Source organism: Agelaius tricolor, unplaced genomic scaffold, assembly GCF_023055355.1.
Source record: "Agelaius tricolor isolate 1412-34295 unplaced genomic scaffold, bAgeTri1.0.p SCAF_3, whole genome shotgun sequence".
Classification (NCBI taxonomy): Eukaryota; Metazoa; Chordata; class Aves; order Passeriformes; family Icteridae; genus Agelaius; species Agelaius tricolor.
In genome coordinates, this window is record NW_027269263.1 from 10,734,681 (window position 1) to 10,806,769 (window position 72,089).

Sequence of the window (72,089 nt, forward strand, 5' to 3'; positions counted from 1 at the left end):
AGAAAACATATGATGCCACTATACAACTTGGCTTCTGTTCAAATCAGCAGTTCACATTTTAGTGGCTTCAGAAAAATAAACTATTTGTTTATTTTTAGTAGTTTTAATATCTTTATATATTTTAATAATTTTAATACAATTTTATATTATTTTAATATTTTAAATAATGTTAACAATTTTTTAAATTAAACCTTTTTAAAACAGCAGAAAGGCAAGGGCTGGCTGGTGGGACCCAGACAATTTTTATTTTTTCAAGGATAACTCATTATTCTGCTTTGCACTGAAACCAAATATGAAATAATTTAATTTCTCTAGAAGTAGCATCAGCAGCACAAAGCAGCTGGAAGCTGGAGGTAATCCTCATCATGAGGTCTGCAGCTGTCTGGGGTGCATACTCCCCCTCAATGTCAGTGAGTTTGAGTCAAACTCTGACAGGTACAGAAAATTGTCACCATCTATGGAGTGCCCTGGGTGACAGAGCTGCCAGGGGCTGGTCTCTCTGTGAACACTGGCACCTGGATGTCTGGGTCTGCATAAATGACACAGTGCAAATTTATTTGCTGGGTGGTCAGATGGGATATCCCCAGCACACAAAGTTCTGAGTCTCTGAGTCTGTTTTCCTTGTTAGACATGGGTCATGGTCTTAAATGGCTCTCATGAGAGCAGCCATGGTGTGGGATTTATTCCCAGCATCATAACCAGAAGGCCAAAATTTTATTTTCAAGGACAGTCCTTAACACCAAGTACAGTTGTTGCTTTAGTAACACTCTGACTGGCCTTTGAAAAGCTGTTTCTGACTCAAGGACCCAGGCAGCTGCATTCCTGGAAAGTGTTACATCTCTGTGTAACCTATCACAACAACCTCTTATTTCTACTTTCAGCATGCAGGCAAAGCAGGTGAATTTTAGTTAAAGGCTTGTACATAAGAGGAACACAGAGCACCATCCTCTCCCATCTCAGGCTTTTCATGTAAAGCTGTTTTATTCCCCTGGACTTAGCACCATTTTGAAGTGCTACAACTTTTACCAGAATAAGTCTTTGAGCACAGATCCTCCTTAGAGGTTAGTACAAGATCCTCCTTAGAGGTTAGTACAAAGGAAATTAAAATGCTAAAGGTTAGTTGTGCAACTTAGCTGAAAACCATGCAAAAACCTCTTTTAAATGGTTTCCTACAGCTGTGCTTTTTTGTTCCTTTTTATTGAAGCAGATCCGATCCTTGTGAGGAGTGATCAGATTGTTTTGCTTATTAGTGCAAGAGGTTAAAAATGATTACACTTTAATTATTAAAATAACAGAGACAAACTAATTTTTGCCAAAGAAAATTAATGATGACTTTTGTATCAGTCGTTATTTCTCATAAATTCTGTTCACTGCCATTTTTATTAGAAAGAACTCCAGAAATTAATACATACTTATTATAGACTCTATAATTTATTATGGGTGAGAAATTTCACTAGTTTCTAATAAGGGAAGGGTTCACCTACTCCCTCCTGACATAGAGACAAATTACAATTCCCCTTTCTCCAAAATTTTAAACTGATGTCTACCAAGAATGTGCCAATTGCAAACTGATCTAATTCAGTGCATAAGATACCTGAATAACTACCTCTGATTCTTTCTACCCTAGCTTGCCATTATTTTATTTTTAAGAAGACCACTACCAACAAAAAAAGAGCTGAAGTGTATCCTTTTGTAGTGTGAAGTACAAGTACCTTTGAACATAACAAGGTGAAATATATTCATGGCTTTATCTTTGAACAACTTCATTTACATGAGTGCTTTAAGTATGTGTCAGATACAATTTGTTTTTAATGAGTCCTTAATGAGCCTAATTACATCCTGCAATTCAAAAGGCTGCCTAATTTTCTCCCTAGTCAAAGTTGCCCATTTGTTTTTCTTACCCATTGTAATCAGAACAGTATTTACTGCCCTAATTCCCTGAATCATGAGTCTCTCGTTTGGAGCAGGTAGAATCAGTGATCCCTGGCTTGAAAAGCAGCGAGCAGTTGGCACAGATGCACCAGCTCTTGAACAAAAGGATCAGTCAGCACATTACCTGGAACAACAGCCTCTTTTATGTCTTTTAATATCAGTGAAGAACACCTGATTACAGAAGTCACAAAATAAACTGAGTTGGAAGGGACCCTTAAAGATCACTGAATCCAGCTTCCAGCCTTGCACAGCACCATCCCCAAGAGCCACCCTTTGTGCCCAAGAGCATTGTCCAAATGCTTCTTGGTTCCTGTCAGGTTCTGTGACCACTGCCCTGAGGAGCCTCTTCCAATGCCCAACCACCCTCTGGGTGAAGAACTTTTTATTAATATTCAACCTACATCTCCCCTGATGCAACTTCAGGCTGTGATAGATGAGTCAGGTGATGATTGACTCTCACAATTAATGGACAAATATCATGTATGTAGGTTAAGAAAAGTTATATAGATTTATAGTTATGTTGTACCCCCTCACGCAGTTATCAAGGGACAGCTGGAGTTGGAACATCTGGGAGGGCTGGCTTGTCACTGTGGTGACACCTGACCTCCAATCAGGATTTGAGGAGGAGATCTCCACCACTGGACAGTGAAGAAGGGGTTGATGGACAGAACTTTGGGAGGGGTTAAATGGTTAGAAAGGAAAAGCCCTCCACGGTGAGGGGACTGAGCACAAGGCAGGTAAAATCTTTTGCTCCCAGTGCTGTAACCTTTTCTTCTGTCTTCTGTTGTATTTTTGATAAGGTGTAATCAACCTTCCTAAACTATGAAAAGTGAGTAGTTGTTTCTCACAAGGCCATTGCCTTGGGTCCTGTCCCTGTCCCAGAGCAGAGATCAGTGCCTGTCCCTCCTGAGGGAGCTGTGACTGCAGTGAGGCCTCCCCTCAGTCTCCTCCAGGCTCAACAGACCCAAGCGCCCTCAGCCGCTCCTCACACGGCCTCCCCTCAAGGCCCCTCACTATTGTCTTTGCTGGGAATGTCCCAATGAAGGAAGGCAGGAATGATGAATCTGACTCCATGTTCTCAGAAGGCTAATTTAATACTTTATGATACTATAATATATTAAAGAATGCTATACTATAGGAAATAATACAGAAAGGATACTTACTGAATGCTAGAAGATAATAATGAAAACTCGTGGCTCTTTCTAGAGTCTCGGCACAGCTTGGCCCTGATTGGTCAAAGAGTGAAAACAGCTCACAGCAGAATCCAATGAAACAATCACCTATTGGATAAACAATCTCCAAACACATTCCACATGAGCAAAACAGAGGAGAAGCAAGTGAGATAATTATTGTTTTCCTTTTCTCTGAGGCTTCTCAGCTTCCCAGGAGAAAAATCCCCAGGTGAAGGGATTTTTTCAGAGAATGTGAATGCTACACCTCACCATCTTTGTTGCCTTCCTATGGACTCCAATAGTTTCATGTCATTTTGGTATTGTGGCACCCAAAACTGCCCCAGCACTTGAGGTGAGGCAGTGGCTGCCAGGGCACTGCTGGCTCAGGTTCAACCTGCTGTGACCAGGACCCCCAGGTCCCTTTATGTGGCACTGCCTTCCAGCACCTCATTCTATACCAGCTTGTTTGATTTTCTCTTTACTCCTACTGGCTGGAATTGCTCTTTTGAAGTGTAGCAACATAAACACATTTTCAAACAATGGTGAAAAGCAGCAGCCAAACCAAATGAAAACTGCTCATAATATCTGTGACCACACTTATGGCATCTCTCTGTGAAACTGAAGGGTCTTCTCATGGGCTGTGAAGTAGCACTTTGCAGCCTCCACAACAATCGAGTAGATACACTGACAGCAGGGTTAGGAGAGGAGTTGGGATAATCTCAAAAACCTGAGTTTCTCTAGCTAAAACACAGTTGCAAATAAGTAATTTCTTGTGTTCATCTGAGGATGAATGCAGAGTTTTAGACTTGCAAAGAAAGTAAGAAAAAGAAAATCAGTGTAGTATACAAATGAAGAACTGGAGCATAATAAAATTTTGCAGAAAAAAGAAATGTAATATAAAATAGAAAATGTAAATTAAACACAAGAAGAAAGAACATAGTGAAGCAAAAAAGACAGGGAAACATTCATATTACTGCAGAGATGATACAAGGCTTCTGATATAAGTGAAAACAGATTTTTATCTGTAAAATTTTGGAATAGATCAGTAGTGTTAATGCTGCAGTTATTCTGATGTAAATCATTATGGAGGTTAGTCCCTTAAGTCCTAACTCAATGTATATTAAAGTTATTCAGAAACTTTACTTGCAGAGACATCTGGATTGAAGTATCTCAGTACATAAACTGCACTCAGGCAAAAATAAAAAGTAAAAAAGTATGATTTGCTTAAGAAACTGGGGAATCTCTCTGGGCTAAAAGAGATAAAGAAATAAAAAGAAAATTATGTAATTTGTCTTTGGCAGGAAAGGAACAAGTGAAATGACACCAATTTATCTTGAAAGAAACAAAAGTAGAAGTAGGAGAAGGCATGAAAAAGCAAGAGCAAGAATTTTGACTAAAACTCTATCAGTTCTTCCCTAGGCTAAAAATAAATTGCTAAATAAACGCATTAAAACATTCACATCTTTTTCTGAAGAAGGAAATAATCCTCATTTCACAGATAAGTGAGCAGAGGGGATGCAGGCTCAAGCAAGGGAGGTATTGACGCTTGAGGATGTCTCCCACCAAGAATAAAATTCTCCAAATCCTGTTTCTCTGCATCAGCCTGGAGTATCCGAGCTGCTGGTGCTGAAGTTGTGCTTGCAGTGTGCCCAGAGGGGCTCCCCAGGGCTGAGCACAACCAAGTCCTGCTGGAATTGCAGGAGGGGTGGGTGTGGTGTTTGTGAGGGTCCCTAGGATGAGTGAGAGGTGAGAATTTGACTCCGTGTTCTCAGAAGGCTGACATAACATAACATGACATAACATAACATGACATAACATACTAAAACTATACTAAAGAAAGAGAAAGAAGACATCAGAAGGCTTAGCAAGAAATGAATAATAAAAACTCATGACTGACTCCTCAGAGTCTGACACAGCTGGACTATGATTGATCATTAATGAAAAAACAATTCTCATGGAACCAATCAAAGATGCACCAGTTGGTAAACAATGTCCAGACTACATTCCAAAGCAATCAGATAATTATTGTTTTCATTCCTGTCTGAGGCTTCTCAGCTTCCCTGGAGAAAATCCTGGGCAAAGAGGATTTTTCAGAAAATGTCACGGTGACAGGTGGGTACTCTTCTGATGGCCTTGTGCCCAGGACTTCATCCCTCAGAAGTCCTCAGGGATCCCTCCTGTGTCAGAGAGCCAACGCTGCCCAAGATACCAAAGGAACATTTGCTGCTGGCTCCTAGTTTTTTTCCCCTGTAGTTCAAAGACTGTCAGGAAAAAACAGGCCTGGGTCTCATCTGAATCCTCACCTGTCTCAGCTTGGCAGTGGCCAAGCTGTGCAGTGTCCTGAGACAGGCCCTTTTTATTTGTCCACATCAGAACTGTTTCCTTTGCTTGAAATGATGAAATATTCATCAGACTCAAGAGAGAGAAGAGAGAGTGCATGGATTTGCTCTCTCTCTGACCAAATAATTTAGACTCTAAAGGCTAGTAAGGGAAATTTGGATTCCTGTTTCTGCTCCAGATGACTATTTCAGGTTTTGGTTTTTTTTGTTTCCTACATTTTCTATTCAGTTTCTAGAAATCATATTTTCTCCAAGTTTTATTTGTCAATCTCAACTGCTGGATATTGGCCTCGGGAATTAATGGGAGAAAAAATTCCTTCATGAATGCTGTCCTCATATATCTGATCTAAACCCACCGAAATCAGACCTGATGTGTCTATCTGCTTGTTAAATAAGTTTACCCAGCTGCAGCCTGTGATGATGCAGTCAACTAGAGGAAGCCAGTAAATCTGAGTTAACACAGTGTGCTTAACATATTTTTCCTGACTGCTGGCTTGATGCCTATCAGTCAGGAAAAAGAATTCTGAACCTGACTACTCTGTTTCTTTTGTTTTTATCTATGTGAGCTCATACCACAATAAGAAATTAACATTATATATAAAGTATTGATTTGGATCTAAATCTATTAATTTTTTTTAAAAGGCAAAACAACCTCCAAACCAAACCCAGAAATGATTGCCAAACCTTCCCTTTACTTCCAAGGGTGGGCTGTGATCCCTGAGAAGTACTCACCAAATGTTTAGAGTTTGGAAAAAGTGACTCTAGCAGATCAGTCTTCCTGAAAAGCTTTAATTAGAATATAAATTTAGAGGCCACCGTGTCCTTGCTGCTGATAGGAGAACCTTACTCATTAAGAGGCACAGCATCAGGTGTTCTTTTTGAGGATCACAAAATATTTGTTTTGTACATTCTGCTCTAGTCTGGAGGGTGTGACAGGAAGTGTAGGCCCTGGTATTTTAAAGAAAACAAACCTCCTGCTCTTTTTTATTTACCACCCTTACACCCATAGGCTGCAAAGAGCTTTAGGATTCAGCATGGGAGAGCTGCTTGTTAGAATTGGGCCTGTAACAGCTTTGTTCCTTCTATCAAAGCCCTTCATCTCAGAAATTTGCTGACTGGTATTCAGCAAGTTTGAAAGATAGATGCAAAGAGTGATAAATACATGGTTGGAAGGGACCTGGTGAAGATGTCTAATCCAATTGCTTGCCACAAGGCAAGATCAAATGCAGCAAAAGTATTTCTGACAGATGTTTATCCAGTCTATTCATAGGAATGGCAGTGATGGATGTTGTAGAGTGTCTCAAGGCAAAGTGTTCTCAAGACAAAGAAGAAAATGTTCTAGGACTAGGAGCTAAATGATGGCTGTTTGAGAGCTTTGTTATCTTGATTTACATTAATATACATATCATCCATAGGGTGTGGAAATTATACCTCCTGCACGATGTACTGGCAATTGGGACTGTGTGAGGACTGGAGATGTGTATGGTGAATCATCTGGTGAATCATTTTCAGTTAACTGCTCTTATAAAATCTAAAATCTTGCTATGTGGCAATGTGGTTTAAGGAGAACTGTCTTAGGGATGCTATCTTTAGCCATTTTAAGAATACATGATGGCATCTTCAAATACATCCAAAGGTTTTGACCACAGATGCCATTAAAAGCTAGGAGACTTTGCATTCAGAAAGTTGCATGCACACTTTAGAAAGGTGCATACATGACTCTGACATTTCATGAAAAAAGATGATTATTATTGAAGGTGTAAACCACAGTGCTGTTCATTTAGAATTCCTAAGTACTTGCTGAAAATGTGGTGTCACCTTAAAGTGAGTATGCTCATGAAATTAAATCAAACAAACAGATCACAGGTTGATGTGTATGTGGATTTCACTGCATGTTTTCCTTTGTCTCGTTTCAAATACCTACTTTGTGCATATTTGAAAGTAGAAAAAGAAGATGAAGATTCTTATCTTTCATGGCCTCAAAGAGAAACAAGTTTGAGATAAAATTTTAAAATCAATGATTCTACAGGATTTTTTCCAAAATATTTTAAATCTTCAGATCATCTGTTTAGATTTTTTATGAAGTAAAACTCTCCATTTTTTTTAACTCTCTGGGGCTCTGCAGCATTATGAACCTTTTTAACAAATGGCTAAACTTAAACCAGAAATTAATCAAAAAGTGTGCTTAAAAATCAGGGAACCACACTGAACACCTAGATAGGTATTTCTCAGGTTTCTTTGTTGAAAATGCCCCTTACCCAAAGAAAATAAAATATTTTCTGATATATTAACATCTTCTGATCCTGAGGAGTATTGAAGACATGAGTTAGTGAGAATAGAATTTGCAGGGCAACACAACTGCTTTGAATACTTTTTGGGGTTTCACTAGAAACTACTAATTTCACAGTATATGTTTAATGATACAATCTGAGCTTGACAACTAAGCAAACATGGGAAAAACATCTGGTTTCCCCACTAAAAATACAGGAAACAGAAAAAGATAGTTTTATTCAGCTCTCTTAATGACACTTTCAGTCCAGTATGACAGGGTGTAGAAAGGAGCAGTGAAAACAGAACTTAAAAGACATTATTCCTACATCATTGTGCCTTTATCTTACTTCTATTGCTTGTAAGAATTTTTTGTCAAACATATACAAAACAATGAACAGCAACACTTTTATGAAAGTGCTTTCAATGCATGAGATGAACTCTCATTCACAGTCTTTTTGGAAAAGGAGAGGTGTCTCTAAGTTTGAAAGGATTCAAACCCATAAAACAAATGCACAAATTTAAGTATTAACTTGACTTTTGCTAAACATAATAACAATTATGTAAATGAATAGTATTTCCCATAGCTATAACTATTATATTTTTAGCCATACTGTAACTTTTTTTTTTTCTGGTGAATTACAAAACACTTTTATTGCCCGATTTACTACAGGAGACAGTATTATTCCTCTTCAAACCTCCTGTTTGTATTTTGCTGTACCATCCTTCACTGCTAATGAAATCACAGGATCTGTAGGAGCCACATGAGGATTCAGGAGCATCATGGACAGTCAGAAGGATGAAACATCAACTTTTCTCCTGTGTATAAAACCCTGTGCTGAGAAATGAGAGAAGAAAGGCGGACTCATTGAAAGGTTATTATGGATATTTCACTTCTGGAAAACATTCAGCATTTTTCCTTCACTGAAAAGAGACACTAAATCATTCCTGTCTCACAGTCCTGGTTTGCTTATAAGGTACTTTCCAAGACATGCACACTAGCAAGGTAAAGTGAATTTGAGGGTCTCTCCTACAATCCCCTAATAAATAATCAAGTTCAGCCATCCAAGAAATGTTGATTTTTCTATCATTCTAATTCTCCACAGTATCACAAGCACTGTATGCTCCTCAAGAACTCATGTCCTTCCCTGAGAAAACATTTTATTTAAGTGGACATATGTTTTCATAAGACAACTTCTTTTCATACAGCATTCCTAGGATGCAACATGACAAATTCTTAAAGGTCAGGGTTTTTTTGAGCTAAAGACCTAGATTTTGGAAACCAAGTTGTGGAGGCACCTTAAGAAAAGTTCTGCTTTCTCCGGTGGAAGCTTGCATAACTCCAAATTTAATCAAAAGTTTCTTAGCCCTGCTAATAACCATCTTTGGGGCACTCTAATCATAAAACAGAAAGAACAGCTATCACTGGAAGTTTGATCTGGATGGGTACAGCAGAATTTCTGTGTAATTTAAGTAGGTTATCCTACTTACTATTTTTGTAACAGAAGGGCAGGCTTTAGATCTGCCAGGTAAATACGTCGACAGGAGTTTTAGTTGAAGAGACAGCAGGTTTTCTTCAGAATAAAATAAGCCTTCATCATGCTAAGCTCTGCAGTAGAGATGGCTACAAAATGTGTGTTTGTTGGACAATGACAGGAGCTACAGAGAGCCCCATTCTGTGGATAGTAGGGCTGAGCTGTAGCTTGCAATCAGGAATCTGCTCTCTGCCTCCCAGGGTTCCCTCTTCCATGTCACTAAGTAGGAGATCAAGTCTACTTAGATTTGACCAAAGCACTGAATTATAGAAAAGGGAACTGTCTTGCTGAAGGAGATGCATTAAAGGTATGGTGCTATTCAGGTTCTCATCTTGCACAGTTTTACTGAACTTTAAATACTTTTGAACACATTTACACTTTGATTTTTCAAAGGCATTCTGCCTTTCAGCCTCAGTTATTTTTTATCTTTTTGGTCTTGGGAACTCCTGCACTTACTCTAATTTTTTTGTGCCTTTGTCATTACTTCCTCTGTGTGAAAAGATTTCAGGAATATGCCACACATAGGCACAAACACTAATAAGTGCAATATTATCTTTCCTTTATATCTAACTCTATTCCAAAGCAGCTGCAGTGTCATAACTGATCAGGGACATTTAATTGCTACAACATTATGATAAACAGTTGGGAAATATTGAATTTTATTTGCAGTGATTGTATTCTTCTGTGTTATACTTGCTAAAGGGACTTAGTAATATTGATAATACTGATTTAAGAAGTCTGAGATTAATTTAAATATAATCTTATTCTAAAGAGGCATCCCAAGAGTAATTCAAAATTGAAGGGAATTTGGGGTGAAGGAGACATTTGGGGAGAAGCCAGTGAAAAATAACTGAATATTTTAATTTTTTTTTTGTGTACCACAGCAATATCAAGAAAACAAAACTGAGCTAATTCCTGGACTTGTTCTAGCAGGCATTTCATTAAGCCCACTGTAATTCAGATATAAACTCCACTCTGTGGAGGACAGGACTTACCTTTTAGTACCTTTTTCAGGCTACCTGGAGTGTTTCACACTGTACAATGGTTGCTTTATTAAAAGGAATCCTCAAAGTTGTTTCTGAGAAATGGATGAGAGTTTATGTAGTCATACAGTACAGGCTATTCCACTGGGAGATCAGCAAGTGTCCTTCAGGCATCTCTTTTAACAACACTTTCTAGAGAACCCAGCCTCTTAGAAAATATATTTTATTCATGGATTATCATGTTTCCATGTTTTAAATATTTATAGAACTTATAGTTCAACGTGGTCCTTAGTGTAGTGTGTGATACAAGTGTTTAATGAGGAAGTATGGACATGTTTATATAAAAATAATATCAGGTCTTTCCTTGGAGTACTTCTGGATTTCTGTACTGAGTAAACTGCAATGATTACAGTGATTTTTTTGTCTGCTTCATTCTGCTTTTTTCCTTCATTTAGTTTTTGATTAACTTTGAGGTTTTCAGCACCAAAAATTCTCAAGACAGCATTATGGTTGAAAGCAGGCTTCAATATGCTTATAAAGTGCTATTTTTTGTGTTTGCAGGTATTTCTCAGGATGCATGAATGAAACCAGTTGGTCTTTTCTTCTAAGTAAAGGATTCTTTCAGGAACATCACACATTTTCATATATTCTGAAAGAAAATCCAAAACAGACACCCTGGCTCTTCAGTTTGAAGACATACCCAACCCAGTATACCTAATTAATTCCTCATTAACCTTTGTGTTGGAGAGGTAGATACCCAATGATTAGGAAATAGAAAGAAAGGAGTTATACATATACAGAAATTGAATTTTCTAACTACATTTTGCAACAACCAGACAACTGAAATAGGCTTTTGAGTGGATGCAAAAATAGATATTTCAATATAAGCAGGAGATAGTAAGACTGACTGTTTCAATCCAAAGAGGGAAACATATTTGAAATTAAGAGCATTTCAAATTCATCACTAGTCAGCAAAAATTCAGCTTGTAATATAGACAGAAATAAGGTTAAGGAAACTCCCAAATTGTTGGAATGAATATAAGTTATATGTTGTAATGATGAATAATGAGAAAGTTAAAGTGTTCAGTATTATTATCTGAGGAGTTATGCCAGGAAAACCTTGAAATGTTGGACAGGATGAAGAGCAAAAAGGAGTCAGTTTCCCATATCTGGTTTATGGGAGCAAGAGATGGAGAAACAGTGAGAGCAGAGAACATAGTTTATTTCTGATGCCTTCTTAAGCTCCCCCTTTCACACTTGCATTTATTGTACCCTGTCAAAGCTTTGTAAACATCCAAAGACAGACTGTAGGGGAAGGTGCAAGACAGGAAAGAAATATCTTGAGTAGAGTAATAAAACAGAATGCTGCCCTTGAAAACAAACAAACCAGTGAGTATATCCTTATTTAATAGATATTTGCATATTGGTCAAAGTCAAGAGGAAATGAATGGGAGGAAATGCAAGCCTAAAGGTTGCATATAAAAAGTCCCATGTGCCTGTCTTGCTCTTGTCTATTCCCCTCACTTTCCCACACATTTCTTCATGTAAAATCCTTTATGGATGGACCTTACAGGGATTAAAATTTTGCACACAAAACAACCTCATCTTCTGAAGAATGAAATTTTATCTAGTCAACAGGAATTAGACAGACAGTTATAATTTTTCAAGCTCTTATTGACCTTGTTGACATGTGTAGTGGGTTTCATAATTTCAGTAGAAAAACAGAAAACTAAAATCCCAGAGGAAGAGATAATTTTGACCTTTCCTTCATGTATATATTTTGCTCTTTCTAGAAGATGTAATCTAAATACCAGTTAAACTAGCAGCTGAATATTTTTTACAAAAATTGCTCCAGCTGTGAAGCTTTGCGGTCACGTCATTAGGATTAACTTGTGATCTAAATGCTATCTTGCAGCTCAGTTATCTGCTACTAAATATTGGATGCTTCTCTGTGGAAACCATTTTATTACTTGCCTAAATATTTCATTCAGAATACTCATCTGAACAACTGACTGTTGGATAACACAGAAAGAGCCTGGAAAAGTCCAATGGACAAAAACAAACCCAAACGAAACAAAAGAAAAATGAGACTAAAAGATAAATGCAGCCAAAGCTTTATGACCTTTTTGAATCTCCAGTATTTAGAACAAAGTAGATCAAATGGGGAAAATTTAGGGATGAAAGATATCTGACAAGATATACTGACAAGGGTGGATGTTGAATAATTTCTCCTTGTGAGAGCAGTGGATCTTATGACAGCAACAATGGTGGCATGGACATTTCCCAACTGCAATTTCCCACTTTGTCCATAAATGTGGAGGGGTGGACTGCAATCAATGGAATCAGTGCAGAATATCAGCTGAACCAGTCAGCAAACTTCTTGGTGGCTCACCAGAGGATTCCACGTGTTGCTGTGGTGTCCCCAGTGCAGAGCTGGGGCAATAGCAATGGCACTGCCCAGTGCAATGAACACAGAATGTTATCCACCACTCTTCATCCTCCTATGGGACAAAGTAAAGATGCACTGCTTGATTCAGCCTCGTGTGAGACAAAGTAAAGATGCACTGCTTGGTTATTTCCACTCTAGTCTGTTCAAGTTATTTCAATAGGTAGAACATCCTTGTCCACCCACTCAGTTCTAAGTGACTCAAACAGCAGATACTCTGAGATAGAACTACTGACTGTCTAAGGAATTGTTTTTACAGAGAAAATTATTGATACAGAAGCAAATAAGACTTGATTGACCAGGAAGAAAATTAAGTCTTCATTCACAAGTATTTTCAAAGACAAACCCCTTCTTACTTACCTTTCTTAATGAAGTTTGCTTTAGTAACATTGTTGTTACAATTTTGTCACCTTGTCTCTAACCCTACATTTATTTATTAGCTCTTCTCCTCCATAATCATTCAGTCATGGCCAGTTTTAGGGCTATTTGTACATGGATGATAAAAATATATTAGGATTCTTGATCCTAATTAACTGCAATTGGTTCCACTGCAATTTCTGCATGCAAAATTTTGCAGCCTGTGAGCCCCTGCTCCTCTCATACATGAACAGCAGGAAATATTGGCATTTGTTTTGGATCATGAAACTTGAACAACAGTGAGTTGTACCCATTCTATCAACAAATCCTAGAGAGCTAGATTAAGGGCTATGCCCATCTGTACTTTCTCTGTCATCCTTTCATTCAATCAAAGAAGAGCTAACCAAATAATTAATTCCCTATCTTCTGAACTGCTATGCAGCAATCAATATTGTTATTTGTACCAGATCAAGTTCACTTTTCCCACCTGAAAAAAATTGATGACTGGTACAACACGGTGTAAGTTCAGATCCATATAATTGAAATTCTGCTATGCATTGGCCTGAAAATTTGACCTGTGAAGTAGGCATGGAAAATTGCATTTGCTTCAAAGACAACCTCAGTAAACAAGCACAATGGCTTTTCAGATTTTATTGGATGCAGCTATTATCTAGTTAATGGGGTTTCGGATATGTTGGGTAGCTGCAAGTGTAAATGAGACAGTTAAAACACTCAAAGGCTTTGAGTATTGTACTTACACAGGCTACTCATTATCCACATTTTGATTATTTCTCTGAATCATTGTCAAGAACAATAACAATAGCGGTAGTATTAATAATCCAGCTGGGAATCATTCTTTGATGTTCTTTATGTAGATAATTATGAGAACATAAAATAAATCCTGCTTCTGGCATATCTTCCAGCAGTGTCTGTTTACATCTGAAACTGTGAATGCATGTTGGATCTGTCAACAGTAGCTGCCTTGGAGAGTATGTTTTACATAAACAATGAAGGAAAATGGCCTGAATTGCATGAAAAGAGGCTTAACCTTTGTATAATAGATGGGTCAATGACAGGGTTTGAATCATGTCTTACTCATTATTTTTATTCTAACTAAAAAGCTGGAAAATTCTGGGATGACAAACTGTTATGTGTAGATCATATATTTTTTTAAAAAAATGAGAGCTTATTCCACAGGGAAACTGGGAAAGCAGGTACACTGAGGTATAAATACCCCTCTGAATCTCTCCCCCATCCTACTGGAGGAGTGAGCAAGCATTTGTGTGGCTGAGCTGCCAAGTGGGGTTGCCATGCAGCAGTCAGGCAGCATTGTCATCATACAGACAAAAAACTGCTTGGTAGTACCTCCATTATCTGTCCATTAGCTCCACTTTGGAAGCTGACTTCATGGATTTTTCCTGTTGTGAATATAGCAGTAGGTGTCCAGCAGAGAAATGGTTTAAGTCAGGGCCACCAGATGGGAAAAGAGATGTTCAGGACATTCAAAATAACACAGAAATCTTCAGAGAATCTGAAGCACAATGTAGAGTTAAGCAGTACCTGTTGGATATTATAGATCTAAATTACATTTCATTACACTGATCCAATTGCAAGCCACCTCCAATTTCCAGCTGGATACAAATATTTTCAGTGTTGGTATTGTTTCACCATCTAAATTAAATTCCCTGTTCAAAACTTTTTCCCTTTATTGATTTTTTTTTCCTGTTATGACACATCAATGACACACTACATTATATTTTTACATACTAGAAAAACAAGTTTCTATCCAGGACGCTCTATGTCCTTTGGATTAGGGCTCTTTCTGATACAAATAACCCCTTCTAGCAAGCTTCAGTGTATGGTCTGCATTTGTAGGTTGAAGCACTTTCTCCTTTTAGGAAAATCTAATTTAGGTTTTACCTGGCTCACAAGATGGATAAGGCTCCCAAGGGTAAATCCTCTCTGATCTAAGTAGCTGGGTGCAGACAGCCACATGTATGGAAGGGAGAGAATGCAGGACAGAGAAAATCAGAGAGGAATATTTTGAGTGGTTTCTAATGGATTGTCTATTTAAAGTTGGAACTTGTGTTTGAGTCTGAAAATGCTTTAGCTCGTAATGATTCTCTCAAGAAATGTAACAGTTCCTCTGAAAGCAGCATTTTAATCCCCACTCTTGCTTTTCATGCCAAGTAACCATAAGGTGGAAAGCTGTGGTGGCCTCAGAATGCCTGTAACCTCAGAATGTCTGATACTGATCTTGCTCCACATTTGAATGCATTCCTTGAGACAAATGAAAGAAACAGAACTGTGGGACACCAACTGAGTTATGTGACTTCACCTCATGGAATAATATTTACTTTTTGTGTTACACAGGGGAAAATGCATTTGAAGTTAAGGCAGTGTTCCTTTCATTCAGCTGCTGTGTGTAAATGAATGCTGCATGTTAAAATCTGCATGTTTATGTGGAAATATGTAACAGAAAAAGTCCATTAATTTAGGATATATAAATAACACAGATTTCCAAAGTAAGTGATATCTTACCACAGCCAAGTGGTCCTTCACAAATCATCCTCCCTCTGTCAGAGTTTTTCATCCAATGTGTATGGATTGATGGCAGAGCCACACTGGAATAACACTACTCTGTTTATGATCCTTGCTGCATTCTCAAGAACCTTTGCATTATAGCTACAGCAAAGATTCTGCATTCATTTCAGGAGGGAATCTCCCAGTGGGCTCCTTTAGCTGTGTTCTGGTTCACTTCACAGAGCAGTCTCAAAGCACAAAACCTGTGTTCCTTCTGGATGAAATTAAACTGGATGTTGTGTCCAGGAGAAAACAGATTTCAGTCTCATGTACTTCTCTCCAGAGCTAATTTAAAGGAGCTCCTCAAAACACCTCATGGGGAAATGGAAGGGCTGTGTATGCAAAAGTAAAACTGATTGTTTGAAGAAGGTGGCTTGAACAGACTGGATTCATAAAGGTTTGGGAGGATGTGCATACCATTTATTTCAGTGAGCTTTAAGATGCTAAGTGTCTCTCTGAATCTGGGCTGAAGGATTTGTAGCCTTATGCAGCTGCTGTAACCTTTGATTCTCCAAACCATCACACCAACACAGAGGAGTAGCTACATCTGTTACACCACACTGCTCAATGTGGTGCTGCCCTCTGGACCAACTCAGTGACACATTTTTTTCTATTCCTTTTTATTCCATTTACACTCAATCCCTTCAGAGTCCTCCTTGAGACTGATGTCAATCACTGTGTACAAGCAAAAGTGCAGAGCTGATACTCTCAGAGACTGCTGATAACTCCTGATAGACTGCTGATAACTTCCCATCTCTTTACAGTCAATTCTTGGAGTGCTCTTATAAAGGGCAAAAAGCAGCAGACAGAATTACTACTTTTGTTTCTACTCTGTCTCAGTACTCAGAAGGCTTTACAAATGTCTTCCTCTCTAATTTATAACAGCATCTGGGCTGTAGAAGGCTGAGGTGTGCCTGAACTACCTATTACCCACAGTAGGATGGGTCAGCATGAACAGGAAGGTTCATGTTCACTCGACCTATTAACCCTCTCATAATAAAATATCTGTTTTCAGTAAAAAAAAAAAAAGAGATCTGCACAGCTGTCCAAATGTTTTCTGGCAAAATGAGGGAGACCAAAGTGGCACACGTGTTTTATGGAGGCCTAATGTTATGTTTGGAATTGTCAGCTCTGACCAAGAGACTGTTTAGCAGTGACCTCCTCAGCATGATGATGAGGTGCCTTGATTTAGAATCATTATTGCTAATTCTGTGTAGCCTTCTCTGGGGATATTTTGAAATAAAGTACAGAATGCACAAAATACTTGACCCCTCAGTAAAGAAAGAAAAGGAGAAAACTTTATATGAGGGCACATCCTTGTAATTCAGCTGCTGTGATTTTCTCGTGTTTTTTCAAGAATTAGTCAGGGAAAACAGAAAAGAGAAGTGCATCCTACAACAATAGCTGTTTTATCTGGAGAAAGTCCCGTCCTTTTTTCCTTGAATGAATTCCCATATCTTGTGTTCTAATCCAAACACTGATTAGCAATGTTCTAGCTCTTTGTTTGTTTGTTACTATTTGGCAGACATTGTGGCTTTCATACTTTGTTCCTTAATTACTTGCCATTTCACCCCCTGTTTGTTTTCAAGACTCTCTCAGCACAGCTTCCACAAAAGATCCATTTTCACAGTGTCTTGCAAAGTATTATTTATATGTTTGCTGCCAGGCAATCTGGCCCCTTTGCAAAGCCTTTTTCTTGCATCAGAAATAAAGCTGGCAGCCGAAACACAGAAAATTTCTTGTACTTCATGAATGTACTTTGAGAAGAGCTCTTCTACTGCTTGGCACTAGGTCCCCTAACTCTGGCCACTTTTGAAGATTCTGAATTCCAGTAATGTGAATGGAACCTTTCTTCCTGGAGAAGAGAGAAGCACTTGAGTCACAAGGCAGCAGAATAATAGTCCTGTAACACCCTTTCATGCTCAGGTGTAAACGGTATGAAAGTTGGGTTCAGTCCATGATTAAAGATCACAAAAGGGCATGCTAGCCAGTCTTGCAAGAGGGGAATCTTGCCAAACCCAAAAGGTGCTCTCCTCTTTCTCATTCCTTTTAGAATGGCAGGAGAAGGAACACCTTCCCTTTGGTGATGTTCTCCAGCATTACAGCCAGGCTTGCATCTATTCTTGTCCTACAAGAGCAGCAGGATCTTGCCCAGGTTCTTTCTTTCTCATCTGCTTTCACAGAAGGATAGCAGAGGGAGGAAATTGGTCCACAAACTGCATTCCTCTGGTGACCAAACTGTGATCAGGTGTGGAAACAGCGAGTTGAGGGCTGGAGTCCTGTACTGCAGCAGAACAGAGAAGAAGAGAAGAGAAGAGGAGAAGAGAGAAGAGAAGAGAGAAGAGAAGAGAGAAGAGAAGAGAAGAGAAGAGAAGAGAAGAGAAGAGAAGAGAAGAGAAGAGAAGAGAAGAGAAGAGAGAAGAGAGAAGAGAGAAGAGGAGAAATCCTTTGGTGAGCAGCCCCTAAAACTCCCCATGTATTCTCCCATCTCCTCTCCCAAGCTACCAGCACTGGCCCTGTTTCTGGGAAGATGTGCAGACATAATCAGCAGCATTGCAATGGTGGCAGCTATAACTGGCCATGACACTCAACAGGGTCATAGGAAAAATTAAGAGCAAATAAGAGCAAAAATGCAATTTCTGTGGTATAACTTTAAAATTACCATATTGGATCAAGACATTTAGTGATAACTAGAGACTGAGTGTACTAATAACCCAATCTGCAAGAAAATTTTCCCAGTCAATGAGGAACAGTTGGAGGATGATGCACACTCATCTGACCTTTGCAATGAATGAAGGTATTTGATTCAGTGGGAACTAGAACACAGATAAGTGCATTGTGTATCATATTGCAAGTGGATTGTCTGTCCCCACATGACTAAGGAAGTCATTCCCCTCAAGTATCCCTGATCTTTTCTTTATGAATGTTCTGTGCAGGAGTAACTTACAGACCTGCAAATTGTTGTGAGTGCTGTTGAAAAATGAGACAAATTATTTTTGCAGCAAAGGGCTATTCTAAAAAATAACAAAACAGTCTTAGCATCATAAATCAAGAAAGTGTTGAACCTGATGACATAATCATGGGTCAATCTGTTAATATTACACTTAACATATCCTTCCTGTGATTTTCTCAGAACAGCTTTTACTGAACAAGAGTTGGCTCCACATTAGGTTGTGGGATGGTGTTCACAGGGGTCTTAGGATGAGGGAAGAGATGAGGATCTGACTCCATGTTTCAGAAGGCTTGATTTATTATTTTATGATATATATTATATTAAAACTATACTAAAAGAATAGAATAAAAGGTTTCATCAGAAGGCTGGCTAAGAATAGAATAGGAAGGAATGATAACAAAGGCTTGTGGCTTGGACTCTGTGTCCAAGCCAGCTGGGCTGTGATTGGCCATTAATTACAAACATCCAACATGGGCCAATCACAGATCCCCCTGTTGCATTCCACAGCAGCAGATAATCAATGTTTACATTTTGTTCCTGAGGCCTCTCAGCTTCTCAGGAGGAAAAATTCTAAGGAAAGGATTTTTCATGAAAGGTGTCTGTGACAAGGTTGTCTTCAAATGACTGACCTCAAAAGTGTGAGGATTTTGATAATGTCTGAATAAATAATTCAGAATGGTCAGTATGAAAACAGTCATGGACTCTTCACTCCTTTGCTGCTCTTTATTCTAAGAAGGAAAAGCAAAAGAATGTGATAAAAATGGCTTCTGATGACTCTCTGAGTGAGAGTACGTCATGATAGAATTAATTTCAAGTATTATAATTTCTAAAACTTGACATTAAAATAAACATGTCCTTCAATTCAGGAATTGATTGGTTCTTTCCACTGACTAAAAGACTGGAGGTGTGGATTAAAAAAGCACATATTTTTCTCCTGATTCAAAATACTGTTGCATGATACGGTGAAATCTAACTGTAAATGCTGCTTAAATAAGAGGAATTTTGCATATTGTATCAATCTTCTGGCTTCAGGGGACTGATCTTTCTTGCATGGATGTGAGCTGCAATGGCATCTCTGAGCACAAGCAGGCAGCAGAAAGAGACACAGGCAGCTTTTGGCCCAGTTCTGGAGTAAACCACATAACACCAGCACCCCTGAGATGTGCCAAGGCAAGCAGCAGGCTACAGCTGATCTCCATGTGTCACACAGAACTCCCTGAACTTCCTCAACAAAGCATTTAAGCTCATCAGTTTGCTCAGAGATAATGCCACTCCTTCCTTGCCAAGTACCAACCAATATTGAATTCCTCCTATCACAGCCAGAGCTCTCCTGAGGTTTGCACCTACTCATTTTACTGTATTTATTAATTTCACATGTTCACTTTTTTATCAATTGCCCAGGTGCATTTCCTCGGAGCAAATGAAAAATAAAATACCCATTTAGGGTATTTTATCAGATCATGCTGCAGACACCAATGTAGTGTGAACTTGGAGGTGAGCAGAACATGAGATTTATTCCAAGATAAATTAGTACTTTTTGTTACCTTCAAACAGTGCTTGAGTCCCAGTCATCACAAATACATCTAATATCTGGCACTGAGAGCCAGGAGCAGCCATCTCACCATGCTAAAAGTGGCCCAACCTAATCCTTCACTGATTTACAAACAACCAAATCCATCACTCCTTGTCATGCTGCTGTCAAACATCACACCAAGGCATGTGAAGAAGCAGAATTGGCTGCACTTTAGGAGTCCATCAGAATGCTATTGAGGGGAAATGTCACCTATTTTTCTTGTGTCCTTCTCTTGTCAAAACTGTAGTAATTCTGTCTTTGAAAGGATTGAAGACTTACAGCAGATTCAGTGTCTAAGCTTAGCTTTCCATAGTGGCTGTCAAAGATATTTCCCAAACCACTCCTGTTTACACCCATGGAGCTACCAGGGGTTATATGCTCACCACAGTAAATATTTAGAGGATTTAGCAGGACTGATTCACTGTATAGGTGAGAGAGACAGAACCACAGGGTCCAGTTTTGGTCCAGGAATTAACTTTGACTATAAACCATCTCCACATGTCTTATACCTTCCATGTCTTTCAGTTTAGCCAGCTGATAAATGTACTTAAACACAGCACTGACCCAGAGACTGTGGTGATGTGTAATAACTGTATTTTATTTACTTTACTGTATTTTAGATAAGGTCTGTGTCATGATACTCCAAATATAAACACAGGTCTCTTTATTTTCTTTCCCCTGGTAGGGATCATATTGGATTGTGGAAGGAAATTTTATACATTTCAATTTCTACAACTGTATACCCCAGGTAGTATGAGTAGAGTCCTGATTCTACTGAATTTATCCCATTGATTTTTTTAATCTGGGACTTCATAGCTTATGAAACAGTTGCTACAAAATATACATAGTAGAGATAGTAGAGATCTTTCTTGCCTTTGTATTTCTCTTAAAAGCAAAAAAAAAATAGGGATTATTGACATTATAGGAGGAAAGGATAATGGTAAATTGATATGCAAGAACACTTATGAGAAACCCTTATTTTATCTTGATTTGTCACAGCCTTTTTGTGTGGCATTTATGCATCTGATATTAATGGTGTTTTCTTTGTTGTATAAAAAGGGGAATTCAAAAAGAAATGTCCTTCAAATTTGTAAGCAGAGGGAATAGTTAAAAGAAAACATATTAGTAAGATAAATGCAAAACAAAAATTACTGAAAGTGTCTTCTGAATTTTGGGTTGATAGCTAAATAATTAAAAATTCCCCTGGGATGAATTATTTGTCATTATTAATGTATATGGAATTTGGCTAGAACTCACTGATGAGACGTGCATAAAACCATCCTCATTTTCAGAATGAATCATTTCCTGCTGACATTGTCTGTCATCTCAGAGCAATGCAAACACTTCTGAAAAACAGAGAACAAGATGCACACAGACACCCAAACTCTGGCTTTTGCCATTGCTGGTTAATGAACCCTTCATGATTTTCCTCACCCTGACTTGGTTGATAAGAAATCCCTTATAATTTCTTATGGCTAAGTGCATCTTTTCTGTCAAAGATGCTTTGCCATCTGTATGTCTGATATAAATTTTTTTATATCATCCCTTTCTGTTAACCAGGTTCCAACCTTTGTGCACTCCTTTATCCCTCAGCTAACAGCTAACAAAAGTTTTCTTCATGTTTTCCTGGTATATTCTGCCCATTTTGGCAAAGATCTGCATTCACAGCTTTACCTTTTTCTATATCTTGTTTGTTTTTCCTCTGATACACCACAAATCTCCAGTAAAACAGAGTCTGAATTCTTATTTACACTACAGTTCCATCAGAGTGCCTTAGAGGAAATGAAAATCTGACCCTCTGAAGGCACTCCATAGGCAACATTTCTGATGGGGAAATTTGATCTTTTCCTTCTGTTAAAGGTTTGCATTGTGTTCATTTCAGTGGAAAGTGCATGGATATCAGCATTTATTGGAAAAAAAAGGTCACCTGCTTCCATGTTTAGAAGGAAAATAATCCCTTCATAGAAATCAGATCTAAAATTGTCCCTTATTTCAAGGGGACATCAGACCTCCTCATGGCCTCACTTATAATTAATTATAAAATACTGGATTTTCTGTTAACAGAAAAAAAGTTATGGTTAATTTAATTGAACTTGAGCTCATTGGCTATCACTATATCATTCTTAGAAAAAAGGAAATCCTGCAAAACCTCAGGAAAGAGAAGTTTGATGGTGATTGAAGAACTATGAAGCACATTCCTGAGAGAAAGATGCATTTTTCATCTAGACATACTAAAGAATACCAAAGAAATGTACAGTATCCCTTTCTACTGCTCTCAGGCTGAATGTTGAAGAGGCATCATTCCATTGTTACAAGCTAAGATGAAACTTGAAAACTTGTTGGGTGTGACTATGCTGATTTGGAAAGGAATATTTTGATGTGACTTCCATAGTGAAAGCCAAAGTATCATATTCATTCACCCCTGAGATGGAATTTTCACAAGCAAAACCGATTTGTGTGGATTGATTAATTTTCTCCTTGTGGTGTTCGGTCTTCAGTGTTCTGGCACACCAAGCCACTTAGAGGGAATTGAGTATTGCTTTCCCTCCTTGGAACATTTTGCCTTGTTCCTGTGTTAGTCAGCCACAGAAAAGGAGGTTGGGGAGATGCTTCTTTTGTAAGTATGCCACTAGAAAATGCTTAAAATAGGTCTTCATGCTTGCAGTGTTAAATTTTCACAGTGGACAAGACAAATCATTATTTTTAGGGGCTTATATAGGAAATCCCACCATGAGTCTGGACAGAATTGGATATTATCTGAAGACTGAGATAAAGCACCATTTTCTTATTACAGGTGCCATATTAAAATTGGATGAATCCTGTAAATATTTAGAGCTGTGGAAAGATTCTGTCTCTCTGTTTTTGGATGATGGCTTCCACAGATATATTCAAAAATCCAGATATGATGCCACAGTGCCTCAAACAGTCTCTGCATTAATGTCTGCTCATACATCAATTGCTTGAGCAGGCTGGATTACAGAAACAGTAGAGACACTGAACTGATAATTTCTTGCAGATAGAGGCTATGAAATGTTAATTACAGGACAGGAAAAACACTCTCCTTTATGTTATCACTTCTGCCTGGGTGGCCCGGTGAGATAAGATATTGTTCTAAATTCAAATTAGTCAATGCAAAGCTGGATTTACATAGCCTTAGTGACTTAATGGGAGAGAAATGAGCTGATCCAGATAAAAAGCATGACACTTCTAATCTGTTTATGCACTGGAACAGATGGCAAAGCCACATTTGGTTTTACTTACAGAATCTCCAGCCACATTGTGTCCTTGCTCCCTGGGTACTGCTCCTCTTTGCTGGGCTGTGCCTGCCTGAACACTGCAGCAAACACACAATGGGACCCTGTTCAACTTGTCAGTCAGGGCATTCAGTGGAGCTATTGAAATTCAGCCAGGTGCCAATTCCCTTGTTTTAGTAGAAGTCATTATAATCTGGTACTTTTGAAGGGCACTTCTGCTTTTGGCAGCAATAGATGGGCCAATGTCAGCTTATTTCATGTCAAGAGAAATGCCAATGTATTAAGCAAGGCCTTAGATTATGCCATTCACTTAAAGTAACTGTGGGGTTCTTCTACTACACACCTTGTAGAAAGACATTTCTGGAGTGCACACATAAGAAATATGTTATGCAGGGGGTTAAGATTTTGCCTTTTTTTTTTTTTTTTCCCTAGCAGTGCTGTTATCAAATCAAGTTTCAACCTCTTTGCTGACTGATGTCACACAAATCAACCTCTGAGTGGTAGTGTGACCTGACAGAAAGCTCATTGGCAACCTGGATGGGCCTTGGAGCAGCCTGGTCTAGTGGGAGGAATTCCTGCTCATGGAAGAGGGGTGTAACTAGATGATTCTTATGGTCTCTTCCAACCCAAAACATTCTATGATTCTATTATTCTCTGAATCAAAGCATTTGGTGCCCTCATTAATACAATGAGATGGCATTTCTTTTGAATTATGCTTCATAAATCATTAATATTCCTACATATTAATATTTTCTTCTATTAAAAAGAAGGCCCAAATGGGAACAGTGACCCACCTGCTGCAAATTATCAAGTAGTTGATAATTTGGCTACAAAAATATGTCATATCTCATATTTTTGCCATTTAATGTAACATTATGCATCTTCCCTGGCTACCTGTACCATCTTGTGTTAACATCACATGTGCCATCATCAAATTGAATTAATAAGACCATATACTGTATATTTGAAGTCTCAAAAGTTATGTTCAAGTCAAATTATCTATCTTGCAGTTAATCCACTCACCGGTGAGCACTGTCAGTGAACAGCTCTGAAGGTTGGATGCAATATTGCCAAAATGCTGAGGAAATAAGACAGCAAGAACTCCTTAAACCATGTGAAGATAAAAGTTAAAGTAACTAACCCATAGTTATTTCAGGTTATTTGAGGTTATTTGAAGAACTCTGAGACAGAGTACAGTTAGAGTCTCTAGAAATAAATGCCTCTCAAGTTCATATTTTGATTTTAACACCTCTACTACTAGATTCTGTCAAATTGTGATAAACTATTTATGTACCTTGAAAATTTAAGCTTAATTTGCTTGGTTTTAGATCAGTGGATTCCCTGCCTATTCTGGCTGAAATAGTATATTTTCATTTCTGCGTGCCCTTCTGGCCAGGGTGGTTTCTCTTTGTTCCTGTTATCTGTAAAAATGTCTTCCAAATGCTCATCTTCCTTTTAGCATTCCCCTCAGTCTGTGAGCCTGCATCTTTAGCTCATTTCATTCAAATGACTCTGGAATTACCTCCTATGTGTTCACCTTAAGTGACATAGCTTTGCATGTATCTTCCTCTAATGAGGCTGCATCACTGTCAATTAGAGACAGCAGAACATGTGTTCAGAATGTTCTGGGACATCAAAGTGATTGATGGCAGAAAACAAAGTGTACCAGTCCTAAAAAAAATTAAATAATTTCCAATTAATCTATTTTGAAAGCAAGTGAAAGATGTTTTTCCTCATACTATAGTGCTTAATCTATTCAAGCAATAGGTTTTAAAAGCTCAATGATAAGGCATTAGTTGCTTTTATTATTTTCTTTTTTCTTTTTTTTCTGGTCAGCTATCTGAGGGGATTTATTCATTCTCCACAGTAAGTCTATTTCAGACTTACTAATCATAAAATAATGGTGAAAATAATGAATGATTAGGGTTGTTTTTTCACAAAAAGGTAAATCATGTCCTGATTCAGACTCTTCAAACAACAAATCCTCAACTCCCATTTCCTGAGGACAGAGATGCCCAAAAGATGATGGGAAGTAGCCATTTGAGAGATACTGAATATATTTGTTTTTTCCTAATCTAATGTCAAATAGCTCCTGGGAAACTGATGAAGTTTTAAACATGGTTAAAATTACCAGAAGTTGTCCTTGATGGTTGGGTCTGTGTTAGTAAAAGCTTTTGAAGGAAGCTGCAAAGGGTCTGGAGTGTAAAACATTCACTTAGATTGTTTTGTCTCCCAAACTTGAAAATCTTTTCTTATCTGACTGGACAGGTATCCATAGCAAGGCCCAAGCCTGCCATGCTGGTGGGATTGAGAAAGCCAAAGTGGTGCCACTGGTTCCTTAGTGTTCACAGATAACCTACAGAGGATTAACCCTGTTGGTGCCCTTGGGGCAGTTTCCACTTCATAGATTCCTTTTTTTTGGGAATATGATTCCTCTGTGTGTGTTCAAAGGCTCTCTGGAGCCCCAGAGCTCCTGCTCTGTTACCAGCTCTGAGAGCATGGTGCCAGGTATCACAAGATCCAAGTGTTCCTGAGTTTTACATCTGATAGAGCTGTCATGAATCCTCACTCAAGAATGTAAGTGATAAATGCAGGAAAAGAGAGAACTACAGCCATGACTGACAGTGAGTGTGAAATGCTCTTCTTCCAAAGAACAGGAGAGCTGTCTGGCATTTGAAGGCTTGACTTTGCTGACTCTACTGCAGAAGATAAGAGCTTTAGCTTTGGAAATTGTATTACCTGGGAAAATGAAATTGTTCCGAACACATCTCGAAAGGTAAAGAAGAGGCAACAAAGCAGTGAAAGTGAGAACAGTGAGAACTGCAATTCAAAGAAAAAAGACACCCAATATGTGTTCTACTGTGGTTTAAGTATCAAAATATTTTAAAAATACTTATGAAATCAACTGCAGAAATATATTTCTCTCAGTACCAGAGCAAAATAGCGCTGGGGAACAACCATGTGACAGCAAAAGAAGAAATCTTTAGAAGAGCTGTTTTCTTTCCCTGTCCTGAAAATACTTCTTAGAGAAAATGGAAGGCTTGACAGAAACATGAAGCTGTTTGAAATACTTCCATATGTGTTGACATACATTGGGACTTATGACAGCCTTTGAAACAACACACCTAGTCAAAATTTCAAGGATTTTGTGAAGGAGCTGTGGGAAAGGTGAGTTAAAAATGAAAAAGGCAGAAAAGAGTGGAGATGTAATACAGAAACTATGTGAAGTTGGAGATTCCAGTTCTAAGGAAAAGCTGTGAGAAGGCCTGGAAGAAAGTGGAGAAAGAAAAATAACTTTGTCAGATGAAAGCTAACAATTTTCTGGAACAGACAGGAGTTTCATTATATGGATAAGGAGACAGATGTGAAGAACTGAATTCGGAATTGGAGCAATGAAACTATGAAGGAAAAGAGATGGAAAATCTCTGATAGGAGTCCAAGATGTGTTTTCAGATTCATAAGTTCTCTTTGAAATGCAGTAAAATTGGCATTACTAAAATTTAACAGGAAGATTCATTTGAGTTGGCTGTGAAATAAACCCATTTAAAATCTGATATTGTTCTTATTGCTCTTGTAAACATCATCATGTTTGTCCCCATTATGTTTGTTTCTTAAAAACTCACCAGAGCAAGCAAATTTCTGTATATTTTCATATCCCGAGAAAATGAAAAGGAATAGATGTGTCTCAGATAAGTAGCAATCTATCACTGTACTAGGCATTTTGGCAACATGAAATGGTAGCAATTTCTTTTCCCTGAGATGTTACATCTTAAACCGACAGCAGGTACATGGAAAAATCCAACAGACAAACAGGGTGAACAATGTGTTACCTCAGCACTACAGTTTCACTCGTTTTCCCCAAAAGAGATAAAGGCAAAATGGAAAGGAAGGGTCTGGGAATCAGAAGTTGGAGCGGGTAGGCTGAGAGAAACCCGTATTCGTCAATCTCAGAGGGGAAGAGCTCAAGACAGTTTCTTTCTAGAATAGGCACTTTCTTCAAATTAATTTCTACTCCTGAAAATACTTTAGTAAAACTGATAAGGAGGAAATATGGGAAAATAAAAGCTCAGCTAAGCTGTCTGATATTTCAAATAAACACTCTCTGCCCGGCATCATTTATGTTTCAACAAATTAACATGCCCAAATTAGCTACAAATTTCAATTGAGCTCTACTTTTACCTCATAAACAAGGACAAATATTTTGCCACTCTTTAGTTGCTTAGATATATACTAATGACTAGGAAAAAAATCCAAAACAAAATAAACCAAATAGCAACATATGGCATTCCATAAAAATTGCCTGAAAGATCTCTGATTTATTAAATTTCATCTAAAAAATCTTAGAACTCCATGTGCACTCAGAGGAATGGAAGAACATCATGACATTGGCTAAAAATGGAATAGTTTTTAACCTTATTTGATAGATAAGTTGAAAGCTTGAAATCTGTTACAGTTTGAATCAGAACTAATCTGACATAAATTTGAATTCAGACAGAATTAGTAGCATAGTTGTGAAAAAAGACCTGTCCATGTATTTTTTGTTAGATATGATGGATACAGAAACAACCTTTTTTCACTCATTTCCTCATTTACTCTCTCACAAATAAATCCTCCAGGAGCTTCCCGTGCCATCTCAGTTCCCCTGTCCACAGTGTTAATACTGCAGAGTAGAGAAATGAACCATAAAAGTGAAACTTTACCCAGAAAACTGCAATGGAGATGAAAATCAATCCAATCTATTGAGTTTACTAAATAAAGTACTGCAGGATTACTTACAGAGTGTCTGTATCTTCACGTGGGGAAAAAGCCCCACAACACAGGGAATTAAAGGACGTTCTGTAGAAAAGCAGTCAGGGCAAGTTGCTAGAACCTAAAGTCAGACATGTTGAAATTATAAACTAAAGACACATTTTTAACCAAAAAGGTATTAATTGATGAAGTAGAATATCCAGGAAAATTATAGATAACTCTGTTTTTTGCTTGTTGATGCCAAGGTACAATTCTGTGGAAGGCACATTTTCATTTTGTACAATCATCTCAGCATAGGAATGGTTAATGAAGTTTAGCAGCCTGAAATGTGCTGAGGATTAGAGTGGATTGTTCCTTAAGGCATTTATGAGTCTAAGAATCAGTACACAAGTGAGATAGATAGATATATAGATTAATAGATACATAACAGCAGGATAGTTGCACAGTAAGTTATATGCTAAACATTGCATTTCGTATTGATAGAAAATTATTTTTATTTTTTAAATTTGTTTATAAAATGGACCCAAAAAAGCAAAACAAAACACCCTCAAAAACTTGTTCTAAATTAGCCTCAAGTTATGATTGTTCAGTGTACCTTTTCAGTTTTCTCTTGAATTAGCATTTTCCGTGCAAGATCTGACCAATCCCACCTGAGAGTCACAGGCCCTGAGAACACATGCACAGTCCTGCAGTCCCACATACAGGGACTGGGAATATTGAGAACTTGGGCTCCAGCTGAGCTTCCCAAAGCTCCCTGAGCTCCCAAGACTTTCAGGATGCTATAACATCCAGTGAGCAACCCATGTATGATCTCTTGAAGGCTGGCAGATATTTAGCAAAGATTCCCTTCAATGAAGATGTCTCGGGGTCAATGACTTCACATTTCCTTGAAAAACCATTTCAGTAGAAGTTTTATGGGTGTCTTTAAAGGTAAAAGATACAAACTAAAAACCCAGTGTCCAAGTCCCCATGATTTATTTTTCTTTAGAACAAGCATTTCTCAAATGACAAAGAATTCAGCTAATGCATCATGTTTGTTCCCAGCTCAGAATGTTTCCATTTAATGAAAGGAGTACTTGATGTAGCTGTTGCCATAGAAACAAGAGATGTTTACACAGGAGCTGAGATAGAGTATGTGTGAGTGGGGCTGCAGGTGTTGGGTGAAGTATTGGGACTGCATGATCTCTCCAGTTTATTATGGAGTTCCTTCTGAGTTTATTCTAGTTCCTTCTGGATTTATTCTGCGCAGGGATGATTTGTGTACGAATGTTATAGTTGATTGCATGGAGCTATAGAAGAGTATAAGATAGCCCATAGCCAAATCTCAGACCTCAAGATTTCTGCTTTTTGCAATGTTAAAATATATCAGCAATCAAGCACCGTCCTACCTGGCACCAAGAGCCTCAGTACTAACATTTCTACTCTTAGACTCACTACCAGAAGTGCTGATGTCTTTTTGGGTGCTAAAGTCAGAGATCAGCTTCTCAAGAACTCAGCATGTCAGGCCACGAGATATTTTGCAAAGGTGGACATCATAGCCTGAGTAAAAGCTGCACCACAGGGTGGATCTAAAAGCTATCCAACCTTCCAGTTTTTAGAAAATTAATTTTGCAAAACCACTTCTATTTTTGTACACCTATCCTGCCCTTTTCTGGGGGCAGGATTAAATACTCTACTTCTAACTCACTTTTTTCCCCTTTAACATCCCTAAAAATCTCCAGTAGTGTGGACTCCATTGCTGCCTAAAGCAGTTGAGCTGGCTGATTATTCCCACCAAAGTGAAGGTCTTTGCCCTTGTCCCCACCTGTTTGCTTCTTCTTGCTGCCAGGTGAACCTCACCAGGTCTGATTTTTCAGATTATTTCATACCTATTTCATACCTTTATCCATACCTCTTCCATCTAATTCTTTTTTTTTTTACATTTTTTGTTAAAAACAAACATATTAGACCATCCTTTGTGTTAAGACTCCTTTAAATACCACTGAACACTTAGCCGTGGCAGCACAATCAGCTATCATTTCTCCACCTGGCTGAATAATAAAGCAGGCCTGTCTTTTATTTTGCTCTTATTATGCTTACTAAAGAATTTATTGTTACTCTGTGTTTCCTTTGTTAATATTGGCTCATTTATCATGACAATACCCAAAAGACACTACTTTTTAAAGCCAAATATTGGCATGCAATCAATTGCTACTCCTATTAATCATCTAACTGTGCCTTTGGTACTTGTTGATCTGCTTCCTAAGGTCTTGGTGAGTGCTCTGCTGTTTTTTCTCAGGGGAGCATCGTGTCTCTCCCACTGATGCAGAGCCCTGGGCTGCAATGGCCAGGCACTAATTGAGATTGTCTGGGCAAGTCTAAGTGCTGTTTTGTACTTCTGTGCAGAAACAGCAGCATGTTGTCAACAAACTGACCAGACAGCTCTCTTAAAGCCAACTATTATTTATTTAGATCCAGTGCTTTTCAGAGAAAATCCATCTTTATGCAATAACTGTCTACTCACATGTTTAGCTCAGTGATTGAGGTACATGGGGTGATTTTGATAGGTTGAAGTTGCCAGCAGACCCAGTCTAAACTCTGGCCAGAGTAATGTGCTCCTTTTATTCAAGGAACAACTTCTTTAGCTTGGGCATAGAGAGAAATATGTTTCACAGAAGAACAGGTGTGGTTATCATCCTCTTTTCCAGAGATGAGAATACCTTACAAATATGGTTTTATAGTTTTGATTCACCTGTTTGCAGCACTGGCAAAATGGTTTTCTAATTTTGGGAGATGCAGCACAGAAAGAAGCTGTTGCCATGGATCCTCTCCTTCCCTTCCCTTTGCACTGTGTTCTTTTGGAAGCAATCTATCCACATCCAGCTGTTGCTTTCCTGCTTGATTTTTTCCAGTGGTCTTCCATTAAGCAAAATCGATGTATTATTTACAGGATATGTATTTCATTGCCAAGGTTGCCTATAAGAGTCCCAAAACTGCTGCAGCAAGGAATGTGTTGCAGCTATTCCAGAAAACCTCTTCCCTAACATTATATTTACTTGGGCTAGTAAGAAAATGGATATTTTTTTCCCTTTCTTCCTGTTCTGCACATGCAGTTTCCCAAATGCCTTTTCAGATAGCTCTGGCTCCTCTTTGAAGGGAAAAAGCTCACATAAGAATGTTATCAGTCAGTGCTTTGAAAGAGGGGGGGAAGGCTTTTTCAAAGGTTTCATATCATTTAGTTAACTCTTCTTAAGAAGAAATAATTAGAATTTATTCTTCAAATGGGAATTCTACCTTCAAAGAGGTAGAGTGTGTGGTGAAATAGTAATTCAAATGGTTATGATTGTAATAACCCACCATATATGAAGAAAAAAATAAGACCAACACGTCAAAGCAGATACATCCTATCAAAAGGTGTCCTGGAATTGTAGGTACTGTAATAAGCCTGGATCCCAATGCTGGCTGTACACTGAGAGCCACACTGGGAGGCCTCTGTGGTCAGCTTGCTGAGGAACCAGAGCTGCTGCTATGGCTGTGCAGGAACCATTAGCAGGGGAGGGGATATTGCCTTATTATTGCATAAAACTCACCTTTTGGGTCTGGAGATACCAAAGCATGCAACAGTTGAGTGAGAGGATTTATGGCTGGACTACCAAATTTTTTTTGAACAAAAAATTATCTGGGAAGCATCTCTACCTGGTCAAGCCAGTTGGAAGCCTTCCTTCTCCTAAATTTTATCTGAGCTGATTTCTTCCAACACACAGTTGAGCAGGTGCTGGAAAATGGACGTTTGGAAATTTCAAAATGTGATGGGCTAACAGATCAGTTGTTCAAATTGCAAGTTAGTGGTTGCTGTTTGCCATTAGGGAAAATCCCCAACTGCCAGCAAGATTATTGAGGCGTGTTTAGTGCATAGAAAAGCCAACAAAGCTACCCTGGGAATGGTGCAGTGCTGTGTTTATCATACCCTTGTGACACAAGCCATGAGACAGGAGGTGTGGTGTGTTTATCTTGTAGCCCATACAAAGACCAGACAAGTATAAAAGTAGAGCTGCTCACTTGGTGACACTGAACTTGCCCACCTCAGGCACTGGTGGAAGCTCTTTGTGGGCAAGCTGCACTTGATACCCCTGAGTGGTAGACAGCAGATGAGATGCTGGTAAAGCTTAAAAAGCAGCTATTTGTTTGGCTTTATTTCACTTTCCTTGATATATATTACTGTGATGAGTACAGACACAACTTTGAAAGATCAGTGTGAGAAAGCCATATAACTCCTGGAAAATATTTGTCTAAACTCTGACAGGATGATTTTTCTTACTAAGAATGCTATCATTATGAAGACACATAGAATACTGTGCCCCTTGTGACTGCTGAGGAAGTACCTATAACATATGTTGTTAAGCAGAGGAAAAAAAACCCAAACTGTTAAGATAGGAGAAAATTTTAAAAAGGTTACAAATTGATTTTGATGTACAAAAGGTTACAAATTGATTTTGATTCAAATAGGTCAGAAAAATAACACAGGCAATGCACAGCACATTGAGAAAAGTTCATCCATTTAAAAATGGATGTTTGAGATACAGATGTTCAAAAGCATCAGTGCTGATTTAGCAGTGAATTCCAAGTTCACCCGGGTCAAGACTTGTAATAGATCAGCTCAGCTTTACTCTGCAATGAGCTTTGGCAGTTCAGCAGAAAACAGCAGTAGTTCAGCTGCTCTCTGAGCCCCAGCAAGCTGTAAATGAGCTTGTGGAAGGATCTGCTCTCTGCAGCCAGCACCTGCAATATTGACCACACAAAACTGCCTGGCAGTGGAGCAAGTGGGCTTGGTCAGGGTTGGACACAACTTGTGGAGGCTGAGCACAGCTCTGGGGAAAACAAGGACATTTTGGGATAAGGCATACAGAATATTATTTATTTAAACATCATGGAGATATCAGGGGATTAATAAAACAAAGCCAAGGCCAGACTTGCAGATGTGTTATTCTGTATGATCCCCAAGAGCTGGTTTGGTCAAAGGCATAATCTGTGCATGAACAAAGGAATAATGGAATGGTGCTTATTACAACAGATTATCATAAAATGTGTGCTTTCATTTTACAACATAATTCTGGGGGATTATAGAAAGAAAACCAATCAGATAAACCTGCTTTCAAGTTTGCTTCACCATTTAGAAATTCATGTTCCTGATGGAATTATGTCCATAAGAAGGCTAAAGCAGAGTTAAAACTTCACAATAAAACCTGAAATAGCACTTCCATATTTAAAATTTCTGTATGGAGTGAGTGACACTTTCTTTCAAACATTGCCCAGCAGCAGAATATGTTCTGAATCAGAGGTGATAATTTCAGCTGGTTATATAATTCTTAATTTCATTTCTTATCAGCCACTGTTGTATTTTGTGTTTAACAACCACTCATCCCATCCTGAAACAAGAAGCAGTGAATTAAGTTTATACATGTTTTAGAAGCAAACATGTGATCCTTGTGGAATGATAGGTGGGTGTAAACACAGAAGATGTTTATTCATGCTAATGTTCAAATTGCTCAATTTTTCCTTGGGAATATTGGGCCAACTGTTACAATGAAGGTGTTTGTGGTGTGAAGGAATGCTTCACAGCAATGCCCTTATCAACACACTGGGAGGGTTTATAGAACACTCCACTATCAGTTCCCTGACAAAATTTTCTATCATACAATGCTCTTTTTGGAGTGGTGCATCTGTAAATCTGACAGGAAAGGAAACAAATTAGCTCTATTCCCCTGTGTATGCACATAGAGATCTCTGTGTTCCTGGCAATGCTCCAATGCCATCTCCCCCTCTCATTGGTATGTCTGTCTTACTGCCTGATGCTGAGTTGGCTATTGTTATTTTTATTAAAATTTAGAAAATATTTTATGAAAGGAAACGCTGGGGTTTTTTCCTTCCTTGGCCTGAACACCTTGGTGTCCAGAGGCAGAGCCAGGGCTGGACCTCTCTCAACAAGCTTTGTTAAGGTAATATATCAGGCATGTTTCCAAACAGAGCAAGTGTCAGGCTTACAGGACTCCTACAGTATAAATCATAATTCAGGACAGATTCCCCCCAGTCTGAGACCTGGAGTCTGCAAAGTCTTTGCAATCCTCTTTCTCATGTGCCCCATGATGGAAATGAATTGTATAAAAATAGGTAAACCTCCCATTCATCTCAAAGGCACGAGAATCACTAGGAAAACATCTTATTTTTATTCCTGAAAGGTGATTCTTAAGCTTTTTAATCCTCACTGGCCAATGGCCACAAGCTGTGATAAACAGAACCTGCCTTCCAGCTACTTAGTATTGACATCTCCAATTCTTCTGCTCTTTCATCTGGCTGGACTATAAAGAAGATGAAGAAATAACTTTCTAGTTCATCTGGATGCTTTGATCCCAGATGGAAAAGCAATTTTTTTTGTCATAGGAAAGGCTGTGGGTCAGACAGATTTTGGAAGCCATGGCCTTAAAAATCCTGAGAATGTTCACATTATTTACATTTATTTCTATTAAGTGAGAAGTGATGGAAGGGACACCAAGTTGTATTTTAAGAGTCTCTTTGCTCAGGTAGAGACTTTCTTTTCACTTTTCCTAATGTCTCTCACTTGGGGAGACTGATAAGGGCACTGATAAGCTAAAGATAATCCCATGAGAATGATGGGTACCCTGAAGTGCTGCACTGCAGAATGTATCAAGCTGAGCTACTCAGAATATTTTAATAATTACCTGGTATTATGTGTGACAAAGTGGAAGAAACTTGAGATTCATCAGTTCTAATGAAGTTTAAGGGCAATGTCTGAGGCTCTGGGATCTCTGGTCATTTCTGTTGAGAGAAAGAAAGAACAGGAAAGCTTAAAGCTAACATTTTAATTCTGAAAGTAGGCTTTTTGATGTAGTTTCATTTTGTCTGAGATCATTGGTTTTGCCTCATCAACAAACTATTTTTCCTGAAACCTCAAAAGCTGTCAGAGCTGAAGTTAGCATTTTTGAATTATCTCAGTTTTAAAAATCATTGAAAAAGCTTCCATAGGAGTTAATGGGCCCTGAAACAAATTATCAGTGGAACAGAGCTGAAGTGCTATATCAAAATTGCTTCTCTCCTGTATTAAGAAGCAACTTTCTAAATTACACCACAAAACAAGTCAGTAACATCAGCTGATCCAATATCAATGAACTGTATTTCTGTGAAAGCATTGATGAGTTGGAATTCAGGCTTTAGTCAATCTGTGTAGATCTTGTATCAGAATTTTCAGACCAGAAAATCGGATTTTTTTTTAATGGGCAAACACTGTGGGTTATAGAAGAATATCTCAGTTTATCTTCTAGATATTTTCTTGTTTTTTTTTCTTTTTTTTTCACCTGTAGCTGTTTTAGCCAGGCCTAACAGAAAAAAAAAAAATCTTCAAGGTTTCTCCTCTCACACTTCTCTTTTTTAACAAATATTGGTCATAAGCCATTCTGTCAGAAGATCATTGAAGGAGTTAACTTTGAGATGAAGGAAAATCAATGTGAATCAATCACTAAACCTGATGATGGAAATGCGAGCATGGGTGACACAGCAGTGTGACAAAAAAGGTCTGAAGGCCAAACTGGAAAGTCCTGCTTGAGAGAGGAATGCCCCACACAGGAATGAGCAAGTAAAGGTGGAGCAGGTCCAGGCACTGCATGGCAGGGGCAGGAGGAGGAGCAGGGGCAGCAGCAGGAGGAGAAGGAGCAGGACAGCTGGGGCAGGACAGGAAGAGCAAGAGGAGCAGGAGCAGGAGCAGGAGCAGGGGCAGGAGCAGGAGAAGGAGCAGGAGCAGGAGCAGCAGGGTCAGGAGTAGCAGCAGGGACAAGGGCAGGAGCCGGGGCAGGAGCAGGAGAAGGAGCAGGAGAAGGAGCAGGAGCAGGAGCAGGAGCAGGAGCAGCAGGGTCAGGAGTAGCAGCAGGGACAAGGGCAGGAGCCGGGGCAGGAGCAGGAGAAGGAGCAGGAGAAGGAGCAGGAGAAGGAGCAGGAGCCGGGGCAGGAGCAGGAGCAGCAGGGTCAGGAGTAGCAGGAGCAGGGGCAGCAGCAGGGACAGGGGCAGGAGCAGGGGCAGGAGTAGCAGCAGGGACAGGGACAGGAGCAGGGGCAGGAGCAGGAGCAGGAGCAGGAGAAGGAGCAGGAGCCGGGGCAGGAGCAGCAGGGTCAGGAGTAGCAGCAGGGTCAGGAGTAGCAGCAGGGTCAGGAGTAGCAGCAGGAACACGGGCAGGAGCAGGGACAGGAGCAGGAGAAGGAGCAGGAGAAGGAGCAGGAGAAGGAGCAGGAGCAGGAGCAGCAGGGTCAGGAGTAGCAGCAGGGACAAGGGCAGGATCCGGGGCAGGAGCAGGAGAAGGAGCAGGAGCCGGGGCAGGAGCAGGAGCAGCAGGGTCAGGAGTAGCAGGAGCAGGGACAGGGACAGGGACAGGGGCAGGGGCAGGAGCAGGAGCAGGGGCAGGAACCGGAGCAGCAGCAGCAGCAAGAACAGCAGCAGGAGCAGCAGCAGTTTGACTCTTTCAGAGCATTTGGCTGGCCCTTTTCAGCCAGCCAGGGCAGGAGCAGGGTGTTTGCAGGGTGCTGCAGGAGACTGCCCGGCTGAAGCTGTTTGTTGTTGTGAGCACTCCAGCCTGGGTTTGGATGAGTCCCATGGTGGGTCTCAGGTCACATCCTGCCCTGCAGGATACCAGCAGCCTGCTGAACAGGAGGCTCCTGACTTCAATTACTTTGCCTCACTCCAAACTCAAGGGAGAGCCATGGCATAGGGTCAGGATTATTTTTGCAAGACCATTTCCATTAAAGCCAAGTGAGAGCTTTTACCCTTCCTAATCCCTAGACTTTTCTGTTGCAGAAAACAGAGCTAATCATGAGTTTTTCTGGTGCTATTAAGCAAGCAAATATGTGGCTGAATGATACACTGCCTGTTATTTTATCTCAGTTTAAGACACAATATGTTTCCTAACCCCATGACATCCCTTTGTGTTTTTCATAATTAGAAAAAATGTTGACATTTAGATTCAGCACAGCTTTGGATATCAAAAAATGGCCCATTTAATGAAAAATCTCCAGCTCACTAATTAGTTTCTAAAGTTGGAATCAGGTGTTTATAAGCCATTTAAGCAAAACAAATTAGTGTTCTACAGAGACTGTTGTTAGCCAGGCTATTAACTGAGTAAAAAAAATACAAACTAGGTTTAAAAAAAATAGTTACTCCTTAAAAACTTTGCAAAACTGAAAAGCAGGAGCTTTATAAATATCAAGGCTTCTGAAAAAATTTTTGTTTGTTTCTATTTAGCACCATTCCTAAGTCTATTTACTGATATTTTTGAATAAAGACCTCCTAATTGTTTTTCATCCAATCTCAAAAGTAATGCTTGCAAGGCAAGCGTGAAAGGAATGGAAGAAGATGACAAAACAAATTCCTGAAAGGTATTTGAAATAAGCCCATTTATAGTGGAGTGCTTGTTTAATTATAAGGACAATCACCCTTGGTGAAAATGGCAGGTGCTAAACAATTCCCATTATTTTAGCTATCTAAGGCACTGAGCCAGGAGTCAGTGACACAGATATTTGGCTTTAGATAAGCACACCACAGTCTGCTGAAGCTGCAGCAAAGCCTGTGTGATTGCAGAGCTGGGACACAACTGGGCATGTCCTGTTGCATTTGCACAAAGTCCCACAAATACACAAAGGGAGCATAAAAAAGGCATAAATATTAATGGATCTGAAAATAGGCAGTTTGCCCCCACTTACCTCCAGTTTGTCTGGTCCTAGTGTAAGTGGCTATACAGGACAAATGAGCAGCTGGATCTTTGTATCTGTTTAGTAAAACTGGGTGAATTGGGTCTGTAAAGGACAAGCATTCTTTTTGTAAAAAGGAAAGAAGGAGCTCCCAAACTCATCCCTGTTCAGTTTCTGCTAGCATTTCATAGGCCAAGTTCTCAGTTATCTCCTTTCACTCCAGACTCAAGGGAGAGTGACAGCATTATAGGGGATATTTTGGCCCCCAACAAGGGGGAGAGAATGATGCATCTGACACCATCTTATCAGAAGGCTAATTTATTACTTTATTATACTATATTATTCTGTACTATATGACATCTATACTACATTGCATCCAAACTGAATGTGCCAAGCACTCCACTGCAGAAAAGTGCCCAGAATCTCGAGACTGTCAGCCAACAGTCCTGACACACACCCCCCCTTGGCCAGGGAAACAAAACACCATCACTTTGGCTAAACAGTCTCCATATTGCACTCTACTTTTACACAAACACAGGCACAGCCAATGATAAGAATTGCTTTTTCCTTTCTCTGAGGTTCAGAGAATGTGAAACCCAGAAATATTCTTGGGAAGAATTGTGCCTTGCTTGTCTCTGTGAAGAGAAATGTGGCAGCATGGAATTGGTCCAGGATTGTCTTTCCAAGACCATTTCCATTAAAGCCAAGGGAGAACTTCCCCTTTCTAACCTCTAAACTCTTCAGAAAATAGAATTAATCACAACTACAGCCCGTGTTCTCAGGGAAGAAAATAGGGTTGCTAGATATGTGTGGAGAAAAACATGAAATCAGATTGGTGGCAAAATCTTATTGTGAATTTGTTAGTTACAGTAGTATTTAGGGCCATACCTTTGTCATCAGCATCAGAGAGCAAGTAAATTTACCAGTGATTTGGAAGTGAAACAGTATTATCCAGTCTTGACAAAAGTGTCCAGTCTTTTAGAATGTATTGAAAAAATTAACTTATCATAGTATATACATTATTGAAAATTATATAACCAAATCATCATTAACCGAGCAGCTAATACCCGAATAAACTAAAATATGACTGAGTGTTGGTATTTGTATGTCAGGAAGTGATAAAATTATATGGCTAGAAAAAAATCTTTTGAATTCTCAGATTAAAAATCTTCTTTTGAATTCTGAGATTCCTTCAGGCTTTGTCATCCTTGAAACTTTCAGTCAGCCCACAGAGATGCAATGCAGACTGTACCTTGGGAAAAAAATATGTGAAACTTCTGCAAGATCATTGCATTTCTGATAACATTTCTGTTTGTTGTGGTGTTTCACCTCTTATCTTCTTCTACTGAACTGAAAGAGGTAAAATGAGCCCAGTTTCATTCCTTACATTTTGGACTTTTCAGTTGTTCCTTGCCATTGCTGCCGACAGGACTGGGAGATCTTTTCTCATCTTTTCAGATTATCAGTGGTCTAGAGGAGAAGACTTCTACACCGTAACCTTGGAAAAATGGACTTTCAACTTGTTGACTCAAACTTATATGGTGGTAAAAGAACAGAATTTTCAATTCATGCTAAGACTTGACATCTATAAAAGTAGTTCAAGACAAACTGAAAATCCTCTGCTTAATTTTTTAACAAAAAGAAAAATGACAAAAGGGGAAAAAACATACCTAAATTAAAAATCAATATTTCCTTTTCTTTTGAGAGAATGCAAACTTTTCATCTATTTAAAATTACTAGACTTTCACAATGAAAATGCTTCTTAGAAAAAAAAAATCAACCTTGAAAGATGTAATTTTCTTCTTTAAAGAAACCCAAAGTTGTTGGGTTTCTTTAAAGAAGAAAGTAAAGTAGAAACCATTCACCTTGCTATTAAATATAAAATTAATGCTATTCTGTGCTAAGCTGTTTAGGTTAGCAAAATTACTTTTCTCAAGGTTAAAAAGAACCTCCCTAACTGTCTTTTGAAAAGTAGAGTGACAAAGAACAGCACTGGAGGGGATTATTCTTGCTGCACTTGCAGGAGATTATCACCAGGGATGGTTCCTCACTCAGTGCCACTTGAGGCAACTGTGTGCAACAAAGGAAAGGTAAATACACTTGGTCAATCTGCTTCCTATCTAGATCTCCCTGAAAATGCCTTCTTTTCACTCCCATTCACCTCACACACCCAAAGCAGGCCATCTCACTCTTTATTTCAGCCAGTTCCTGTCGGGTTCGGCTGTCTCTGCCCCGACACGGGTAGAGTGGTTCTTGGGTGGCACGCGTTTCAAAGGACGAGTCTGGACTCTTCAGCTTTCGGTCTTCAGGTTGTTTATTATTTCTTATCTACAAATTTTTCTGTCTGCCCAACAGAGGTCTGATCTGCAAGCAGTCACAGGCACTCTCTGACCACCCACGGGGCGGTCATGTCTTTTTATACTAAAATCTACGTACACAATATTTACCTTTATTTCCCAATGCTTTTCGCCCGTGTTAGCAAGTGCACCTTCACCATAAACCAATCCCCAAGTGCCAACATCATCACAGGAGATGGAGGACAAGAAGAAGAAAGAAGAAGGACGAGACACGCCCTGATCCCTCCATCTTGTCTCCATAACCCCCCTGTACCAAAAACCTTAAAGTCTATATCTCACCCTCTAAATGTGTCTCTTTTACACCTTTTACTCTAAAGTGATTCTCATGCCCTCAAACTCTTGTTACTTCTGTGGATGGATCAAAATCAAGCCACCAAACACTTGGCAACATTCCAGGATTTTCGAGACCCCCCCCAAGGGTTCTCCTGGCATCTCTGGACATCGGGAACGATGTGCTGAGATCCCACAAGTTCCCTGGCGGACAGGCTTGCTGCTCACAGGAACTGCTGGCTCCAACAGGATCAGCTTCCAGGTCTTTCAGTACAGCTGCTCTGCCTTCTCAGATAAGAGCTGCTTTTTTCCTTTCTCCAGGTGCCTTTGCTTCTGTGAGCAGTCAGCTTATTTGCTGGTCTGTAAAACTGCATTATTCTTATCAGTATTTTCCTCTGTGAACATCAGCAGGTAAATTATTGCATGCTAGGAACTTAATTATTCATTAGCTTATGGCCAGTTTCTTCATACAGCTTCCTCTGTTGTGATTTCAGCTGATACAATAATAACAAGACAACAAAACTGTGCCTAGAACAACTCCCCTACTAAAAAAAGAGCTGGAAACAGATGTTTGGGTTGGATGTCTGAAGTTTTTCTTCTATTTCATGAAAGCCCTGGGTAGACTTGTATTTAATTTAAGCCAAATAAATTACCTTGCTTTAAATTGCACCCCCTCTGCAGTTTGATGCCAGCAAGCCCTTCCAGAAGGGTTCATCATTTGCTCACAAGAGGAAATTATTTTTCTCTGGTGGATCTCTGAGGCTTAGAAATATATTCCCAGAACAGACCCAGCCGCATAAATGCAGCGTGAATTTTTTAATGCAGTCACTGTAAACCAGCAAATGAGATGCTGCCAGCTATGCTGAGCACTCTGGTTTTCTTCAAATCACATGTGAATGTGAGCTTTCTCAGCTGTATTTTGTTTGTTTGTTTTTTAACAGAGTCACACATGTCTGTAATTTCCAATATGTTCAGTTTTTAGATCTCACAGAGTTTTCAGTGGTGATAGTTTATCTGACAGATTGCATCAGTTGTATTTAGAGCTCCTTTTACATTTCTGTGTTTTTGCAAGTTCCTTGTTGAAAGTATATACATATAAATAAAAATAAAAATAAACATAGATATGAATGCAGTACCAGTTCTTTTTAGCACTTCCTCTCTTCTGTGAAGAAGGCAATGGCTTTGAAGAAGGACTGTGGTCAAATAATGCTAATATCTGTATTAGTTTTCTTTCCAGATGCAAGATTATGAGAGATTTTCGGCAATTAGACAAAATGCATCTCCTGATACATAAAATATTTTATTCCCTAATAGCCTTCCAATATATAAAAGGCAGAGAGAAAGCAGATATCTGTTGTTCACTGGGTACAGGACTAGAAAAATTCAGCTGAATTTGCAACAAATAGTAATCAGAGTAGGTACTGGGAAAATACCCAAAGTAAATAAAGGTCTGCAAGAGGTGAAGTATAAAAGTTGAATTTCTTATAGTTTATTAAACACATTAGGACAAATTTGTCAGCTGTGGCTCAGATATACTTGATGCTTTTTCAGGACAAAGTCTATGGTATTCTGGAGTTCTTTCCAAAAACAGAGTGCCTGCATGGCACTACAATAATTTATGCTAACCACCGGCTTCTGCTTGTTACATAAAAAATTTCTGGTTTAATTGCAATATTAATCATCCCTAATTGATACTTCAAATTCAAAAAGTGCCATTTCCTGATTTGAGGCACATCAGTCCTTGGGGGCTCAGTTTTAGCCAGTGATCCTGTGCTTCTCAGTGAGATCTGAGCTTCCAAAGCCTCTGGGGCTTCTCTGGTAGCCCAGCCTGATCAGAACTTCTGAAAGTTGAGGTTTAAGTGTTACATTAAGGGAACACCTTCCATTGGAGACCTATTAAACACCCAGCTGATGAGTCTGCTGCTCTCTGACTCTCACCTGAACCCCAGTGAAAGGGAGTCTCACCCTCTTTTCACCAGACATTGTGAGGCAGCTGAAACTCTGTGGCACTTGAAATCTGTTTTGACATTTGGCACGTATATTTCATAGGTAAATCAAACTTATCTGCGTGCTCCGAAAGATATTAGCACGTATGGAAAGGGAAAAGAAAATTTGGGCAGATTGCTCAGGTACATAGTAAATTTTATTGTCATCTGTTCAAATGTGTTAAATGACCTGTACTAATTATCCAAGAGCATTGTATTCCTAGGACTATAAAATATAGAGTTAAATGGAAGAGATAAGTCACTAGTCTTTTTGAACTAGCTGTTTCATAATTCAAAGTATGATTCACTTAGGAGAAATATGTTCCTTAATCATTTCAACTCATCTGATGACCCTCCTTTCTCATGCTGTTAATAGTCCAATTTTCTTTCAAGTAAAAAACAATAGAAGAAATGCATCAAATGTGTCCATAATGCAGTTCTCAGGCAAGAAAGTCTCAAAACACCAAAGAACTAAAAATGCCTGCTGCCATCTGTGACAATTCTGCCATTTGCAGCAAATTTGAGCATTCAAATCCTTATCTGTCAACAGTATAATGACATGCTGATTAAGGAATAGGGACATTAAAGTTCAACAGATTTACTTAATTATGATCTGCATGGAGGATCTTATGCTCCCTTATGATCTTATATTCCTAAAATCTGACTTATCAGATGATAAGATTAGTGAAACACTGGTTGTACTTCATCCTTGTACAAAAGTGGATGCCTGTTTGCAAAACAGCATCTCCTCCTTCCCAGTAATTCAGGGATGTGATGTAGGCTGCCTCTGCCAAAATTTTTCATTACTCTACAGGAGAAACCACACCACAGCAAAAAAGCTCTCTGCTGGAAGTCAGTCCTGAACCTTATTTCCACCTCATCTTATAAATGACCCTGGTTATGAAGAGCTGTATTAGTTAAACTCCCAGCTAAACAATTTCATTTAGAAGAAAGAGAAGAAGGAAGTGAAAATAGGATAACAAAGAGTAGGAAAGGCTCTTGCTGCCCCAACAATTATGAGGAATAGCTACAGAATGCTCATCTAAAATCACAGAAATCCCAAGCCTTTAAAAATAAATCCTTCCAATCCCAGGTTTGAGGATCACTAAACTCTGGTTGTACATTCTGATGTAGATTATTCAACTGCTATTCGTGCTGGGGAAACACATATTTGTAAGAGCATATAGGAGTGGTCTAAAATGTGACAGGATATTTTGTGAGAAAATCTCAGTTTCCCTCATTAAAATTGTATTTAAATTTCCCTCACTTATTAAAATATTTTCAGCTAACAAACATTTTAATTTTTTTACACATAACTTTGGTATATCAAAAAATAGTAGCAAGACACAAAGAACACCTGAGGACATGGTCATTTCCTATAAAACTTTGTATTTCCATGTAGTATTCATCATTGTTATTATGAGATGGTCCATATTATTTTCTGGCCTCTTGGCTTTCCAATGTTTTTGCTTTGGCTGTAGCTTTTTTCTTAAATAAGTAAAATCCTGTGGAATCTAAAACCTGATATCTCAACATCAGTCAAATTCTGACTTTTTTTTCTTTTTAAAAATTTTTTTTTTCTTTTTAAAATTCTTTTCAATCCTCTTTACATACTTTTAATTTTTTTTCTTCATACATAGCATTGGTTAACCTTTAATATGAGCATGCTTGCTGTAAAACTGAACTACATGTACCAGCAGCAAATACTGAGTGGGCTAGGCAGGGGTATGACCTGATTTATGCCTCTGTCTAAGCAAGATATTTTCTTTTCTTGCTGTCTAGGGTAAGAGACAGAATTGTTGCTGCCAACAGAAGGAATGTTCCCAGAAATGAGCAGTGTGTGTGTTTGGGTCTGCATTACTTACAGCTCTGGCTGCTGCCTGTGAGACTTCTGCTTGTGAAAATTAGAAGTCAGCTGAGCTGAAAGACTGAAAAGAAAAAGATGTTCCAGGCAGTGATTTTGTCATGCTGTTCTTGAAAGTATGTTAGTGGAAGGAAAGCATAATTTCCACATTCCAAATCAGTGCCTAGGAGAGCTCCTCCTCCATGGCAATTCAGTGTCTGGGTTGGTATCACACCCCTATGATTAAAAATATTGAAGTTCCTGCAACATCTTTTCCCTAATTTATGCCCCCCACACCTATAAACAGTTTTTCTATTTCTATTATTGTTTTTTTGTTGATTTATACATGAGAAGCTCTATTTTTAGACACTTTAGCTGCTTGTCTGACAAAGATTTTGAAGGTTGCAGTGGCAGATCCATCCAGTATCAGAATTATCATGTATCTTGCAGACTCCTTAAACAGAAATAAAATTATCTGATCAGAAACCAAGGTGAGAACAGTCCTGATGTTCCTCAGAGATTTCAGAAATACTTTAGTGATTTTGTTTTTAATTCAGCCAGCTAAAAGTGGCTGGCTGAGCTGAGAACAGACTGTGGTAAGGAAGAGGATAAACTTTTTGGCAGGGATACTGCTGCTGCTGGAATTGAACAGAGATATAAGTGACTAAGATTCAGCCACAAGACAGAAATATTTGTGATATTTTCTTCAAGATGCCTTCTCATAAATTTAGTTTAAGAAAAAAACAGCAAATAAGTTGATAAATTACAGAAAATATTTGCCTGTAGTTTTTTTTTTTTTTTTTTTTTTTTTGTTTTTATCAACTCTGTGACTAAGTTAAAATGAACATCAGAACTAAAACCCTTTCTAAAACTCTTCTTGATTCTCTCTGCTATAAAAAAAACTTAATATTTTTGGTTTTTTTCTTAAACACCATGTACCTATTTTTCTTTAAAACAAGATTTTGCAATTTAAAGGACAAAAGAGCCTGGTGGAGAAGAAGGTTTGTGAAATTAGTGTTTTATGTCATCAGATCAAAAAGAGCATATGGTCTTTTTGCCAGACCCAATTCTGCTGTGAAGTGTTGTGTTGTTTTAGGTTTTATTTTAGGTTGCAGTAGAATCCAAAAAGTCCAGTTCAGATGTCTGGCAATGGTATTCTCTGGTCAATGTGGATTACTCATAGTGCCCTGACTGGTAGGGAGGAATTTGAACAGCAAGTAAAGGTACCCATATTACCAATAATATACTCTCAGATTATCAATAATATATTCTCATATTATCAAGAATATATTCTCATGTTATCAATAATATATATTTCCCCCTTTTTTTCCAAGGACTGGCAGAGTCACAGCAGTCTGTGCACCTGAACAATCTGTGTAGGTGCCAAAAACTATGACAGACTTGCAAGGTTTGAGAGAAGATGTGGTGGGTATTTAACACTGTTTTATATTTCATGGATCTATATATAATTATATATAAATTATATATATATATATATATATATATATATATATATATATATATTACTATAATATAATAATATATTATATTATATATATTATATATAATTTATATTTATATTTATATATATTATATATAGATATAATATATAATTATATTATATTTTACATATTTATATATTAATATATGCTTTAATATATAATTTTATATAAATATATGCATTTATACTTTATAACAATAGAAATATATGATTATATATTTATTATATAAATATAAGATATAAATAATAAATTTATATTATTTTCATATTTGAAGAGGTTTCAAGCCATCAATATCCTTCTAAAAACAAGCTGTGAGCAATGCAGCAATGCCTTCACAGCTGGTGGAGAGATGGGTACCCAAGGCAAGTGAACCCCTTCAGGTACTGACACATCCCCCTTCTGATCTGGAGGAAAAAGACACATCCTTTGCCCCAGATTTTGACCCATAGGCAAAGAAAATGTGCTTGTATAACCAGAAGTGGCACTACAAAGAATTGTGGGCAAAGCTTTAGCTCCTGAAAGAAAAAGCCAAGATGATCAAATTAATTAAAAGAGTGGAAAAAACCGAAGTTTGATTTGGGCTGAAATTGATGTTGCTTTTGGCAATTGGGATAAATAAGGATGACACAGAAAACACTTGAAATGGAGCAGACAATGCTTCTTCAACTTCAGAATGGTTAAAATCCATTTCAAAACAGAAAATGTGGGTCTTAGCAGGATCAGCTCCTGCAGAAATTGATATATATGATGTATAATTGCTGAAGTAGGGGTATTAATATTTCCAAATGTTTTGTAAAGCTGTCAAAAACCTTGTGGGAAAGTCAGCTGCAATTGGTGTGCAAATTGGGTGTGATCTCTTTGACTTCCCAGGGTGCAGAGGACAAACAGGCTTGTTCTGTCTACTCCTTCCCCTGTACTATTCTCAGTGGTCAGACTCAACCATTTGTTCACTTCCAAGATCTTCTTAAATGTGTCACTATCAAATCCATGCCATCCTTTTTTCCCAAACTGAAACCTATGTTTGTATAAGGTAAAGGTAAATGAACTGGCAGGCAAGGCTGAGGAGGAAACCAAACCAAAATAACAAGCTGAAATCCAAGGGAAGACAACAGTGTGGTTGTGCACAGTAAAAGGCAGTAGTGAAGAGAAAACAGGTATTGCTACCACCTACCAGCTGAAATAGAAAATTTGTTTAGAAATAGAGAATTAGTTTAGAAAACTTAATTTTCATACTCATGGCATATGCAGGTTTGTGAATGCATGGGTGGTAGATCTGAGGAAAATATAATTTCTCAGATCCCAGTGGACAGATGTGATTGAAGGATTGGTAGCTTAAATTTGTCCAAAATATTTCCAGACCATCTTGATCCTGTCCAACCCTACTTCAAAGACATTCATGAGTCCAATTTAGTCTTTGCATAGCTTTGAAATAAACTGTATGGAAACACAGTGACATCATATTATATTATTGGCAGCTTTTAAAAAAATCAATCATTAAACTGTGGCATTCTCAGGCTGTGGGAAAAGTGTATGTAAGAGTGTAATACTAGCACCACAGATTTATGGCTGCATTTTTTTTACTTTAAAAGTACAATTTCTTTTACCACTTGAAGCATTTTTAATTGCTCCTCTTCAGTCCTACCATATGATGGGCTCAGAAATCTTGATCATGAAAACAAGTAAAATTATTCCCCTTCACTTCTTCCTTCAATATTTGGATAGAAAATATTCCTCAGAGTTCCATATCCATACATGATTATTCCTTTGTGACAGACAGGCTGTTAAGCTATTTAACAACATGCTTATAAAACTGTGATTTAATGATAATGTATTTTCCTTATTTCCAGGAGGATACTTGTCTTGGTTATGGAAGATTAAATAGCAAACCATATGTGCTGGGAATGGGTCACAGCCCTGGAATCTTTCATGTGGCTGGTGGGATGTATATCACATCTTAAAGGAGGACTGAACAGGCATATTGCACCAATGCAAAGGCTTTAATTATGTGCTTGGCTTTCAGAGATGGCTCAATAATATTTTATAAAGGGTGCTTTAGCAAGAAAAGCACTTGGTGGTACCTTTAATTGGTTTAGAAGTGTAAATATTTGATAGACCATCTGTTGGTGACACTGCAGCAGAACAAGAGCTGCTCCACTTTGACTCTCTGTGGATTCTTGAAGAGTAGAGACACTCATTTCAGATACTGAGAGCCAGGAAAAGATGAAATTTGAATCTTAATCTGTCATACCTCAAATTCTAACCAGATTTGCAAGGCAAATGTGCAATTGCTCAAAATGGGCACAGGGCTTCACAGATTATGTTTTCTTTTGGCTCAAACCTAATGTGGATGACTTCATTGGGGGCTACAGCTGTGAGTATGTTGTTTGGACAAGCCACACTACTAAAACAAGAATATTTGATTAAATAAAAAGGAAAAAAAAAAGGAAAATCAGGTGACCTGAAAAAATCAGAACTGACAATAAGACTGTCAGCACCTTTAGTTCTATTTTGGACTCACCAGAACAACATCTCTTTGGGAAAGCTTTTGTAGAAGTCAAATCTTCAAAACCCATGTGAGAAGGGGCATTATTATTTTCATCTCCATTGCAAAAATTCTGATTTAAAGTGCCTCAAGGAGTCTGGTGACTTACTGCCTTATATTTGAACTCTCCATTCTTCCTTTCCAAACTCAGCAAAATTCCAGGGTACTGCTCAGCTTCAGTTTAACTTTGCACCCACTTTGTTGGCTTCTTCGATTTCACTCCTTGTGCCCCTTCCCTACCTAAGCACTCATTTTAGCTTAGCTTATCTGTGAATCAGAGACTATGTGTAATCTAGTTTTTACTTGTGTTTGCAGTTGAATTGACATGAATCTCAGTGTACTATAATACCCTCTGGGAATGGAAATCTGGAAATTGCAATGAGCCCAAACAATTGTACCACCAGTGGTAACCAGTACTAAAGAAACAAAGTAAGATAATTTTAAACAGCATTGTGTTGGAACTGGAAGACTAAAATCCACAGTTTATGACTGATTAAAACAAGTTAATGGCACTCAGCAATAAGCCCTTCTTAGTCCTTCTCCTCCCCTCCAAAGTTTAAAATGTTTTTTAAATGCTTATTTGAGGTTGCTTATGAGGCTTATTTATATTGGATACAAATCCAGACACTATGTCTTGCAGAAGTTTGTGTTTGGGAAGGAGAGAAATGACTTGTAGAAAGTGCTGAAGAAGGCAAATATGTGCCTTAGCAACACCAGGTAAGAAACCAAGTGGGTTTGCTTCTCACCTTTGTTTCAAGTGCTGGCTTACTTCCTCATGGCTGGGTACAAACTGATTCTCTCTTCATTTCTGCTTAAATCTCCTCCAGGGAGAAGGGAAAATGTGCCAGGCTGGCAGGTATAAAACCTCAATCAACTATTGTCTTGAATATGATTTCTGCAATGCATTTCTTAAAGGACTCCATGTGTTTTAATTTTGGTAGTCAATTTGCACGTTCACTTCTCCTTAGTGTAAACACTTCCCCCAGGGATTCCCTATCTGGAGATAGTTTAAACCTGCTTACTTTGTCTTTAGGAAGAGAAAGATCAGCATAAAATGTCCAGAGATTCTAAATATTTGTTTATCGTATTATGAATTCACTGAGTGGGCAGAACTCAGATTTTTCCCTCTAGAATTAAAAGAGGAGAGAGTATCCCTTTCATGAGAAGGAGGATTTGAAAGTTCACACACAAGACTATTGATGACTGATTTGAAGCAATGAGATGAACCAGCCCAGGCTTCTACCTATCCCTCTTTCTTTTCAGCTGCCTAGTTCACAGAATCTGAAAGATGAAACTTGTTTCATCTTTCTCTTTTCCTTTTTATTTTTTCTCTTTTCCTTTTTATTTTTTCTCTTTTTCTTTTCATTCTTTCTCTTTCTCCTTCTTTTTTCTTTTGTTCTTTTCTTTCCCTTTTTATTTTCTTTCCTTATTCAGAAAAACAAAACCAGGCCAGCATTAGGAACAATTGTTCTCAAGTGCTCTCCACTGAGAAAGACTCAAATGCACCGAGTTCACCACCTGACCACTTGTGGATTAGGAGGACTAATATCATTAGCAGAGGTGCACAGACACAGAATGAGAGTGTATTTAGCCTTTGTACATCAGCTAAAGGAACATTTCATTTAACTCTTTGGAAACTGAAAAGGAGGTGAGCTACAGTTTGTGAACTACATCAAAATGATTCCTCATTTTTCTGTCTTTCATGGATAATTTAGCAGCTGTCATGATTATGTCTGAACTGGATTTTGAATAGATAATTCCTTTTTTTTTCCTAAAATGTGGATATTTTCCCAGTTGCACCATGAGCTTATACTATTTTTGGTTGTTCATGTTTATGGTTTTTTATTAAAAGAATTCAAAAATGAGAGAAAAGATGTCTCATTGCAATTTTGGCTTTTGTGCCTGTAATTTCTGGTCCTAACATGACAGCTGTATCGAATCCAAATTAATTTATACAGGATGAGAACCTGATGCTTACAGGTGGGTGTTTCCTTTTCTCCTTCTTTGCCCCCCAGGCAGTGCCAGATTTGAAGCCAACTCAATTTGCATTATTGTGACCAGTGCCAAAGATATTGCTGTCCAGTCCGGCTGTCTGTCTCTGCCCCGACACGGGTAGAGTGGTTCTTGGGTGGGCGCGATTCAAAGGACGAGTCTGGACTCTTCAGCTTTTCGGTCTTCAGGTTGTTTATTATTTCTTATCTACAAAATTTTCTGTCTGCCCAACAGAGGTCTGATCTGCAAGCAGTCACAGGCACTCTCTGACCACCCACGGGGCGGTCATGTCTTTTTATACTAAAATCTATGTACATAATATTTACCTTTATTTTCCAATACTTTTCACTCATGTTGGCAAGTGCACCTACACCATAAACCAATCCCCAAGTGCCAACATCACCACAGAAGATGGAGGACAAGAAGAAGAAAGAAGAAGGACGAGACACGCCCTGATCCCTCCATCTTGTCTCCATAACCCCCCTGCACCAAAAACCTTAAAGTTTATATTTCACCCTCTAAATGTGTCTCTTTTACACTTTTCACTCTAAAGTGATTCTCAAGTCCTCAAACTGCTGTCACTTCTGTGGATGGATCAAAATCAAGCCACCAAACACTCTTGGCAGCATTCCAGGATTTCCGAGACCCCCAAGGGTTCTCCTGGCAACTCTGGACATCGGGAGTGATGTGCTGAGTTCCCACATCAATTCCAAATTAATTTATACAGGATGAGAACCTGATGCTTACAGGTGGGTGTTTCCTTTTCTCCTTCTTTGCCCCCCAGGCAATGCCAGATTTGAAGCCAACTCAATTTGCATTATTGTGACCAGTGCCAAAGATATTGCTAAGCTTCCAAAGAGTGTGAAAACAAAAGGTTTTTTTCTGGTTTTCCAGAGTAGCAGGAGAATTTGTCCTTCAACTGGTTTGACATCAGCTGTGTTTGAGATGGCTGAGCAGCACAGGGAGAGGACACCTTCATGCAGCATTCTTGCCCATTTTGGAGCTGTTGAAGCCCACAGCCCAGGTTCTCCATGTGTTAAGGCATGAGAGCTGACAAGGCAGATTTAACGAAAAAGAAAGGTGGGTAACAAGGGAGCAGAGGAAACTGGAGCTTGATTCAGTAATTTCCTAAGGCTGAAGGTAGTTATGAGATTCTTTTTTCCTTGATAAACATGCTGGGCCACACAAACACCACTGTCCTTGGGGCCCTGTAAGTGTGTGCACTTCTTGCAAGGTTGCTGTCTGCAGGTGAAAAAGATCAGGTTTCCTCAGACTATAGTCCAACTCTAAGTGAATATTGCCTCTCAGCTCTAGTTATTTATTGCAAATGGCAGTTTGGGTGACTCAAGAAATCGCGATTTGGGACTTAATTTCCTTACAGGTGCCATTTTGAAAATCCTGTTTCATTTGGTAAAGTCAACAGGGATTTGTCACCATGATATTTTCTGAAAAATCCCTTTGCCCAGGATTTTTCTCCTGGGAAGATGAGAAGCCTCAGCTTTTCTCCATATTTTGCTACTCTGGAATGTGGTCTGGAGATTGTTTATCCAAACATGTGAATTGTTTTTAATTAATGACCAATCATCATCAGCTGTGTTGGACTCTCTGAGTCTGTCATGAGCTTTCATTATCATTTTTGTTTAGGCTTCTGAAGTATCCTTTCTCTATAGTTTAGTATAGTTTTAGTATATAATGTCATAATATAATATAATATAATATAATATAATATAATATAATATAAATCAGCCTTCTGAGAACATGGAGTCAAATTCTCATCTCTCACCTTGTCCTGGGGATGTCAAACACCACAGGGATTGGATTTCTGGCTCTCAGTTACACTTGAAAATAGGCTTTTGCTTCATAAACAACTTAATCAGTTGAGGTGTTTCAATGCTCCTGCTTTTTGAACCTCATATCATTTTTTAAATTTTCTCTCAGGTGAAGACCTGTGCCTGTGGTTCAGAGCCACTCTTCCTGCAGCACAGGATCAACACCCTGAAACAATGTGGGACTTCCTGGCGTCTCTGGAGGCGTGAGAAGCCATCCCATGGGATGGAGTCAGACAGTCATAAATAGATGTGGAGTGCTGTAATGTGACAGATCAGGTCAAACATTTTTTTTCTGTCACTTTGAATGATATTGCAGACCCAAAGGTTTCCGTGTGGCTGAGTTTTGAGCACTGAGGTAATTTCCCGTGTGCGATTTTGGCAATGCTGCATTGGGCATTCCATGGCTCTGAGCACAGGCTGGTTCTGATGCCAGTCATGAGAGAAATCTCTGCCTAATTTGAGAGTGCCATGGTTTTTCAGACACATAAGGGGTAATTTTGATTTCATACTCACACCATGTACTGAAATCAGCGAGCCTTAGGAATGAGACAAATAAACTGGTTTTAAATATGTAGGTATATTCTTCAGAAAAGTCATTTCACATGGCTAAAATGTATGGTTATGCGTGGGAAATGAAAAGTTATTTCACATGGCTAAAATGTATGGTTCTGAGTAGCTAGTTAGAAACAGTTCAGTTGTTATATTAATTTTATTACTCAGTACCTTAACGACATAATTAATTCCTTTCTAAGATTGTGGTGCACCTCCAGCTCAAAGCATTTAAGAGAATAAATGTAGTATTCTAAGTTTACCATCATTGTTATGATGACATGGTCTATATTACTTTCTGGTCTCTTGGCTTCCCAATGTTTTTGCTTTGGCTGTAGTTTTTTTCTTAAATAAGTAAAATCCTTTGAAATTTAAAACCTGATATCTCAACATCAATCAAATTCTGACATTTTTTCTTTTTTTCTTTTTAAAATTATTTTCTTTTTTTTTTTCTTTTAAAAATTCTTTTCAATCCTCTTTACATACTTTTGATTTTTTTCTCCATACATGGCATTGGTTAGCCTTTAATAAGAGCATGCTTGCTGTAAAATTGAACTACATGTACCAGCAGCAAATACTGAATGGGATAGGCAGGGGTATGACCTGATTTATGCCTCTGTCTAAGCAAGGTTTTTTTTTCTTACCTTACCTCAGACATTGACATCACAGGCCTGAGAGGTGGAAATACCTTGACACAAGGTATGGAATTGCACTAAGAAGCACTAAGAGATCAATAAATTCCAAAGGCCTGTGCATGCCTGCTTGCTTTGATAACCTTGTGAGATCTGAAGGGGAAAAATGTTTTGGTTATTATTATTTTTTATTGACATCCTTATCTATTGTATTTTGAAGCAGTGTCTCGTCAGAACAGCTGTGTAACTTCTGCCTGGTTTTCAGCCTCTCATTCTTCGGGCACACAGGGCAGGCAGTGTTGCAGGATGGTTCATGGTCAAGCAGGCTGAGGACCAGAGAGAAGGTCCTTCACTGAAGGACCAAGTCCTTCACTGAAGCCTCTGCACTCCCCTGTCAGCAAAGATTTCGGGAAGGTGTGTCTCTGGCTTTGTGTACAAATGTAGGTCAAGTGTTCACAGAAACACAATTCTTTGGTTTAAAGCTGGATCTCATGACTTATTTCACCATTCTGCTCAGCATCATCCCACAAACTCCAGTGGATTAGCCAGCTATTGACTTTTACATTCAAGCCCCCAGAAATCATAGTAAATTTAAAGCTTATGCCATTCTGATGGCTCATAAGTGGTCCATAAAATCTCAGTTAGTTGCAGGTGACCATAAACTGCTTTTAATACTTATTTTCATTTAATTTGCATCATTTTCTGTGAGTAGTCACACTGCTATTATCAGCCTTATAAAAGATCAGTGTTCTCAGATTTTGACAAGTCAATCTTTACTTTAAAAACCCCCAGAAGTTTTTCTTTTGTTTTTCCTTTTCTGACAAAGAGAGATTTTAATTCCCCATGGTGGACGCTAGAATTTCTCTGAGCTTTTGATTTCAGTCTTCTAACTTGAAGGCAAAAATAAGCCAAAATAACAGGAAAAAAAAATCTTACCCACAGTTTGTAGACCCCAAAAAGTCTATGTGAGTGGACAATATTGATATTGGATATAAATAATGGATAATTTTTGACATTAGAGGATATTTTCCCTTTTCTAATTGCAAAGGGTATAAATAATATTTACAGCTTGTCATCATTCAAAAATAGGTAAACAGTTTAAAACTTCTGTTCAGCTCACTAAGTTTACAGATCAAATTTTCTTCCTCAGCAACAGGGAGTGAGCATATAGGGCTGTCAGCTGGCTGTAGGGCACTGGGCATAAGGGTGAAGCTGTGCCTTGATACAGCTGCACACGAGTATTCCTTCAAAGAAGCATTTCCACTGCAGCCAGAGAAAAAGTGGGTTTAATTTCTGAAGTTCTCTCTCTGCTTACTCCCCTCAGAAATGCCTTTTTTTTTTTTTTTTTTTTTTTTGGTATGGTGAGGTTTTCTTACTGATTTTCCTAAGCTGTTTTTTAAATTTTCGTACTTTAATAATTCTCCTTTTTTTCCCTCTTTTAAATAAACATTTAAATGGTTCAGGAGAAGAATACAGTCATGCCCTCATACCTCTTAAGAATTTGCCTTCTTCTCAGAAGAAAGCCTTTGACTTCAGAGAGCTGTGTTTAAAAGTAAAATAGATAGGGGTTTCTTTTTTATTTTCTAGGATTTATACAGTCAAGTGCATGGTATGATATATTTATAAAGGTTTCTTCCACATATTTGAGGATAAAAATATGGAGGAATAAACAAAAAAATCCCCACACCTAAAAGCTATTTTCTCCAGATAAAAGCTGAGTAATATTTTCTTTTTGCTTTGAATGGAAAGATGACAAATTTAAAACAGAGTAACATTGATAATCTGGACCAAATGTTTGAACACACTTGAAAAATTATTTAATTATGCCTTTATGTCTGTATTTTTGAGCCATTTCATGTATCTGCAGGCATTATAGGAGCCCTAGGACCCTTTAGTTTCTTTTTCCAGTGTTACTGTGTTCTGTCACCAGCACTAACAGCATCAAACTGCCAGCGAGCAGAGTTGCTTTAGAAATAACAAAATGTCACTCCCATTACAGAACAATGTGGCATTTAATGATTTAATGGGACTATGCAAAGTTTATTTGCATTATTATTCCACTGCAATGATTTTTCCTGGCAGTCAAAGCTGCCAAAAATATCACTGAATGTTAATTTAGATGAACTTTAAAGGCAGCCACACAGGGAGTGACCTGAAATCAAAGCTCTTGGTCCTAGCCTTCAAATGAGGCTACCCTGGAGGGTGTAATTAGAGTCTTCCTTTAACCTCCCAGGCTTCAAATCTGAGAAGAGGACATGGCAAAAAACACCCCCCACAATAGGCAGGAGATGTGTCATTGTCAGAAGCAAAAATTAGAGTAACATAATTAACTGGGAGAGGCAGAAATACCCCTGGATTTAGCTATCATTAACACAGTTAATTAAATATCAGAAAATATTACACATGAAAATATTCTGGGGGAAAAAGAAGAATATTCTATTTCACATTGGTGGAAATTTTAACAAACTTTAGTCATCTTTCAGTGTTAATCTCTATCAAACATTAGCAATTCTAACTGTGTTGGTCCTTTAGTTATTTGAGTGAAAGTTGTCAGGTGCATTAATTAATTAATTAATTAATAAAGACTGAGCTTCACAGCTGGGATAGTTTCCTACCTGAGAAATACAAATATTTTTATTGGCATGTATATGATGATTGTACCTGAAAGGAAGAAACCGGTGACTTCTGAAGTCCTTGGTTTTGCCTGGCTCTCCAAATAAACATAAACTCCAGAAGAGGAATTTAAACCAGGGGCCTCTTTTCAGTTTGCACAGTGCCATCTGAAGACTTGAACAGCTGGTTTTGTTCACTTGTTTTGGTTTTTTCTTAGGTACCAGTTTGTTGAAAGAAGAATGAGGTTTCAAATAAACATCAAAAAAAGAATGGGTTAGTTTGTGAGAGAAAATGATACATTTTTGGATGTGGAGGTTATTTTCCCTGTAATTTTATAAGCGTTTTGATAGTTTTTGCGAGATTGAAATATTTTAAAGTTTAGCTAATGAAATTCAAATACTGATTAAATAAAAAAACCAAACAATGAAACAAAAAAAAAAACCCAAGAACAAAAAATGCCTTGAAAGAAAGACAGTAAAGTATTAGAGGAAAAATGGATGAAAAGAGAAGGAAAGAACATTTTCTTTTGAAAATAATTGGTTTTGTTGGAAGAGAATAAACCCACTGTTCCACTCTGTCAATTAATACAAATGAATAAAGTGCTATAGTTCTGCTCCAGTTCCATTGTGATAACACTATTTTGTGTTATCTGTAACACAGGTAGCACAAAAGAATATTTAAATCATGTGTGAGGATGCCAATCAACCACAATCCAACAAACCTCCAGGTCTGAGGAGCTGCCTTCTCCTCTCAATTCAATACATAAACAGAAAACACAAAACCAGATTTACCCAAGGTTTCTTTTGTTTCTTAAAGTTAGAAACCAATTGGTACCAGCTTTAGCTAAAAACAAACAAACAAAACTCAAACAAACCCAACTACACAAACCAGCAAGCCAAGCAAAACAAGATAGGGTTTTATATCTCCCTAACAGACAGAAACTAAATGAGAATTAAGAACATGAATCTGAAAATGACATGGCAACATTATTATAGAAAGAGGACAAAAAGGAGAAGCATGAAGTTGTGCACAGAAGTGAAAAAAAAAGACAGATAAGACAGATGTCAATTTTATTTTTAAAGCCATCTCTCAATACCTTGGTTGGAAGGCTAATTAACTTAACAGCAGGATCCAGACTGAAATCAGCTCTTTACTCACAGTAATCTTTAGGATCACAGTTTTCTCAGGGCCCATGCAAAACAACCCACGCAACTGCATTCAGCTCCCCTGTGCTTGTGCATAATGATGGTGTCTTTAATTATTTGCTGGAATGGTATTTTTCTAACTGGAAGCCTGGTGGACAAGTGGCTTTTGAACAAGGATGGAAAGAAATTCTTGGCAGCAGAGCCTCTGCCATGCTGGCTGCAATAGGGAAGACACAGCAAATGCAGCAGGGAGCTTCAGGAAAAGCTGATTTTGTGAATGGGGAGTTGGATTTTTTCCTTCTCCCTGATCATGTAGCAGCAGCAACTGCCTTCAGACAATCTGTCCCTAGGGGACTGTAGTTTTCCTCTGCATCTTCATAGGTGTCCACCTAAATCTGTTACTTCTCCCAGGAGATATTTTTGGCTCAAACTGTAAAATTAGTGTGCATTTCTGTGATCTAGCTACTGAGTTTAGAAATATATTGTGTGAAGAGTCATGAGTTACATCTGGGCAGCAGCCAAGTATTCACACCTTGATGTGTGCCTGGGATATCTACAGTCATATTGTGTGAAATTAGTGCTGAAATCAGAATTTTCAACTGAGAATGGTATTGTGAATTTTTTTTTTTTTAAATACACTTTACTGTGCTGAGTGTTTGAAATAGATTGCTACTTTTCCCTGATAACTAGCATTACAATCAATATCAAAGACTGGTTCTTAACTTTTGTGTTACTGAGTCTGATGCAATCAAGAGTGGTAAATAAATTTGTGGTGACATCAGTAGTGCTCAGATCCCATCCCAATGTGTGATGTTACATACAATATAATATGTATGATATATAATATAATATATAATATATAATATATAATATATAATGTATAATGTATAATATATGATATATAATGTATAATATAGGATATATAACATATATATTATATATTATATATTATATATTATATATTATATATTATATATTATATATTATATATTATATATTATATATTATATATTATATTATGTAATGTATAATATATAATGTATAATATATTGCAGTTAGACATCCTGCTGCTATAGCTTGCCCTCAGATGTAACACTATTGCTATATTAGAGCTGCATAACTTAGACAAGCCCTTTTCTACTGAGAAGAATCTGATTTCACTGGAGATTAAGGATTACTGGCTAGAATTATAGAATAACAAAGTGAGGAATAGATGAATTTCCAGTCCAAACTCACTTCACCTAACTTCAGCCATTTAAAAATTATGTCTTCATAGCAGGAGTCAAGGCAAGTAGGCAATGGTGGGAGATCTGAGCTTCCAAAGAGTGAGTAATTTCAACTATTTTAGACATTTCTCTTGAGAGGGAAAGAATTATGCTCTGTATGATGTGCTCACTTCCACATGCCCATCCATGCTGGGTCTGGATGACTGGATTGCATTAATCACCTATGTTATCATAGCTGAAGTTAGATTAAATGATGCATGACTGTATTATGATGTACTTCAGTGCTCAGGCACTGCAGGCCCTCTAAGAGGCTGTTATCTTCAAAAGGATGAGAATTATTTATTTTTGAAGATTTTGAAGACCCAGTACCTCAGAAAAATAAGCAAAACCAAAAAATTCACCTATTTTTCTATTTTAGTTTTTGTAACTAACATTTTTTTTTCTACAGGTCTTCTTGCAGAGCAATAGCATTGTCTTTTATAGTTAGAAACACTGAAAAGAATGTATTTTGATTAAAAAAAAAAAAGAGAAAAAGAAATGGCAAATAAGTCTCAGGTCTACGTAACTAAATGTTTCTGTCAATTATTTCTGGGAGATTATTGCTTTAAATTGAAAAGGAGAAAGCATGAAAAATTAAACAATCATGAAGAAACCCTGAGAATTTTGAAAACAAAAAATCCTCCATGGAAAAAATCTTTCAACATGCCAGGTAAAATTCACTTCTATTTCTAATTTCAGAATGTCTCAAGCTTATAATAAGAGGCTGTTGAGATAAGTTTTTTCCCATTAACTGGTGAGAAACAAAGCCAAAACAAAAATTGCAAGTTGTTTTACTTGTGTGCTGACACTTTTACCATGAGGAAAGCTTTGTTCTTCAGAGGAGCAACAAAAACTGGCCCATAAAGCAGAGAAATGAAAATCTTCCAAGGCAACACTTTTACCTGAGGGAAACAAATTTAAAACTAACAAGCAGACAAAGCCCCCAGCTACTTTTGCATTTGTATCCTGGTTAACCAAGAGTGTGTCACAAGCATCCACAGCTGCTCTGTTTTTCTGAACACAGCAGACAAATAAAAAGGCACTTTAGCAGCAAATGGGACTCAGTCTATCTCCAAGGAGGTCAGTGCTGTTTCTTAACTTTTCTGGCTGCAAAACTGGCTGAGAGGTAACATCTTTTCTAGCCTACATGCTAAGCTGTCATGAAATACTTGGAGTGCTTTTGATAACCCACTGACATATGCCTATTATGCTCTGCAGTGGTATTAACCTCTGAAAGATGCTAAAATGTGACCCATAATTAGCATTTGACATATAAAATGAACTGTAATAGGGCTGCTAAAGTACAGTTCCCTGACATCTGGCTTCTAAGGATTTCAAAAGAACAGTGGACTGCCAAGTTTGTCCTGCTTGTTCTTAAGAGATTGGAACCCACAGAGGGTGTTGTTTGCTGACAGGAAAACTCCCTCTTGTGCAGTCAAGTACGAGGGTTGTGTTTGCCAGATTTTGAAGATGAAAAGTTTAATATGGAATGGGGGCTTATGCCTGCCCCTTGCCCTGAAACAGGCTGCCTGAGTAGGCTCTGACATATCCTCACATTTTTACTTTGCTGAAATCTGCTGAGTGTTTGGCAGTCAAAGCTGAAATATATCAAAGAACCAAAATTACTTTAGTGTTCTGACATAAATTGTAAGTTAACACGGTGCTTCAGTTTTGTAACGAAACCATTAATGTCTATTTGAAATGTACAAAAATAAGTTAAAAAGGGAAAAAATGTGTTTCAGATCATTTCCTGAACTGATCTACCAATTAGGACAGTCATCTAGCAAATATTAGTTTATCTTCACATCACATGACTGAAAAGCTCTTAGATGATCAGTCTCATTTCACAATGAGAGCCTGATCTGTTGGCTCAGGCCAGCTGCTCAAATGTGACTATTTAATGCCATCTGAGATGCTGCCTGACCTCCAGGTGAGTGTGTACCTCCCACAGACAGGTGTTGTATCAAACCAGCCTCACACAGATGTTCTGAACAGCCCAAATGGAACAGCTGAACCAAACTGTAAGGGCCTTCATGACTGAAGTGGGAAATTAACTACATTTCAACAAAGCCTCACCTGTTCTCAGCCATTACCTGCATCACATTGTTCTTCACACACTCCAAAAATCTCCTGGAGAACAACCCTGGCCCCCTCTTGCCCTTCCATCTACCCTGCAGAGCCCTGCAGTCATTCCTGATGTGTTAAAGTTTTCCTTCACCACTACCATTGGTGATGGGGGTTCATGGGCTGGGCAGGCCCCTGGCAACTCCCCCATGGTATCCTGGTACCTTGAGCTCTGATCATGGGCTTTTTCTCTGTATTGGGCAAAGCAACAAATAAACAAACAAATTAAAAGCAAATAAATAAATAAATAAATAAATAAATAAATAAATAAATAAATATTGCTGCTGTTTTCTGCTGGATATTCCATGGGGCTGACAGGGACATGGATAACCTTGCCAACAAGACTTTCTGCTCTGTTTGGTCTTGGTGGTTTTGTTGTCACACCTTTATTCCCTGAATAGCAACCAGTGAATGTCAGAAGTGAAAGACAGGCATATTTATGCCATTTCAGTTAGAGCAGAATAAATAAGTGGTTGTGACTGCTGCCTGCTTGTGCCACACTACCATGTAAATCACCCTGTACCTGAGCTCAGAATTGTCCTCGGGCCCTCACTCTGTGAGTGGGAAGAGATAAAATGAACTTTCATTAAAAAGACAGAAAAAAAAGTCACACTGTCATGGTCCATCACTCTTTCTCATGACACCCACAGCTGTACTACTTTAGTATACCTGCCTCTGAGGAGGAAAAGTAAACTTTGGGAAATGTTGTACAATGACAGCTTCATATTTTTGGTACTTCCATGCAAGGGTGTAAGAAATTGCAGAGACTTGGTGCTGGGAGAGGGGCAGGTAATTTCTTCAGCATAACAATCAAATCAAGTGAGGCTGTTTGCTGCCATCAAGACATTGACAGGATGTCAGGGAGGCAAAGTTTGTAGGGAAAAGAAATATCCACTCCCTGAAATGCTCAGCCAACACTTAGGAATGAATACCTCATGTGAGACTTTTTGCAACTTTTTATTCTCTGTGAATCAACCCTAAATGGGTTGAAATGTTCTGCAGTGCATTAGTTTAACTAAGAATAATGATCTTAGCACTGTATTTTTGTAATTCCTCTGCTGTACCTGATTCACAATCTGTTGATTGTGACTTATTCTGGATTTTAATTACTCAGGTAATTTTGCATTCCTAAAATATTGAGGGTCCACTGATGCTCATTGCATCAGGTTTAATCTTGGCTTTCTATAAATATTTTTCAGTATTTGTCCACAAGTACATTCTTGAATAATTTTACAGGGAAATTTGGTAAAATATGAATGTAAAAATACACAGAAGACATACCATCACTAAAACTTCTGGGTGTACTCTTAGCTCTATACAGAAAAGTATTCTAAAAGAAGATTCAAAATACAGGACTTCAAATGTTTGGAAATGCCAGATTAATGGCAATATGAGAATTATACATCTGATCTTTCACTGTGTCTTTCCTTCAGCCTTTTTTTGTTAATTTTCTAATTTTGGTATGGTTTGGAAATTATTTTTGTTGTTGCTATCCTTCTTCATTTTTTTTCCTACCACAGGTATTTATGACATTTGAAACAATTTATTACATTTGAAAACAATTGAAAAATTCACGTGGTCACATTCCTTAATTTTGTTCATTTTTTACTTATGGCTACCAAAACCATGCAACTGTTGGGAAAAAATATGAATGAACAATTACTAGTCCTAGAAATATTGATATATTTATTATATAATTAAGAATAAAACTTTTAGCTGAAATTAATAAATTAATGCATGAAGGAAAAATGAACCATTTTGTATATGATACATCTCCACCAATGTGTAGACTTATTCTCTTTAGAAATACTATTAAAAAATCATTATGAACAAGAAGAAAAGACTCTGCAGAAAAATAAAATGTAAACTAAAAATAAAGTTTAAAAAATGAGTGGACCTTTTGGCAATTCAGCTGCCACAATCCCTGTGGGAAGATTTCCAAGGATATTACATACAGAATATTTTCCACCAAATTGTCCAAATTTATGTGTACTTCTAAGTGTAAACTGGATTTGCAGAACAAGTATTTTCTCATAGCAAATTGCAACTTCATGTATCAATCTGTGCATTGTACGTGAAACTGCCTCAGCTTTTTGGTGTACCATCCAAAAATATTCATTTTAGATGTCAGTGGGAAAACTTTCCTTGGGTGGGTTTTGGAATGGATCAAATTATAGCTTAGTTAACTACAGAATTTTTGCAACATCTGCATGCATAAAAATACAAGAGGATAACTTTATATGGCTGTGCTTCTAAGTAAAGGTTGACAGCTGCTGCCATCAAAAAAGACAGCAAAAATCACAGGAATACAAGAGGAGCAAATGTGTTATGTTGGCATGACAACTGCCACTTGTGGTCTGGAGAGCTGAGAGGAAGAGGTGCACACACAGAGCAAGGGCTCAGAGAGAAAACTTTGTGCAGGGCAAAATGGAATTAAACCAATCTGCCTCAAATATTTCCAAGGAAAGATCCAATTTGTGTGGTCACTGTTTAATACTGAAAAATGCTAAGAAAAATGAAGGAAAGGACAAAGGAAAAATCACTGTCCTGTAGTACTTCTGGGGTGTTTGAAAGGAAAACTAACACCTTTCTGTTGTGAAGAAGGAAACCTGAATCCAAGTTTCCCCATCCTAGTTTGCTTGAAAACAGAAGAATTTCCATGTTATTTAAACTGAAGTAAGTCATGGATGCAGTGATGACATCTTTATGTGACAAGTTGCTTTTTAGGATAAATGCCCTTCTTGTGTTTTCACAGCTTGATTCTGTTATGAGCACAATTTGTGGAATAAAAGGGACATCCAGAAAAAGAAGCAGCTTCAGAGTCTGGGTCTATCAGTGGACTGATTTCACTTCAGCACACAAATGAGGAGTTAAAAGGTTTGGCCCCATAGTTCTCAAAGTCAAAAAACTGAACCAGACTAAACAAGACCTTATTGATCAATTCTCATGCCATGAAAGGAACTTAAAAGAGAGGATAAATTCTGAGATATGAGGATTTTTTTCACTTCCCCCACTGAACATATTAAAACTACTCATCCTTGGTAAGCTTAGATTGTAAAGCAAGAGAAGCAGAGACAAAACTCAATGATTGGGTACATGTGAGGCAACCATATGAGGATAAAATATGCCACAATCAGAGCTGTAGCTTCATGGCTTGGTGACAGTTATTCCTGTAAATGGAGAAAAGTAACAAAAAATTACAAATCAAAATTATGCAGAATTAGACAAAATGCTTTAAATTACTCTGTAAGTGATTTGCATGGTTGCCTCACTGCTGAGCCACATCATCTTACAAAGAGTAGCAAACTGAATGCACAATCTCTAGCCCTTAACTTTCCCTCACTCCCAAAAATAGTGTTAGGGAGATCTTCATTTGGCTTGTACAATTCATACATTTTACATGAAATTCCTTACACTACACTCTCTGCTTCAAACAAAACATTTCCCTGTGCTGAAAGTAGTCTGGCTTGATGAGGGAAGGAGAGAGCTAAGGGTATTAATTATTTAACAGAGGACCTCTGGAACCAGGAGGGAGCCAGGAAATCACTGAAATGTGGTTTAAGATCCAGAAGACAATTAGAACTTGGATAATTAAAAAAAAAAATCATAAGCAGCAAGGTCTATAAAAGGCTTTGCAGATACTTCCAAAGTGAAAAGAGGAAAATATGAAAACAGATTCACTGCCTAACAGAACAGGAAACTCAGTAAGGAGTGCTGCAAGCTCATGTTCTCAGTGAACTCCCTGATTCAATTTTTACACAAAGACACTCAGAGGCAGCCAGATGCTTAATGCAATTATATTAACAGTGCACAGGTGTGCAGATCAGGGTAGGAGAAAAGAAGAGGTAATTTCAGTGTATTACAGAATTTATGGCAGGGGTATTTTTGTGTTCAGGGCCTGATGAAAATCATGGAGAGGGCTAGTAAAAACAAATTCTTAACTTAGAATTTAATTGTTGTTGCTATTGAAAGGGAAGGAGGTCCCAGGAGACCAGAAAAATGTGGGAGCTTTTATTAAAATAAGTTACAAAGAGAGATAAAGTCTGAGAATGAAGATGATTCAGGCTAATTTCATTAACAGGAAATAGATGTAAATGTTTAAAAAATAATAATAATAATATATAAGCATGTAGGAGAGAGTAGCAAAAAATTAAGAGTTTGTTTGAGAAATTACTTCTCCAAGCAAATAAATATTAATTTTGACATGGTTACTGGTACAAACATAAACACAGGTGCAGTACTGTCTTAAATTCTGTAAGGCCTCTGATATCAACTCATAGAAATAGGAAATATAGATTGGATAAGGAAAAATAGTTCTGGGAATATTGTCATAAAATGGGCACATAATTTGCTGAAAAACATCTTAGATCTGAATGTAATGATTTCTGTCAAAAAAAAAAAAAAGGCAAAGCAGTTACAGTCTCTTCTATGCCCAAATTGGTGCCATTATTTCCATTAAGGATTCAGATTATGAAAATTATAATAGATTTATAAAGTACACAGAACAGACCAAAAACTTTTCAGAAGACAGCAGGAACAAATCAAAATAATCTCAGCAAGCTGGAGAAATAATCTAAAGTTAAGGAGGAAAAAATCAGATAAAATCAAAGGTAAAGTCTGTAAGAAGAGTAAAAAAGAGAAGAGCATAATTAAAAAAGAGAAGACTTATAGGAAGTTGTGCAAGAAAAGTATGGTGAATTATAATGAAGTAGGAAATCCTCATGAAATATGTACAAAAACTCCCAAGTGTCACTCTGGGATATTTTACAGTGAGCAGTTACTAGGCACAGAAAATGACTTTTTCCTTAAACTCAGGTGAGGCTTTGCCTAGAATAATGTCCAGTTTAGACACATGGTTTTGGGGATCATTGAAAAATGAAGTTCAAAGGAATGATATTTTAAAGATCTGGTTGAAGCCCAGAAAAAGGAAGGTGAAGTGTTGTGTCTGTGTGTAACCCATTTTCCCCTATGTTTGCTGAACAAAGTGAAGAACCAACTGGCTCCATTTTCAGACACATTTGAAATAAGAAAGTAAAAAATATATTTGTCTGTCAGCACAATTAAGTTACAGAAAAAGGGAGTTTAGGAGGGAGGCTCTGGACTCACCTTTACAAAGTTACTAATAATAACAACAATAATAACAAATTACTAATGAAGAGAAGCATGTGCTGTGACACACACATGGTAGCTGAGAGAAAATGACCTGGATGGTTCTCCCCAGATAAGGAATCTCTACCTCCAGGTCAGCCAAGCCCCTGCTCTGTTTCACTGGAGTTAACAGGAATATCCAATTCTCAGATACGGGAGCAGGGGCTTCACACCAAAGGGAGGAATAGCTCCCCATGTCATTGTGGTGGCACCGTGTCACAGACATCTTTTATGAAAAATCCTTTCCTTGGGATTTTTCCTCCTGAGAAGCTGAGAGGCCTCAGGAACAAAATGTAAACAATGATTATCTGCTGCTGTGGAATGCAACAGGTGGATCTGTGATTGGTCTTGTGTGGTTGTTTCTAATTAATGGCCAATCACAGTCTAGCTGGCTTGGACTCTCTGTCCGAGACACAAGCCTTTGTTATTCATTCCTTCCTTTTCTATTCTTAACTAGCCTTCTGATTAAATCCTTTCTTCTATTCTTTTAGTATAGTTTTAATATAATATATATGATAAAATAATAAACCAAGCCTTCTGAAACATGGAGTCAGATCCTCAACTCTTCCCTCATCCTCGGACCCCTGCGAACACCGTCACAGCACTGGGCACAGAATGTCACTTGCTCATTAGTGCAGATACTTCCATAATTGAGACTGCCAAAAGAGGACAATAAATGCTAGTTGCGGGTTCAGACTCACTGATTTCTTGGAACAGGTTAAAGCTCTGATTCATGAAGCTTCTTAAGCAGTTTGTGACTTGTGCTTTTGAGTCATCTCTCAAACTGAGTGTTTTATTACAAGTACATGTGTAGAATGTAATTACTTCCCCTAGGGTCTGGTGCACCCCAAAATTTGTGATAGAACTCTCTCGCCTTTTGCATACAAAATCAGGAGAGGCATAACTTCAGAAAACACATTTCAGGAAAGAATTATTTATTTGGACTGGATTGCCAGGAGCATCCCTGTGCACATCTCAGGCCTTGCCTGAGCCTGTGTGCTGCTCACACTTTAATCCAACAGCCCATGGCAATCACTGCTCCAAGCCCATGATCCTGCTCTAGCTTTCCCTGTTCTTGTTCATATGGGAACAGACCTCTACCTGCACCCCCATTCTATGCACACATCTCTTCCTTCCTATTATTATTAGAACTAAAAAAAATCTCTTGTGACTCTACAGCAACAAGCCCCTCAGTGATTCCTGTGTATATCATAATGGCAAATATTTTTAAAACTCCAGGGAAGAAACAACATCATCTCACACATTCCAAATGAAACAGTTTCACTTCTCCCAGGTACTGGGTTTCATTTTTCACTTCTTTAGTTCTTGCTTAATCATTTGGTCCTTTTGATTTGGTAGGGCTTGACATCTACGTTTGAGTAAAGACAAGAGTCATGGAGAATATATTTATTCTATTAGACAGGAGGCCTTAAAAATAACATGGGTTTATGATGCTGAATGTGGTGCCAGGAACCAAGGTACAAATCTGCTTAAAGAACCAAAAAGTTTTATTAATATTTCCAAACACAAAATGAAATTCTACCTTCAAGTTATATCCTGTGAGATCAATGATAATTACATTTGCTTTGCAAGGATAAACACCTCATCTCATTGAACATCCTTTCTTTTTCATCTTTCCTGCATAGAATAGATTGAGTATCCCTGGGTATTGCTTTGGGAGGTACCTGCCAGCAAATAAAAAATGTTGATGAGAACACATAAAGCTCACTGATGATTATGACATAAAACACAAGCCACTTCCGAAATGCATAAAATAACTAGGTTTTAAAATAAATTACAATTTTAAAAAACCAACAACATGATTTGTTGGTCATGATGTGGATGTACAAGAGAGGATAAGAGTTCTCTGATTCACTCTGAATGCACATACCTGTTAAATAATCCTGATGAATATAAAAAGCAGCAACGTAGTTTCCAACCCATTGCAAAAACAGAATAAGTTAACGTTTTCTAAAGGATGACACTAAAGGATGAAGTAATAAAATGTACAGCTCATAAGGACATTGACACAAACAATCTATAAACCCAGCTTTTTTTGGAAAGAGAAATACATCAGCATTCAGAAATTTCTGACATGGACACGTCACATGAATGAAGGGATTGACTGTACTTTCCCCTGGAGTGATGAATTCATGATAATTAGAGAGACCAGGAGAATTAGGCAGTGATTTGACAGGTCTATCATTAGATCTGAGGATGCAAATAGCCTGATGCATTATTTGAATTGTGTCATTATCAAAACATGAATAAAGAAATGTGAAAACTTTTAATTTATTCAGGCTAAAATCAGAAGGCAAAGTAAAATAAGGAGCTATTGCTATAAACATTCATTTTTCAGAGATTCATCACCCATAGCTTATATAGATTCATTGAGTTTCAGCAAACCGCTTTTATCAGAACAATTTTGACTTTAACACTGTTTATTAAATATGTGGAGAAGGTCCAGAAGAAAAATTAACAATCCCAGAATAAAAAACAATTACATCAGAGTTCCATAAATTCTCAGCATGAATATTCTGTAGGTAGGAAGTTTATTTATGACTTGGAGTGGAATGACGTGCTTTTATTTGTTGCAGCAATCTTGTGTAGGAAGTAGATACCTCAAAAATGCATGCTTTCAATTATATTATGCAGTGGATCCATGTAGATGGGAGTTTGAGTTTTCTTGCAGGATTTTTATGGTGAATTATTACAGAATATGTTCTGATGATATCATGTAATGAAAAAAAGGGTCTTGAAGAGATTTTTTTTGTAATTAATAATTTGCTATATTACTTTTTCATTTAAATTAGAAAAGTTAGGTAAAACTTAATATTTAGATGATAATATTATAGGAACATTATATCTCCAAACTAGAATTCAGGTTGATCATTGCAAATTAAAATTGGGTTTAAATGCAGAGTTTCAGTAAATAAAAATTTGCATTGGTTTTAAGTATCAGAGGGTTCTGGAGACAAAATACAATGCTTATTGTTATTATTGTTTTTATAATTATCTTCATAAATTTGCACAGTTTTTAAAGCCCAGTCTAAAATTACTTACTTGGATCAGCATTCTTCAACCCCACATTAACTGGTGGCCTAGTCAAAGAAGAACTGAAAAAATATTTTAATGCATGGCAACCAAACCTAAGAGGATCAGTTAAAGCAGTTCACTATCTGAATTCTGTAACTGGTTAAAAAGAAACCTCTGCACAACTTCTTCTCACTTTTCAGAGTTTAATTTAGCTGTTTTTCAGTATCAGAAGAATTTATTCCCTAGAAATAATACACACACACAAAGTTTTGAAAGAAAAATTTTGGACTGTATCCTCCATTGTATGAATGGAATAAGAAGAATTCTTCCAATACATATTGCAAGACAGTGAATTCTCATTTAGTTCTTCCCCAGAGCCAGAAATCAATTGAAGTATTTGGATTTATGCCAGTTTATATTGGTTTAGATTCTGAGTTTTTATGTAGAGACTTCTGACTGTAAGAAATCATAATGATCCCGAATTTGTTAGCATATGCTGAGTTCCTAAACATGTTTTGAAGGTACCAAGGTTCTTTTAGACGTCCAAAAGTTGAAGAGGAAAGAGACAATCAAAACATGAACTGAACTGTAGTCTGTGCGATAAAAGTTTTGATCTAAGAGTTATTCATCTTGTCTCTTGAAAAGAAAGAAAGGCTGCAGGAAAAATCCAACAGAATTTAAGAAAACTGCCTTACCATTAAGTAATTCAGTGCCAGCTTCTTGTCCAAAAGAACACAGCAGTGTGAAAGGGAAAGATCTGTTTTTTTCATTTAAAGAAATATTGTATGGTTTGTTTCCATTATTGTTCCAATTCAGTCAGTCTTTATCAGAAAGCATCCCCACTGATATCTGAGGGGAAATTATGCAGTAACTCCTTTGTATGCTTTCTCTTGAATGTTAAAAGTAATTATCCTGTTCTTTCCCAGAGCTCTCGACCCCTGTTTAGCAAGGATCTCAGGAAGTCATGGCCTTATCACAGAGTGAACAATGCTTTGTGAGCAGCGTACCTACTATCTGTGAGAAAAAAGGTATAATTTGTCCTTTTGCCTTGGGTTGCTGGCAATCATTGCCCAGCACAATCTCCGAGGGAGTCACTTCAGTGGTACCACTTCACTTTCCATTTAAAAAAGAGAGAGATAAAGAAAGAGATGTGGTAAACTCCATCCAGCCTGTGCCATTCAGGCACAGGAAGCATTCAAACCTCTCCTAAGTGTAACAACAACACCGTCACCGTCATATTTTCTGAAAAATCCCTTTGCCAGGAGTTCTTCTCCTGGTAAGCTGAGAAGCCTCAAAGAAAAACGAAAACAATAATTATCTGATTTGCTTCTCCTGTGTTTTGCTGCTTTGGAATGTGGTTTGGACAATGTTTACCATCTGGTCATTGTTTCATTGGTTTCGTGTGAATTGTTTTGACTTTATCACCAATCACAGCCAACTGTGTCGAGGCTCTGGAGAGAGTCAAGAGTTTTTCATTAGTATCTTGTTAAGACTTCTGTCTGTATCCTTTCTCTATTCTTTAGTATAGTTTAGTATGCCATTCTTTAATATCATATCATATCATATATCATATATCATATCAGCCTTCTAGGAACATGGAGTCAGATTCATCTTTCCTTCCCACGATGGGGGACCCATAAAATACCACACAACACCTTCATTCACATCAAAAGGTTACAATCTAAAGCATAAAATAGCTTCTTGCCACAAGGAACAAGACATCAAATTGGGATGAGGAGTCTTGTGGTAACATCAAAATTAGATCTTCCTCTTGTCAGCACAGTGATGTATTTGACTTTCAATGACAACTAAGCATAACTGGTTAAAAATGTCCTGGGTTTTCACACCCATGAAAACAGGTTAAGGAGAGGCAGAATGTGTCAGTCTTATAAAAATAGTCAGGATCAGCATTCTTCAATAGTTTCACAGAATATAAAATCTTAATTTTCATTGTCAGACTACTTATCAGGCACACAAGGAAATCAACAGGAAGAGAGAAGAAAGGTAAGCTGAAGTAAAAACAAGGGTAAAGGACCAGTCTTCTATGGCAGGATTTCCAGCAGATTTAGAGTTGTGGTACAGCCAAGCCAGTGCAGAAAATGAATTTTCACTCAAGATAAAAGAAATATTTCTATGTTACTGAAAATCTGACCACTAAATAATAATGCTCTACATTTTTTTTCAATGGAAGTTGTTAATACTCAAACTGTGACCAACATGCTGCATGTTTGTCTGGTTTAGTGGAATCACTGATTCTGAAATTCAGTTTTCTTCTGTCTCTGTTGTATCTGGCCAGTTTGAAATGAAAACTGAGCCTCTTGCTGGGCTCAGAGGCATGTAATTCCTGGGAAAGATCTTTGTGTTTGTCTTTCCTCATTCTAATAAATGGTGTGCAATGCAAGGTGGTGTTAGCAATGGTTTTTGTTTCCCAAAGGATATGATCTAAGGAAGGTTTGCAGTAGCTCTTTTAACTGTTTATAAATTGGTTGAAGGAACTGGATTTGTTTTTAAATTTTATTTTTGCAGACTTCTTAATAATGAAGATATTTTTTATATATGACACCAAGGTGTACAGTGGTCCTGATCTATTTTATTTGAATGACTGAAATTCCTAGGCAGATAACAATTTGCTCTCTTAAATGCTTTGAACTGGAGGTGCACCCCAATCTTACAAAGGATTTTACTGCAGGAATTATAGCATCTTCTGGTGGGCAAAACATTCAGCTTCAAGAAACCATTTTAATGGTGATTAACTGCCTGCTGATGCCAGTTAAAGGTTAAAAGGCAAATTCTTTCAGCAGCCATAAAGCAGTATTCACATTGCTTGACTTTACCCATCTGAGTTCGGTACCTGAATGAGGAGTCCAATCTCCAGGAGATGCCCTTGAGCAAGGTGAGTGAAAGTAATTTAGAAGCCCCTGGAGGGTAATTCAGAGGGCATGAATTTGAGACATTCCACACTTAGGTGGAATTAAGCAGAGTGGATATGCCAGCCTTGTGACTTACTGGGGAGCAGCCTGAAGCACTGTAACTCTTGCTTTCCCCACAGTGAGCGTAGCCAGATTTGTGGAGCCCTCTGCCCTTTATTACAGATTATTTGTGCCAGACCTAATTAAATGCCTGGGAGGAGATAGAGAAATAAGGCAGAAAATTTCAAGTTCAGTAAAGAAACTAAAAATTTAGTTTAATTAGAGAAAAACATAGGGGGGGAACAAAAAGGCAACCTAACAATATGCTTCAGGGGTATCCAGTCAAAACTCAGTGTTATCCTCAAAGTGCAAGCTTTTAATATTGCATGAATTATAAATTATGGAATGTAACATTCAGAAGATTTCCAGACATTTCCCTGCTGGTGTATAATCGTCTATCACTCATTTTCACCTTGTG